The 72,089-nt window shown below is 40.5% G+C and overlaps 1 long non-coding RNA gene across 1 annotated transcript; it reads left to right on the forward strand.

The window, feature by feature from the left end:
• Positions 1-5,391: 5,391 nt before the first annotated feature.
• Positions 5,392-11,696, forward strand: LOC311530121. Its single transcript, XR_014713935.1, has 3 exons — positions 5,392-5,602; positions 10,288-10,534; positions 11,335-11,696. It is a non-coding gene; the product is annotated as an uncharacterized lncRNA (long non-coding RNA).
• Positions 11,697-72,089: the final 60,393 nt, after the last annotated feature.

Raw genomic sequence — 72,089 nt, forward strand, 5'->3', positions numbered from 1 at the left:
TTAGGCTGTTGTTTTGACTTTTATATTAGAATCCAATTTATAATCCAATATAAAAGTCAAAACATTTGGACTTTTATACATTATATTGTAGGGCTGCAATGATAACGTCAAAATGAAAGATTTTGAGTTCTTACAGAAACAAAATATTTCAAGAAGGTTGAAACAAAATATTTTTGGAATATTTCATTTCATGAGAAATCGGAACGGTTGACTTTTTCCTCCAGATTCTGGACAAAATTAAATCTCAAAATTCCCCACAGGATGGAAATTCTGTTTTGTGACAAACTGTAATAGTTGTTTTAGTTTAACAATGAAATGTGTGAGGGCAGAACATGATCCACCGATTCTTCATTTCCAGTCCTAATTGGCTAACTCACCAGGCCAAACTCAGAGGTGGTGTGTATGATGACAAGTAAATCAAATGGTGGAAAGTAGGTGGGAGTTTAAAGTATATAAATAACTAAGTGTAAGGCTGTATGTAGAGAGAGCCTACACTGGTATCATGTACCCAGTAAGAGGAGCTGGAAGAAGGTGCACGTTTCACCGAGTTGGGTCTCTCTTTAGAATTCATTAGATTAATTTACACACACCTCTAATTCTGGCATTTGGGCCCCAGTTTTTTAAAAGTATTTAGACACTGCTGTGCTTAGCCATTGCAGCGCATAACTGATTTAGGAGACAATCTCACTTTGAAAAGGAATTTAGATACTTAGGAGCCTAAATCCCATTAACTGCCAATGGGATTTAGGCTGTTAAATACCATTAAAAATCTGGGCTTTAATGTCCAGGCATAGGTTTTAGCTAAGGGAGAGCTACATAGCTAGCACCATTTTTGTCTACCCAATTATACCACTCTCTCTCACTCACTCACTCCTTTGGAGTGTTACAATCTTTCAAAGTGGTTACTGAACCTCAGGATGCCATCCGCATGACCCCACCACAGAGCTAGCAGAAGACAACAATAAAAAAGGATCTTTTCATTTTGAAATTGAACAATAGGATTTTCTGTATCCATTCTTTAGTGTAAACACACACAAACAAACAAAGACAGGAAGAGCTTATGAACTACCAACTTCGTGATAAAGAGTCCCATGAACTTTCTATCCATAGTGTATAGGATGTGCAGGTCTTCCCTCATACTGCCGTTTCTTTTCCACTTCCTTGTGTTCAGCAGAACACTGTGCGGACGTGTTTGCATCTCACAAACAGTGCAGCCTGAAGTAGAGCACGCATATCCACACTGTCTATTACTATCGTGTCCTTCGCCTGTATAGCATCACTTATAAAGCTGAGAAAAAAAAAGACTGACAGGTCTAGATCAACAGCTTTAAAGGTAGTCAATTTCTGCCGCTAAAGATGATGATGGGGCAGGAAGATATAACCTACAGAGGAGTAGAAACTGAAATAAGAAATACAAGTGGATGGCAAACGAACAGCTAAGACAGGGGATCAGTGAAACTACTAAGCAATAGAAAAGCAAGAGAGCATCCTACCAAGAATGGTCCTTTACATTCTCTATCGCTGCTGAAAGTGACAGATTTATTGGGTATAAATCACCTCCTTGGGGCTGCCCCTTGTGACAAGTCAGCAAAGGTCACTGTGCTTTTGTGCCATGATACTAATTAAGAACATAAGAATGGCCATACTGGGTCAGGCCAGTGCTCCATCTAGCCTGTTATTCTGTCTTCTGACAGTGGCCAGAACCAGATGCTTCAGGAGGAATGAACAGAACAGGGAAATCAGCAAATTATCCATCCCCTGTCGTCCAGTTCTACCTTCTGGCAGTCAGAGGTCTAGGGACACCTAGAGATGGGATGACCAGAACTGAATGCAGTATTCAAGGTGCGAGCGTACTATGGATTCATAAAGTGGCATTATGGCATTTTCTGTCGTCTTATCTATCCCCTTCCTAATGGTTGCAAATGTTGCTACCTTCTTTGACTGCCACTGCACACTGAGCAGATGTTTTCAGAGAATTATCCACAATGACTCCAAGATCTCTTTCTTGAGTGGTAACAGCTAATGTAAACCCCATCATGTTGTATGTATAGTTGGGATTATGTTTTCCAAAGTTTATTGCTTTGCATTTATCAACATTGAATTTCATCTGCCATTTTGTTATCTAGTCACCCTGTTTTGTGAGATCCCTTTGTAACTCCTCGCAGTCAGCTTTGCACTTAACTATCTTGAATAATTAAGTATCACCTGCAAACTTTGCTACCTCACCATTTACCCCCTTTTCCAGATAATTTATGAATATGCTGAACAGCAGAGATCCCACCACAGATTCTTGTGATAAATTCTGGCCTATTTGGACCTCTGCACAGGTGATGGGGCCCCCTGAAATGGCACCAGTACAGAACCATTGATGCTCCCCTCTCCCTCTTAGGAGTAGGGAAGGGCCACAAAGACACAATTTAGAGAGAAGCAGCAACAGCAGCAAAAAAAGTAGACCTGGAGGTCAGGTCAAAGGTACAAAAGGAGGGAATCTGGTGAGGGTACTGAGCAGAGAAGCCCTGGAGATTGAGGTCCTCTGTTCACGCAAAAGATACAGTTTAGGAAGTGCCAGGACTCCTACCCAGAACCTGAATAATACAGAGGCAAATTAGGCACGTGTTTAGGGCCCAGATTTGTGTGTGTGTGTGTGAGTGAGAAAGAGAGAGAGGGTGGGGGGGAGGGGGGACAATGGATGGGCTAAACCAGATGGATGGGTGGCTGGAGCAAACCTGAAGTGTGTTTGCGCAGGACCCAGTGATGGGTTAATCCGGTCCTGCCCCTATCCCCAATGCAAAATATTCATTACAAAATGCAAAACTGCTTGAAATTCAAATTTCTTTCTCACACATTATCACAAACCAAAAATGGAGCCCTTTTTCACATATAACATTGCTAAAGAATACGGAGTCCATGTTTCAAAGGAAGATGCTTATATCATTAAATATCAAAATGTGAAAAATGTTTGATACAAAAATAATTATTCAGTTGAACTTGCGAATAAATCAGTAGTTGAGAGGGGATGAATCTGGAAACAGATCACCTCTGACAATTAATCAAACAAAATCTGATTAATGATTATTATTAATTATAATAACTATCTCATTAAGCCTATAGGCCCCAACTGAGATCAGATTCCATTGCACTAGGTGATGTACAATCACATAGTGAGACCCTATCCCAGATAACTTAAAATCCAAGTAGACAAGACAGAGCGTGCGAGTGGGAATACAGTCACAGAGAGGTGAGGTGACATGCCAAGAGTCACACAACATGCCAGTGGCAAAACTGGAAATAAACTCCAGTCTCCTGACTTCCAGTCCAGTGCCCTATTCTTTAGGCCATGCTGCCTCTAAACAGCCTTCCTGCAGCTCCATTCCATACTTTGCCCTGCTCCAGCAGAATGACCAGTTCTAGCCATACCAGATGGGATCAGGGCCTGAAGTAGATTTGCTGCCCAGATGTCAAATCACATGCACTGACTTACTGATCGTGAGAATAGCCACGGAGCTGATCTGTAACCATTCCAAAACCATTAACAAATGTTGTAGTATTGCTTTTAGGCATCAGTTTCATTAGACAATGAGTCATGTACTGGTTCAACAGGGTAATTAAAAACTGAAATGCAGTGCTTTGTACAATTCAAAAGGGAACATTTTCACACATTCTGTTTGCACATCAATCTAGAGGGCCACTCTTCCATCAATGAAAAACATATTTTAATTAATAATCTCCCCGAGATTCATTGTAAATTTACTCGAAGAACATAGATAAACCAGTATGATCTGCTGACTAATTTGAAACTACATCATGACACGTTCCAATTGTACCTACTGAAGAATGTAGGGATTTTCTGCTCTATGCAATACTGACATTGATCCTCCATGAGCTTGATCCAATGTTCATTAGTCACCAGAACAGCCCCAGTACATTCAGAGGGGCTACTTACATGCATAAGGACAGAGGAATCAGGCTCACTCTGAACATATTTCATGGGGCTGCTTAATGTTGATGGAAGGGTTGTGCCACCTAAAGTCGATAAATGGGATGAAAGCCAGGCCTGGTTTTACACTATGTTCCCAAGCAGGATCTGTTTAATCATGGCTCACAGGGCAGTAGCAGAGGGTGTGTTGTGATTAATGTTTTGTTTTGTTTTTTTTCACACGCACAGTATACTGAGCTTCATAGAAAGAGTAGAGAACTGCTACTGTATTTCTGAATCCAAGAATTAATAGCTGAACTGACTGCCAAACGACACAAGCTCTTACTGCTTAAGAAAGAGTGTTCAGCCTTCATAACCAAATCTACAAGGGTTTTCCAATGCTAAAAGTAAAATGAATAGGTGAAATAAATTTGTATTTGATTTACTATGGGCATACTATTTAGATGTACCCAAACTTGGTTGTACCAAGTTGGTCAATATGTAAATGCATTTGAGAAACATCCAGCAATGAGACAATTCAAAAGGAAGGGAAGATATATTATGTTAGAAGCCTTCCAAATGGAGTTTCTGATTCAGTACTGTGATGGGAATTAAGAAATAGAAACATAAGCATGATTCATTAATCTATCTTCCAAGCTTATCTTTTAGGTTTATTAACTGTGAATTCTTCCCAGGATATATTGGTTTGCCTTTGATTTTTTTTTAACAAGAGATGCCAAGACTAAATCATAAACAACTCAGAGAATGACTGAGGTGCAGAAGGAGGAGTGGAAAAAGTTGACTTTATTGGAAGATTATACATTTAGATCTGGTTTTGTAATTGCATTTTCTCTTATCACAAGTATCAGAAGTGACATTTTACTAACTAAGTACGAAGATATGCAAAAGAGAAAAACAATTTCAGCCAGGCCTTTACCTTATATAAGCAGAAATCACTGCATAATAGCAGTCCCACCAAATCTAATAGTTATATATCAGCATGGTGCCATTACCCCTCAGTCTTTGCCTACAAATCTCTTACTGAAGTACTGAAGCATGGAAATTAGAAAGGAAAAAAAAACTTATCTCCATATCTGTGTAGTATTGTTCCTGACATTATATTTTTCTGTGTTTTCTAGTTTCAAATGACTCTAGTTTCAAGTTCCACCATTTCCACCAAAGACTCTTCCACAATATGTTATACTTTTTAGGATTTTTATTATTATTTATGTCCTGCCTAAATTTCCCAGTGCTTAGTTTCATACTAATTAAACCAACTGATCTCTCCTTAGGCGCCTCTAAACAATTCACCTCCCCCACTTGTTAACTCCATTCAAATACATGCAGACCATTTTCATATTCCCCCTCAGCTGTCCATTTGTTCAAGCTACCAATATTGGACTCCATTCAGTCAAGATTTTGGGAGCAGAGGTCCCAGCAGTGCAAAGACCAACAGATGGATGCTATGGTGGTGCAATGTGGCCACAAACTCCCTTATGCCAGGAGAGCGGAAGGTGATAGCTTTCAATAATCAAGCGAACACACACTGTCTACTAAGAACCATTGCACCAACAAGAGTGACTCTGCTTGATGGTGTCACAACAGGCATTGTGAAGTGAACTTCCCTGAGCTGGCTCAATCCTGTGAATCTGTAAATTTGTGGAATGGCTCTGCAGGTGGTGCCTGGTAAGTTTCGGGTGTGTACCCCTTTGCATGTCAATGGACAGTTTGAAAGCCTGGTGTGCTGGGGCATTTTTGTCCATCTTGGCAACATGGCCAAAGAGCACAGAACACTGCTTTTGAGTATAGACAGTGATTGAGGGAAGGCCAGCCTTTGAGAGTTTGTGACACTTTGCACAAAGTCAAATCACTTTATGCTCGAGATTTGGTGCTGACAGTACATATGGAATGCCTCTAGCTGGTCCATATCTGCGTGGTAGAGGGTCCACGTTTCTGACCCATCCAGCAATACAGATAGTACACAGGTTTCATAGGTCCTGAACTTTGTCTCAGTGCAAAGATGTTTTTGCATCCATAAGCAAGACATGGATTTCATACAGCAGGTGACGAGACCCATTTGTCGAAGAACGTCCAGTTTGCTTCATTGAACTCTGCTTGTAGCCAAGGTACGTGAACTAACCAACACTCTCCATCATATTTAACCCCACCTGGACCAGGGGGCATTTTCCAGGCCATGGCCAAATGTGACTGTGAGATCTACATCAACTCCCTGGCCAATAAAGCAGAGGACAGCCTAAAGAACAAGGGAACTATTGGCAGAAACTAAACATGTTCCAAATGGAGGAAACATCATTTGATGGCACAGGGAGCAGTAGTTTACATCTCCCAGTGCCACACTGGGTGAATCTAGACCTTTTAATCTTTCCTCCCTGCAGCCCCTTCATCATTACTAAGCAGCCACATTATGTTTAGATGCACAGAGGCTTGATATTCATTTGAACATTCAGGATCGCAAAAAGAACTTCAAAAAAATGAAGGGTTGTTTTTCTGTTTTTTTTAAAAAGCTCCTTCAGTATAGAAGCAATCTTCAATTCTTTCCAAAAGCAAGCCATAGGGATAAGTGCACAAATGTTCATAAGGCTGCCCAGTCAAGCAACATTTCATTTAAGCAGACTAAAGATTTTTTTAGCCCCAACGGGACACAGAAACTAACATATGATTGCTGAGACTGACTAGAATGATATATTAATGAATGCATGACTATCACTGGTGAAGACACTTCAGATATTGTTCCTCTAGGAGTAAGTTTTATTGTCTCTGGGATACACACACACAACACTGAAATTAATACAGCATTATCCCACACAACAAAGAGTACTGAATGTACATGGATTTATTACGATCGCTGGGCAAATGATGGGGAATATATTTATTTTATGTACTCTTGTCTGTTTCTTGCCAGAAATCAAGTGTTTCCATGAATAATTCCCCATCCTGACAAGTCCCATCCCTCCCCCACATACATAGGTGCCTGGAGTGGGGTGGGAAAGCTTGGCAATGTGTGTCTTAAAGGTAGTCAGATTCAGATTATTTTGCACCAAGTAGACAGCCAATTTCAAAGATGTGGGGCCCTCTGAAAAGTCTTCATTTTGCAAAGTACTTGAGCACATGCTTAAAGTAGGTGCTTAAATCCCATTGACTTTATAGTACTTAAGCATGTACTTAAATGCTTACTAGGGGTTAGAGGTAGTCCAAAATGCTACTAATTTTTTTCTGTGGAATTGTTCAGTTTTGCATTGAATAAAACATTTTTTTTTAATTTCCTTCCCAAAACTCAGAAATTACTACCAATTTTTGGGGAGTGGGGGTGGGAGGGTTAGTTTCCATTTTTTAAAATGGAAAACTGGAAAAATATCAACCAAACTGAAATTTGTTTGGTGAAATTTTTCAGTTGGGTTGAAAAGCTATTTTTCATCCAAGAAAAATAAAACTAAAAATGTTTCATCCCACCTCTGCTAGGGATGCTTTCCTAACCGGGGCCAGAGAATGTCCTGCCAGCAGTTGCCCCCTCCCCCCAATGGAGCTCTTGCTCAAGCACTCTTTTATATCTGTTTACTGAATGCCCAAAAGCAGATTTTTTATTTCCTCAAGTTTATTCCTTGTGCAAACAATCACTAAATAATATCAGTAAAGACTTCTTGGACTATAGATGGATTGTTAGCAATTTATTGTGAGTATCCGATATCTGAAATTCAAGATGTGTTGGTTAGCTTTGACTGTACCCATGAACATACACCTTCAAACCTGGGTGCCTAAACTTATAGCTCTAGAACCATATTTAGAAATCTAAAGTAAGTGATCCAATTTTCACCTTCAACTCCCATTGAAGTCCATGGGAAATTTTCCAGAGCCTTCACTGTCACTCAGCCAAGTTAGACATATTTTGGCCAATGTGCATTGATTCCATTAGCATGGACCCCTGTGTACATGACCATGACATCATGGTACTCATCCTGGGCACAGGGGTCCATACTAGCATAGCCTGGTGCAAAATTGGAGCATTAGTTAGTTATTTTAAACCATTCCTCTAATGCAGAGACAATTTACAAATAGCTGAAATGTATGAACATCAGTGAGGTGGAGAGGTTATTTCTGGTGGTTCAGGGGTCTGTAACTACAAGTAATGGAATGAAATTAAAATATGGGGGGAAATGCAGGCTGCATGACCAGAAAGCATCGACAACGAGATCCATTAAGCGGTAGAACTTTTCTCCCAGGGTAGTTCAGGCAGTCCTATCACACTGAAATTATTTTAGACAAAATACCCAAAATTTTACTTGTAGGAAACAGTCCTGCATTGGGCAGGGGGAGGGAATGAACTGGATGGGTTCATTCCAGTTCTAATCCCTACAATTCTCTAGTTTACATATTCTTATAAAAACAACACATTTTGACACTTCCCTTTGAATGTTTGCTAGATAACAAATACAAATTATTTTATGTCCAACTCAGTGTTCCTGGCTACATTTTTATGCTTTTCTTTATTTCATGGTGAGCTGCAAGAATTTAGTAGGAGGTGCAGACAAAAAACTCTTGATGCACCAGGGTCATTTACTTTTTGCTCATGGTAGATTCATAAATAGAATTCAAAATATGCTTGTCATTCTCACTTACCATCCAATCCTGCAAGCTCTAGAACAGTGTGATACCCCATGCATAAGAGCAAATGTAAAAATATACACTAAGAGAAGCAGGGACTTCTGGATTTGAGATACCTGCGATGTGGCAATAAAAAATGAATGTGCAATCAAAGCATTTGGGATAGATATAAATCCAGCAGCACTAGCTAGATATAAATCATGGCAGAGGCAGAAATTAAATATTACAGCATTTTAAAGCTTGAAGTTCAGTGAGAAGTTTACCGCCCTTTGTCTTGTGTTACCCAGTGTTTTGAATATCCAACTTAAACATAAATAGTTCTGCAAATATACTTGGTCACAGCAGTGATACAAAGCTTCATGGATAGCAAAGCTTAGAAGCGTCAAAGATTCTGTTCAGATCAATATTCCAAAGTTTGTACGATTATTCCAAAGGGTGAAACATTTTGGGCAAAATACTGGCCCCCCCTGAAGTCTATAGGAGTGTTGCAATTGCCTTTAAGGGAGTTTGGATTTCACCCTTTGAGCTGGAACTTGTGAGAAGAGCTACCTGTCAAGAAATGTGTCTTTTGTCAATGTGGTACATGTAGCCATGAAGCTGAGATGCTGCTCGTTTTCTGAGTTCTGCACCTTTAAATGTCTCCCCTTCACACAGCTATCTCTACTCAGCAAAGCATTTCAGTACATGCTTTATTTTTAGCACATCCTTAAGTTCCATTGATATCAATGGGACTTAGCCATATGCTTTACTTGATGAATGTGCTCTCCTGTATTGGGGCCTATATAAAGTGTAAGGAGATGGAGAATTAGACCCAGATAGGCAGGAGAACAAAGCTACAGACAAAAAGTAATGAACTTGGTTTAGTGATTCTGTATTTCTCTCTTTCATTTTTTTAAAAACTCATTGGCAGTTGAAGATACTTAGTAGAGGACACTCAGCATCTCACAGGATTGGACCAAATGACAATCTACCTGGCTTCTTCTCCCAGATACACAGAGCTGTTATTTTTGCATGAAGCAGCAATTAAAAAGCATGATAACTATTTCTTCCATAACTATTTACATTTTATTAATATCTGAAGTTGCATGCAGAATTTGCCACTAGGCTTAGTGATAACTGATGCAGATTTAATTTCAAACGAGAAGTTCTGATCATTTTTCACTCCTGAGTTAGATAAACTGTTCCACACCTTCCAATGTGGTCCACATATGAGCTATGTCAGCACTGTATTTTCTTCCCCCTGGAATAAAAATTTAGCAATAAACTCCAGAGGCAAAGTGGCATATAGTTAATGGCATTCAATCCAAGCTTATTGCACATCGACCTTGAATGCTGCCAAGTCTCTAACATGTGCTGACAATACAGGCATCGTTGCTAAGCTACCTATTATTAATCTTTGCAAGGAAAAATGAAGAGGTCAGAATGTGTTGAAGGTGTGTTTATCAGGGCACTCTGATGGAGGATCTCATTTGAAAGCCTGGCCATTTCACCCTGTTTACTGTTCAGAAAAATATCACATTTTTGTAATTATTTTATACTGATCAGCATTCACAATTTGGGACAGTGACTGCATCTTAACTTAAAAGAGAGGGAGAGAAAAAAAAATAAAACATTTAAGCAACATGTGTCCACAATCAGGACAATCGTAACTGGATGTTCCAGTCACTAGTGACTGTCAGAAAATTCTCCATACTTACTATCTATCTGTTCTTCTGACTGTGGTTTTCTTTTCTTTTTCTTTTTTTTTAAAGGGATCAAAGTTGGATAAAGAAACAAGACACCTTCTATTTATCAATAAATCATCAAGAACTGACACAACGCCCAGTGAATGGGACGTGTGCACACACACAACATGAAAAGGGGAACTCAGAGTCCTCTGAAAGAAGAAAAGGTCAGGATAAGTGCAAAAACTGCCCTGGTGTCACTTCCCCACAAAGTAAAGTGATGTGGGAGGCGAAGAGGAGGTGGAGTGTACATTTTCAAAGAGATGTGAACAAGGTATCAAAGTGCTGTATTCAGGGGTTGATCATATACCCATGCAGTGAAGAGAAAGAGCCCGTGCTTTATAGGAAGCAAGAAATCTACTACGGAATGTAGGAGAAAACAAAATTAAATCCAACCAGCCAAACTTTCTTAAGGCTTGTCTACACGGTATAAACTTAAACACATATTGTTATACTGGTTATACTGGTATAACTCCCCACATGGACACTTACTCCACATGGGGAGATACACTGGTATAACAGTATCAGTGTCACTCTACTGGAATAATTGGTAAAGCTTTCCCATGAAGAGAGACCCTTCGGTGCAGGAAACCCTTCACAATTCACACTAGCGCCTGGGAAAGCCATTACAAATGGATGCATTTAATTTTTTACTTTTAATTTTTACTTTTAATTCCAGTGAATAGTATCTTACTCCATTAATCGTGCCACTGGCATCAGGCGGCAGCTCATGCTGCTCACTGTGCCTTGAAGAGTCTTGTACTTGCCCTTCAGGATAATCTGAGACTTTATGTTTCACCCTGCATGAAGGGTAGTGTATAGCTGTTCCACCTCAGGTGCAGCCCCAGGGATGAATTGGAACTCTAAGTTTCCCCCTTGCTGCTCCTGCAGGAGAATAAATGTTATAAAACTTTTCAGAGGGTGCAGCATGCTCCCTTCCTTGGCATTAGCTCTGCTTGTCAAAGTAAGAGGGGGGAGGGAGTCAATAGTATTACCTAACTCTCATATAGCAGTTTTCATCACTACTCAAGGCACTTGACAATGGAACTCAGTATTGTTATTTCCATTTTACAGATGGGGAAACCAAGGCACAGAGAAGGGGAGTGGCTTGCCTAAGGTCACCCAGTAGACCATTGGCAAAACTAATGGAACCCAGGACTCCCAAGTCACAATCCAGTGCTCTATCAACTAGGCCAAAGTCCTCACCCGCTCCTTGCCCTTCTCTGTTCATTCCCGCTCATGTGTATATGTGATGGCAGTTGATATAGCAGAAGTTAATCTCCCCCCATGCACAGAACAAAGATCCAGGCAGGCCACAAAGAGGAGTGCTTGCTGCTTGCTCCTATGTATAGCCACAGTAAAGCCATTTGCAATCTAGAGCTTGTTTGACAAGGTTATTTAGTTTTTAACTATAACACTTTCCATGACACTTATAAATCGTCTTTAATATAGAATAAAAATAACAATGTCTTAGCAATAGGGGGCCTCACAACCTAGCTTTGAGTCTTCACCATGGTGGACTTTTTTTTTTTTTAACCTGATCATATATTTTATGTCATTTTAGGAGAATAATTACTTTGAATACTGTGCCATAGGGTCTGATCAGACATGCCACCAAGCACTTCCTGCATGTCTCTAATTGCCCTGGAGACTGTCAATTCAAGGATGCGCTCAACATCCCACAGAACAGGTCCATTATAATGTCTATTCACTAAAAAGGAAGAATTTCTGACCTTTACCTACAGAACAACAACAACAAAATCTAATTACTGCAGTTCTAAGGGGTAGTAAGGTATAAGAAGGATCCCTGCACCCCATCAATCATGTTCTAACAAACAGGATAATGGATTGTTAGTTGATTAAAACATTGGAACCTATATTTAGCAGCTATAGCCAACTAGTCTGTCTTTTATGAACAGAAGATAAACACACAAGTGCTAATAATTTTGAGACACTCTATTTTAAATGTGACATACTGTGCATAATAGCAGCCTCAGTGTGTCCACTGAAGTCTGGACAAGCTTATGCACTGCCATCTTACACACTGTAAAACATAAACAATTGCTATTGGTCCAGAATGTGACATTAGAAGTGAGACAAGGTGGGTGAGGTAATATCCATTATTGGACCAACTTCTGTTGGTGAAAAGACAGGTTCTTGAGTTTACATAGAGCACTTCTTCAGCTCTGTGTAAGCTCAAAAGCTTGTTTTTCCCACAAAAGAAGTTGGACCAATAAAAGATATTATCTCACCTTTGTCTCTCTATTATCCTGGGACCAACACAGCTACAATGAAACTGCAAACATTAGTTGTGAACATTTAGAGCAACCTACTCAGGGTCCACAGGGAGCATTCAGCAAGAGGGGTAACAGTTTGTAAAACAGGGGAAAAAAGACCATCTTAAACTTGCCTCAGTCACAGTGTCCTGGGTCTTTAACTTCTGAGCAGTGTTAGAACAGAATAAAAGAAACACCCAACAGATAAATCTGCAACTCAAAAACTGCACAGAGCTAACAGCCAAACAAACAGAGAAGAGGTGTAAAGACACAGAGGGGCCACAGAGAGCTTCTGTGGAGAGGCTGGCATGCGACAGAGAACTGAGAAATATGCTCACATGACAACCAACCAACCAAAACCATTACTACCATCCGCTCTTCCACACAGGCCATGGCAGAAAGGCAGGACTGATCTTTTCTATCTTGATAATTTAGTGTATGTTTCTGATCATTATTTCTGAAGAATCATTGAAGTTGCCAGCTTGCTCAACACCACATCAAATGCAGGTGTGGAGAGGGTGAAACCCATCTTTCCCATTTGAGGATTCCATAGCTAGTCATCATCTCTGTCCATCATCCTCAATTTTCCTCTGAAACCTTAAACAGTTTTGTAGATACCTTTGGTTTCACTCATGTCCCATCCAGCCTCCAGTATTCCCAGAGCAATAGTGAGGCAGAATGTGCGCTAAGGATAAAAAAAAACCCAAGCTGTTTCTAGAGCCTCAGACCCTTATCTTGTCCTCTTGGCATACTGATCAACATCTCAATTTGAGGTCCATTATCCCAACCATCCCTTCCTAACTACACCTTTGTTGGCCCTGCTTCCTGAGACTACAAAAGAAGGAATATCGGTATAACCACCATCAGAAGAGGGACTTTGACAGGCATCATAGAGTCAAATCCTTCACAGTGCTGAATCCATTTCAGTGAAGGATTCTCAAGAAAAAAACATTTCAGTGAAGGATTCTCAAGAACAGGGGATTGTTCAGGGATGTGCCAGAGCTCCTTGAGACTACTTTGTTAATATGTCCATTCTTATTATACATTATTTTGAATGAGAAATTTGGATAAAAGTATTAGTACCTTTCCCTTTTCAGAAAGGGGGATATGGTGTTAGTTGTGAACATTTAGAGCTGTTATTCAGGGTGGCCACTTGGGGACATATGCCAAGGAGGAAAGGATCTGTATAAACAGGAAAAAGACAGTCTTGCATTCACCCTGATCTTGGTCTCCTGCGTTTCTCTAATCTCTGCACAGCAAGGGCTATCAGTTCAGCCTTCTATCTTTGCCCCTTATGACTAGGGTTCTTAATGCTGGATGATCAATAAAAGGGAAAACAAATCCACTGTTTTAAGACATATGGACTCCAAATTTTGGAAACCCAAAGTGCTCAGGAAAGGTTTGGGGAAGCAACCAGACTTTTGGATGCTTCTCTGAACCAGACCTCTGGACCATTTGAGCTTCACCCATTGCTAATAAAACACGAAGAAAACATTCTGAAATAAACTTGGTATGTTTTAAACATACACAGACGTTTGTAATAGCTTAAGACGACAGCATATTTCCAAGTCCAGGGAAAAGATTTAGGATGATCTCATGCAGAGAAGACTGACTGTTTCAGCTGGGTTGATCTCTGTGACTTCCTCAAGTAACTCAATAGCCACATTCAGATTCTGGATTTTAAAAGCCTCAAAAACCCAGCTTTTTAGTTAGAATCCTCCCATCATTGGAAGATATTCTCATGAAAGACCTTGAAGATTTTTCCCCCCAAGTATTTGAAGGGCAAGTCTAAATCCTATACTTCAAGAAAGTTAAATTGTATGGGAGTGAGGCGGAGAAGTAGATTTCTGGTGCCCTGCTGTTAATGAGGGAAGAATTCTACTTCTTCCTGGGTGGTACAGGGATTTCAAGTACATCCTCATCAACTATTTTGTAAATGGAAAGCCATAAGAACAAACCTGTGTGAAACCTCTCATGAGAAACCTGCCAATGGAGCAGGAAGGGGCATGCACCCCCAAGTTTTCTTCCTCCTTTCATGCTCCCTTGTAGTTGTTTTATTTATGTCATGCACGTCAAAGGAGCTGGATAGATGGAGCTGCATCTTTGGAGAGGATTTCTGCAAAACTAAAAGAATATGTTGCAAATGCAGCAGAGAATTGACTGACTAAGATACAAGATGGTAAAATGCACATGCATTTTCAAGACATCCATATAGCCTTATAGAAAAATTCCCCAACACTGTAACGTCTTCTCTCCTGTTTCTTGGAATGACCACAGTATTTCTGTGTGTGTTAGTTTATCACTGTTGGCAGCAGGCCTAGAGAATGAAGTCTAGTCTAAGTACAAGAGATACAACAACAACAGTAATACAGGCTTCTCCATACTATCCCTAAATCTTGACTTTGAGTAGTGACCTCCAGAGTTCAAATAGTAGGTCAGTCTCAATCATTTCTTTGTATTTCAGCTGATTTCAACAAGAAGTAGGTTAACAGGGGTAATGTTGTGCTTGTGATGTTCACATATGTCCATTGGGCACTGGACTCAAAGGGGGACACTCAAACAGCTGTCAGAGGGTAGCAACATTTGGTCACTACCAGTCTAGCTTACATTTGAACCAGTGTCCTAGACATGATATGATCCATTACTGATACCCTGAACCTTTAAGTCTCTTTAATAAAGAGCATTCTGGTGCATGTATTTTCCACACTAAAAAATCCCCATCTGTTTTGTATCTATATGCAGAACAAAATTCTACTTCAGAACAAATTCTAGATCCTTCCACATTTGTCCCAAGTAGACATTTGTATCTTAACAGTGAATTTTATTTATTTTTCATTTTATTTAATTTAATTTAGCCTGTAAAAATATTTTTGTGGAAAACAGGAAAAAGAGAAAAAACTGCACAGAACAGGATTGTTTTTCTTCTCATTTTCTGTGAAAGCTGATGGAATACCTCATCTGAAAGCGGTGTGTGCAATATACTCTCCACTTCCCTGGCGTAAATGGCATGACTTCAAGCACCTTGCTCACTCAGACCCTTAGTCTGTATCATAATAGCAGTCAAAGTAATGTAATGATTGAGAGCGTCCTGGGTAGTCAATTGAATAATGAAAGATCTGGAAAACTGACTTCAACTGAACTGCATCAATTTTACACCAGCAGAGAATTTGGCTTTTTGTTTCTGGATTAACAGAGCACAGTGTCTGATACCTTTGCTACCTGAACAGATTTTGGTGACCTCTTTGTTAAGTTGTTTTGCAAAAGTTCAGAAAGGTTTTTCAGTATGGGATATTTTAGATATTTGAACAGAATTAGAGATAATATATATTCCTTTTACGTACTTATCCTATGGTGTTGTGGGCCTTGTCAGAAATATGCATGAAACATTGATTAAATATTTTCTGCTATAGCAATAACTTTCGATTAACATATATTGAGTTGATAAAACATGCATAAAAGATTGTTAGCTACCAAACATTTAATTACGCCACCTTGTTACAGTGGGAGCTTTGTAATTTGCAAGATGCAGATAAATAATTGTCTGAGTTGACTCCATTGATTCAAGCCCATAGAGAATGCACTAGAAAATGTACAATATGAAAAGATTGTTGAATTTTGACAATAATAGAAGGATCATACACCATCGATGTATTTCTGTATCCACTGTTTGCGGTACTCTAGTAATCAAGTGCTAAATCTGAAATATAGGGGTCTAACTAATTTGTTAAATGGTATTGTTGACACTTTGTGAAATTTATGTGCATGGTCCATAGATCCATGCATCAAAAAAATCTAAACTTTGAAGCCAAATATAACACACTATACACATGTATCCAGAGTTTGTGTATTAATAGACTGATGATCGGGATAATTTAATGCAGCTTTCCAGTTGCATTTGTAGCTGTTCATCTTTAAAGCAGACAACTCAGACCAATGGATAATTAAAAAAAAATTGCCAGTATGACAGCAGGGAAAGATGCCATTTACCAACTTAAAATGAAAGATAAACCAGCAGTAAATTGCTCCGAAAACTCAGGATTGGTGTGGGAGGACTCATTGTGCCTAACTCCTCACACACACAAACATTACAAATTTGAAAGTTCATCTTGAACTTGAATGTTTAGTTTAGGAGAGCGGGAGGGGAAAAAAACACTTCCCCTCTTCCCCACAATTTTTGTGAAAAATAATCCTATAGAAAAATAAAGGAAACTTGAATATGACAAAGGGCAGAATGAAAAACAAATACAGAGAGAGAGAGAGAGGTCAGTAATAAAAAGGGCTGAACGGTTGAGAGAGAAAAATGTGGATAAAAAAAAATGAAGTATACACACTAAGTATCTGGTACCCACATGTGCTATCCTGGCAACACATATCGCAGGTTTCTTTTAGTTAGTGGAACATTCTGTCTTTTAACTGAGTTATCCTGGGAGGAGGTTGTGTGTGTCAGGGGTCGGGGGAAGGGGTGGGGAGAGATGTGTTTAAATTACAGGGCAGGAAAGAAATGAAGCTCACTTACCCATTACGGGAGTTCTTTGAGTGGCCTTTGCATAATAGGATCAAGGTTCCTGTACCGTGAGCCTGCAGAACCTTGTGGAAAGCAATGTCCATTGGGGCCCTTCGTCCCTCACTCCCCCTCCCATCCTGGAGGGATTTGAGGCTAGAAAAAAGGGGGAGTGTCCCCTTTTCTTTTAAAAGGAAACACTAACAAACTAGCTATAAACAAAATTTGCCCCCAAATAATCAGAAAAAAAAACTGGTGAGGAAATCATTGAGGACAATGTGTGTGTAACCTGCAATAGTTCCAGTTTCAGCCAGTAGAAAGAACTGAGGGGTGGTTGGGGAAGATTCTGGAAGCTCCTGGTTCAGGTACCTTTGTCCCACCAGCAGGAAAGTGCAGAGGCCATTCAAAGTAGTAGTTTAGGAACCTGACCTAGCTTGACCTCCACCCCAACTCCTGGGGGGATTTCCACTGGTTAAAAAAAAACCCTCAGAAGCCCAAACGATGACAGTCACCCATCCTGAATAAAAACAACCCATCTCTATAGTAAGATCATCCAAAGACAACAGATCTTGAATACTGATAGCATTGGAGGATCGTAATGTTACAGTGCTAGAGTTGTAAGACTTTTTGAGTTGTTGTGATATTTGGTATTATTTCCAATTCATAACACTACTGAAAATGGCCCCAACACAGGTCAATTCCCTGTTCAACAATTTCTGTCTCACACCATCAGAAAAAGATGTAACTACAGATGGTCACATTCTGGAGTGTTATCCAGACCAGTGAAGAGTTGTGCCACCTCTTACCCGTAACCCTGAATGCCTTACAATGCCTTGCTACTGTAGCTCTCTGCCTGGGATGCCCACAGTCCACAACAAGTAGGCATTATTTTTATGTATTGGGCAGCCGTGATGACTCCAACCCTTTGGATCCAGAAGCCTGCCTGCAATACCACAGCTTCCACTGTTCTCCATCTGCTTTGCTTAACAACTGATAAGGTGACACCACACTCTCCCTAGCCCTGAATTGTCCCAAAAATGTGTTTTCTGAAATATCCAGGCCTGTCCCAGAACAATCAGAGGAATGTTAAGGTTCATTACTCTTTTAAAGAATCAATATTCAAGAGTTTGTTACTTTGATGGAAGTTATCAAACAGTTCAGTCCAAACACAGCACTGGATGTGTTTAGATTAAAAATAAAACAAATTTACTTAATTACAAAGAGAGAGATTTTAAGTGAGTACAAGTCTAAGGATTAAAGTCAGAAATGGTTACAAGAGAAATAAAGATAACATACCTTCAAGTAATTAAAACTTAAACTAGACTTGGTTCAAGGTAAAATCCTCACCACATGTTGCCATCAAGATGACTGACCAAACTTCTCGCTCTGGAACTATCCCCTAAAATCAAAGGACTGGTACCATTGTCTCCTTAGGTGAAAGATAGATAATTTAGGGTTTCTTGGTCCCCCTCTTTCAGAGTGCAATGAATCTTTGAAATGATTCTTCAGGATACCTCCAGATAAAAGTCAATTTCCAGCTGAGAGGTAGGCAACATGGAGTCTGTCTTGAAGGAAGTTTCCGACTGCTTAATCCCCTGCTGGAGTTATGTCTACTAAAATGTAAATTATTTAGTTCCTGTCTCCCTCCAGTACACCTGAATGAACTTTAGACATGTGATTGTCAATCTCCTTCCCCGCCACAATAGCTGAGGTTTGTCTCCACCCCTTGTTAGCTTGATGGGTCTGTTTACACAATATGTCTTTCAAAGCACTATGGAAGTAACTCCCAGGTGGGGAAACCAGATTGCTTTCTTACGGTGGGGTCATTCTTGCTCGACTGTCGAACACATTCTTAAGAATTATAATTTCAGTTTATGTCCATAACTTGGCATCGGATGCTTGCACCTACATGATGTGATGATATTAAAAACCAGTGAGTCACGAGCTTTCCATTGACACCTTACAAGGTATATTTTGTACAAAACTTATTACAGTAAGGTGTAGGGTGCTTAGGATCACACAGACTCAATCCAGCAAGCTGCTGAACTCTGGTCCTGATCCATCAAAGCACTTAAATACAGGCTTAATTTTAAGCATGTGAGTAGAGTCTATGGGACTATAGATGTGATTAAAGTTGAGCATATTGTTTAAGTGCTTTGCCGGACCTGAGCCAGAGTGCTCAGCAGCTTGCAGGACACGGGTTTAGAATGTCAATGGCTTTATGTTTTCTCCAGCACGTAACGGTACCCAGAACAATTCCAATGAGAGAAGACCAGAAATTATATTTCAAGGAGTTGAGCCAGCTGGTCAAGCAGCCAGATGCCCCAGAAACTAGGGAACCTTGAAGCCCAGCTGGGACTCCCAGCTGCACTGCAGCATCCCAGGTGGGCTGCCAAACAACTTGGAAGCCTAGGCTGCCCAAGACCCAGGGAAGCAGATCAACCTGGCAGGAAACCAGGCAAATTTCCGTCAGAAACCTGCTTGGTTTGCACTGAAATTTCATCAAAATCTACACATTCCCCACAGAGTGTTTTGATTTTGACAAATCAGCATTTTGTGTGGAATAAACATTCCTTTGGAAAGTTTCCGACCACCTCAGAGTCGAACCATTGCAGTGTGATATAATTCCCCCTCCTCACTCCTCCATTCATGCCTCGTCTTGGTAACCTAACCTGACAGGAGAAGAGGACTGGTCAGTCAATCAAAATTTTAAGTAATAAGTATACTTCCATTTTTCACACACTACACGGGACATTCACAGTTCAGGTCCTGTGACTTGTGGGAATTACTTTGTAATGAAAATATAAGTTGACACAACATAAATATATTTCACATAATGTAAAAAGGGGTTGCATTCTTGATACAACCTTATGGCTGTAATCTTCTGGTTCCTATTCATATGCTGTAGTTAATAGCTTTGTGGTGAAAACAATGACTAGCCTGAAGACACAAAGGGCTCTAGAGGTCTGTCGTGCAACCTAATGTGTCCTTAAGGAATCCTGTTGTCTTTACTGGAAAAAATATACGCCGCTAGCAAGTACAGCATAACACGTCCAAGCTCCTGCTGATTACAGACAGATGTCAAATGAATTTGCTGATCAGCAGTGTGAACACATGAGGTTTACACTTGTGGATATATCCTCGAGTTCCTAATAAACAGTGACACTGTCTATGCTTGACAGCTAAGAGAGAGGTTAAGTGACCTTATGTTCTCAGAGCTGAAATAACTGTGAAATTCACCCCATATGCAGCTACAATAAACAGCTTCCCAGTAGGGGGCACTATACTATGATTGTATCTAGGAACGTAGAGAACTCTAAATTAGAAAGGGCTTGATGAGAGAGCACAGCATAGGTGGAGGAAGAAATAAAGCCTGAATGTTGCAGTGTCAGAAACTGAGAATACTGGGGGGAAACTAAAAAAAACAAAGAAAGAAATGGCAGCACACCCAATTCCAGTCCCTGTGTGAGGCCTGTACACCATTTAAATCCTACTTTAGCAGGACATAAGTTGTACAGCACCTAGCACAGTGGAGTCCTGGCCCATGACTGGGACTCCTAGAAGTTATGGTAATACAAATAAATAAATAATAATAAAGAGGCACAGAGACCTTCTTCTGGCATTCTGCCCCAAGCTGAATTTCACTCTTGGATAATTTATGTATATGAGCTCTTATTAACAGGGACTGAGACAGAATAACTAGTTTTATAATCTTGGTTTGAAACAGATGGTTTAAAAGTCACATAGTCCTCAATGCCTGGAAAATGATTGTCATTTCCATAGGGCTAATGCCCTAATTTTCCAATATATGGATACAGCTCTGAATGCCCATTCAATTGTATTGTGTAGACAAGATTGTTACTGACGAGGCTCAACAATACAGCAGCAATGGCAGCATTTGCCAAGAAGGAAAGAGGATTCCTGTAGTTTTCGTCTTGGAGGAAAATGTCAGGCACAAACCAGTCAAACGAAAAATGTAATGAAATTATTCTGCGGATGTACTGTATTCTCATGAGTACATTCATCACTAAGGGAACACAATATTCGAGAGTATTATTCTTCATTTTTTTTTGCACAGATGTTTCCTGACAGAAAATAACGTGAAAATGTGTTTGAATTCATCATCTGCTTCATATAGGTTTAAAAATAATTCTTGATTCCATTAATTGTAGACACAGAGTTATCATTTAAAATAAGACAAGCACAGGATATGCAGTAGCAACTGCTAAAATATGCATACGTTCTGCTTAGGGATCAGATTAATTTTACCAAGATCACTGGCAGGAATAGTTAGAAGTGCCTCAGATAAGTAGCTACTTCCCACACTTCTGGCAATTTACACCTCCCTGCTCTGGTAGCAGCTGTTAAACCCCCTACTAGCAGGATGTTGAACTCAAGAGAGGTGAGCAGGTGGGGTTTCCACTTCCTCCGTCCTACATGGGTTTTGCTGTGGGGAATACCCTTCCTTTATTCAGCGAGAAGTAGAGTTAGTAAATCATAACAGCTACCATAACCCATTGGTAAGTGTGAGAGACAGGTCCCCCTCTGGGCCTGATCTGCAGAGGATATGCGTGTTAATGCCCCAGCTAGAGAGCTTTAGCTCAAGCTATATACTCTGGAGGTCTCCAGTTCAATCACTAATGTGTTGGCCAACACGGTGGTAGTCTTATAATTAATAAAGATCTTTGCGGGGAAGAGGGGGCGCAAGCTTGCATTCCTTACTTACATAAGTAATCTATAATCATGTAAGTTGTTCCATTGCCTTTAATGGGGTGACAGATGTAGTTACTAAAATGAGTAAGGATTTGCTGGCTCAGTTCTCCATACAATTCCAGAGATCTTCATGATGCTTAAAAAAAACCCCAAACCACCACATAGCATGATATGTTCCCTGCCACAGCCACCTTAAAGACCTACATTATTAAGTCACCTAGTCCATCCTAAAGAGCAGTGCATGACTGTTCCCAAGAGCATATCGGAGATTTATCCACTCCAGTTTTAAGTGAAATACTATGCTGCAAAGGTGTCCATTCTTGCTGTATTTATGATCCAGTCAGCACCAGGAAGTACCGGAAAGCTCCTTGGAAGATTTACAGTGCATTTTCTGGAATAAACCAGTGTGAATAAATTTTGGATAAGCATTAATGCTGCATTGTGCCCTAAAAGTAAAATAAATAAATAAATACAGATTTTCCACCTGTATGAGATAGGTATGGAATTTTTGTCAAAGGCAAAATTCACCCCTTTCCTCTGCCCTACTGTTATTTTCCTAATTACGTGCAAAAAAAAAATGTGATTCTTTTGAATGTGATACATTACAAAAACAGATACTTTTGATACATTACAGAAACAGATACTGAGAGCTCAGTTAAAATATACCCTGAATAATGGCTTGCATGGATTCTTTTAATCGCATGGAGTAGGCTCAGCCAGTGAGGGTCATAGGTAAAGTATCCTGTGGCACACCTCATGAACATAGTTCAAACAAGTTCCATAGAGATGGATACATATGCTTTTGCTCTATGTTGGTGAACACTAAATAACTGAGCAAAATAATACTGGTTCATGCACAGTGGTTGAACTGAAATCAGGGCTGATTTCAAGTGTTTGAGATGTAGGTGTTTTTCACCCTATTAACCTACTGGCATTAGCTTAACTAGAGCTCTAAATTAATTACACACACACACACACACACACCAAGTAAAAGGCTGAAGGTAACCAAAACTGTTTACTAATTGTAGACCTATACAAAACAATAAATTCCCACATAGATCTGTCTGTTAAAGGGAATAACTGAAAACATTAAAAAAAAAAAAAGGCAAATTTGCTGGTATACCAACATCTTGCCAGTGCTTTGACAGTAGAATCCTTTTAATAGTTGAAGAGTTCAACAAATAGTTTTGTATTTCAGAGCAGAATAGAAATGCTTATAAATACACTTCAGAAATTTGTGCATTAATGTAATCAGCCAAAAATATGAGAGTGACTCTCTGAGGCATTAATGAAGCTCTCTGCAGTGACGTTAATGAAGAAAGCAAAACATTAGCTTTGCATTTTTCTCCTTATAAACACCAGGCTCTTTGAAGAAGACATGGGCCAGGGAGGTGTATATTTTTGAATGTCAGCCAGTCAGTTTTTTTCTTCACTCACCTATCTGTGCACCTTGGCTACTGCCATCTTGCATTAAAAAAAGAAAGATTTGGAAAGCACTGTCCATTTGAAGGCCCTGTGGTACAAGGGCAGATAAATCAGACTGACAAATCACAGTTTTCTGACTGTAAGCTCTGGCAGGGATTGTGTCTTTGCTGTGTGTCTGGCACCTAGGATATTTTGGATCCTTATGCAGTATAAATTATAATTAACCAGTGGCAGTGAGCTGCTCCCTTAGTGCAGAATAGTCATATTAGCCACTACGAGGCACTCAAAAATCCTTTAAAAATAAAAAAGTTTGCTTCTTAACTTTACAAAGCCACCTGAATTTATGGAATCACAACAGCCAGTTAAGAGTGATATATGAAATAATGAATTCCTGCCCACCTGGAGCACAGAATCAAATAGAGACAGTGTTTGGCAATCAATACTGTGTCATGTTATTTGCAGTAATATATAGCTCAGTCATAACCAGGACAGATCTTCAGTAATGAAAGAAAATAAACACCTTGGGTGAGGTTCCTGGTGCAATTCTATTGATTCTGCCCAGTTACGCTTGGGATGAATTTGGTTAGTTATTCTTAAGGTTTTGTTTTGCTTTCCTTAGCATCCTGCTCCAAGACAGATATCTATAACTTTGACTGAAGGAATCACCCACACATATGAATCCAAATTTCCACTTCCTAGTTATCTAAATCTAGTTACTCAGAGAAATTTACATTATTTAAAACATACCTTACCAACCACAAGCATTTAAAAATCATGGGACAGCCCTCCCCACTCCCAAATCATGAAATTGCCTTAAAATAAATTTGTGATTCTTTTTATTTGCCATTTAGGGTACACAAAGGGCATGTTTGCAAGCTTTTCTGTGCAACAATGAGGACTAGAAATGTACTTTTTTTTTTAAATGAAAGCTGAGATTCTCAGGTGATCACCTGACTCCAGCAGCTCGGGTTTTAAGAAAAACACCCAACCTCACGAGACTCATGATGAAATCACAAGAGTTGGCAACACTGTTTAAACTGAAGGAAATGTAAGGGTGTGATTAAGGGTGACATATAATTGCACAGAAGTGAGTATATCTCTGCCTATTTTCTCTGAAGTGATTATTTGATTGCATCTGCAGCTGGCCAATAGGATGCATAACAGATCAACCATATTCAGCAACACCCAGTTTGCAACTAAAACTGTGATATTTGCACACTGAAATCAGACACACAGTTGTTGTATGCACATTTTTAGACATTCAAGTTCAATAATGTTTTAAGTACTGAGCCCTCTCCTCCTTAGTCAATACAGGTCTGATGAATGCATCCCACAGATGAAAAAAAAAAAATCAAGTTACCGAGCCTGCCCCCTCCCAAATCATGAAATGTTAAAAAATAATATTTTTTGGGTATTTTTTAAATCTTCCTTCTGGTTTTGAGACATTATGAGTCACATCTTCAAGTTTTTCTCCATAAGCACATGGGCTAGAAGGTTTGTTTTTTAAATGAATGCTGAAATGAGCGCCAAGACTCCAGGAGCTGAGGCTTTAAGAAAAAAACATTAGTGATTCATGATCAGTTTGTTAGAGGTGACAATGAAGACAAAATAGGATGTAAAAAATGAAACCTAGGTCCTGAATTCTCTGTTTTTACACTAGAAATATTTAATTGACTTCAGAATTACTCCTGATTTACACAAGTGTAAGTGAGATCGGAACCAGCAGAGATCACAACTTTTATGGAGCTCCACATTGATATTTTATTCAAAGTAATCGATTAGCTAATTTGCATATTCATAAGTAATTTGCAGTCACTCGTAAACATTGGCGTATAGTCACACCACTCTGCCTCAAGAAATGCTGGGGATAAGACATGGAACTGCACATTAACTGGTAGCTATGGCTGGAGTAGGCAGATAGGTATTAGAGAGAGATGGTGAGAGTGAGATAGTATCTTTTATTGGACCAAACTTCTGTTAGTGAGAGAGACAAGCTTCAGACCTGAAGAAGAGCTCTGTGTGCCTCAAAAGCTTGTCTCTCTCATCAACAGAAGTTGGGCCAATAAAAGAAAGACATTACTTCACTAACCTCACATTCTGGAATTTTTAGAAAGGCTTGATGTAGGTTACCAACCTAGAAAGGGGGCAAAGAAAGGGGCAGTTGTTATTTCTGAACTAGTTGTTCCCCAGTCCCTATGATAATGTTAGGCATTTATGGTATGCTTTCCATTTAAACTGTATACACCGAAGTATTTCATATTGACTTTACTGGATTTAATTGTACTTGATACCATAGCTTCATTTTTTCTATATACAACAGAATGATACTTTGAAAAACTACTGTCCAGGTGAATGAACATATATCAAGCCTTAAGTGGGAGTTCTTTAACTTAACCCAGCATCGATGAAGATTAGTTGGCAAGATACCATATCGATTTCTCTACCCATAATCACCTTGTTGAGCAGTTAGATCAATATAAGAAGCTTTATGTGTCCCCAGACAGCCTATCAATTAATATATTCTGTATCATTACATTTAAAAATATTTTAAATAAAATATGAGAGGATAAGATTCTATATGAAAGCTTTGACAACAAGTGGCTCTAGATTTAAAGTTACATTAAAGAATTTAGTTTTGTGTAAGAAGACATTGCTTTGCATTAAGACCCATTAAAACTTCAAAGACGCAAGGAAACCTCTTCAAAGAGCACAAGATTTAGGCTTGTTTAGTATTCTTATTAATCTCTCCCTATCCCTCCTAATCTCCTGCCATCAACCAGAAAAATCCAGTGCTTACAGAACATCTGCTATGGGAATCCTCATATAAAAGCATCAACAAAGACTGTAATGTTTATATATATATGAATAAAAAAACCCAAACATTACAGGCTTTGTGTACACCCACACACACACACACACACACACACACAGAGTAAAAGCTGTGTGTTATCTTTCACTTTATCAACAAGGAAGCTCTATTAACTGGCATTTCTGATCTCTCCCAATACAAATCTTCAATCTAGTAACCAGGACTAGTATATTGTCCAGGAGGTGATGCAATTGCACATTCTGCACTCTACGTTTATGCAAAAGAGGCAGAAGACAAGCAAGCAGGCTGATATCAGGGATTTATTCAAAAAAGCAACTTCCAGGGTGTGTCATAAGGTCCTTATAGATTCAGCCCAATCCCCTACAAAAGTGTTTCCCAAACTTGGGACGCTGCTTGTTCAGGGAAAGCCCCTGGCGGGCCCGGCTGGTCTGTTTACCGCCGCAGCCACAGATTCGGCTGATCGTGGCTTCCACTGGCTGCGGTTCGCTGTGCCCGGCCAATGGGGGCTGCGGGAAGTGGTGCGGGCCAAGGGACATACTGGCCGCCGCTCCTGAAGCCCCCATTGGCCGGTAAACAAACTGGCCGGGCCAGTTCAGGGCTTTCCCTGAACAAGCGGCGTCCCACGTCTGGGAAACACTGTCCTACACCTTCGACATCTACAATGATAATTGATGTCGATAATGATGACCCTGTGGCACTGCAAGATCCTGAAGTGCCTTCTGAATGATGAAAGAAACATTACATTACGTTCAGTATAGTTTTAGTGTTAAGTGTATTTTTAGTGATCTGGGTGTATGCCATGCACTGCCCAGAGTGATATGTAGTGTCCTAAAATAACCTACTGTATCCCTTTATACTTTACCTGGATTCACCTAAGTGCTTCAAGAAACCAACCCTCTGCAGTGCAGTACTACTAGTGGGTTGGAGTACCGGTATACTATTTTATACTTTATTCATTTAATTATATTCTAATTCTTTGAAAATTGGTATTCCATTGGTAAGTATAACTCTTAGTTAATCAGAATTTCTGATTAACCGGCACACACCCCATTCCCCCAACATGCCAGATAACAAAGCTTTTACGATATATATATTTCTTTCTCTCATCTCATATATATACATATATGTATATGATATGAGAGAAAAAAATGATATATATATATATATATATAATCTGAATCTTAGTCCACTGAAAGGTCCTTGTTTTCATTTTTAAAAGACCTCAATGAACAAAAGCCAAGCTGTCTCAGAGATTGCTTTTGCCTTTGCAACCTATCATGGCAGATAGAGAGTGACACTGTAAAGGGTCTAATCCTCAGGGACATTGGATAGAGCATTTTTCAATGAGTTCCTGTGAACAGTGTGCACATGTTTAGAGAAATGGGCTTGAGTCTTGCCAATTTTAAGGCAAAGTGGTAAACACATCCCTTTAAGCAGACATTCCCATAATAATGATGCAACATGATGGCCCAACAACATTATCTCCTGGAAACAAGCACTGAAATGAAACCCATTTAAGAACATAAGAATGGCCACACTGGGTCAGACCAAAGGTCCATCCAGCCCAGTATCCTGTCTGCCAACAGTGGCCAATGCCGGGTGCCCCAGAGGGAGTGAACCTAACAGGTAATGATCAAGTGATCTCTCTCCTGCCATCCATCTCCACACTCTGACAAACAGAGGCTAGGGATACCATTCCTTACCCATCCTGGCTAATAGCCATTAATGGACTTAACCTCCATGAATTTTATCTACTTCTCTTTTAAACCCTGTTATAGTCCTAGCTTTCACAACCTCCTCAGGCAAGGAGTTCCACAGGTTGACTGTACGCTGAATGAAGAACTACTTCCTTTTATTTGTTTTAAACCTGCTGCCCATTAATTTCATTTGGTGGCCCCGAGTTCTTCTATTATGGGAACAAGTAAATAGCTTGTCCTTATTCACTTTCTCCACACCACTCATGATTTTATATACCTCTATCATATCCTCCTTAGTCTCCTCTTTTCCAAGCTGAAAATCCTAGTCTCTTTAATCTCACCTCATATGGGACCCGTTCCAAACCCCTAATCATTTTAGTTGCCCTTTTCTGAACCTTTTCTAATGCCAGTATATATCTTTTTTGAGATGAGGAGACCACATCTGTACGATGTGGGCATACCATGGATTTATATAAGGGCAATAAGACATTCTCTGTTTTGAGAAGGCTTTGTAAAACAGAAGGGGTAGGAGGTCTTTCTTTGAGAAATTTAGAACTGTTGCATATTCAGGTCACATAAGATGCCAAAGTAGTGAAGTGAGGGAAAGCTAATTAGGTAAGGAACACAGATCAAGACAGGTAGATGTTTCCCTTCCTACTATTTAAACACACAACCCCCAGAGGATAAAAATGTTCTTATATTTAAAAAGTTTTACAGGCTGCTGTTTGGATACCCTATATCATCCAGAAAAATATCCTAACCTGCTGCACTGAAACTTTAAGGGAGCCTTGATGGTTCTAATATAGGTAGAGAATACAACTAGAGTTTTCTGAGTTATAAATATTTTAAGGAGGAAATTCTGCTGTTGGCTGTACTTATGACTCCTATTTAATCGACACATATGAATTCAAAAGCAGACTTTGACACTCGGGATATTGGCAAGCATCCCCAATTACATTCTTCTTTGTAGGACTAACAACATGACTTTCAGAGACCATTAACTGTGGAATGCAGAAACTCACCTTTTACCATGGTCATTTTTTTTTCTCATCTGTGCCTGGCCATAGACTCTGGTAGGTATGCCTTTCCTAACAACCTGCACTAGTATTGTTCTGACTCCACTTCAACGAAATTCAATTTATTGTCTTGTCTTGTAGAACTGACCCTAATACTGCACTGCAGAATAGCAGGGCAGTTCATTGGACAAAAATTTACATTAAAGAAGACCATGTACTGGAAACTCAGATCCAAATCCCACAACTGCATGTTGATGTTTTGGATCTCATCTTGTCATAAGCCAGAGAAGGACCTAATTTTTGGAAGAGGCTTAGAAGCAGCTGAAGATAGCAGAAGTCTTGCAAAAGATGAGCTTTTCTCACACGATTTCCACTATTTTTGTCTACAATCTCATGAGAACGGTTTATGAGTCCTGGCCTTGAACCATAGGCTAAGCCTGCCTGAGATCCAGGACACAGATTCCTCAGACTATACATATTTACATGCTAATCGTGGAGTTGCTTTTACCAGTTTACTTTTTACTTAATTTAAAAATTATGCTGTATATAGTTTTACTAAAGGAGGTGTTTGGGTGCTGTTTGATAGTGATCAAGCGGCACATTACAGTAATCCGATGGCCTGCTTCAGGTGTTACGTTTCTATAGTCTTAATTTAAATGAAGTGTCACACTTTGCTAATTCATAAGTATAAGCACCTGATTGAGCTGTAGATCATATTGATGCCACTACTCATTTTCCTGATTGCCTGGCACACTCTTTTTGATCCCGTCAATGGTAACAAGCAAACATTCAGTTAGATACACTGACAGTAGCTCTTTGTGCTTTCCTGATTGTGCTATAGACTTTACCGAGCTACGAAGTCTTGATGAAATTGCATACACTTTACTTATTGCCCCATTATTCTTTGCTAATTGAGCTGCATAGTTCAGTCAAGTGTTTACAAGCTTTGCTAATATACTCGCATACAAATTTCATTCAGTGCATTAAACTAAAAAGAATATTTACTACCCACTGAGTGGTTAGAATCATGGGAGATAACACAGGTCTGAAGTTGCCATCTAGTCAATTAGAGCTGACAGCAATACAAGCCAGTGGTTTGGGGAGCTCCTTGCTTTTGCATTACTGCTGAAATAATCAGGATTAATCAAAATAACCAAAGGTAAAAAAAGTCAGTGGGAGCTGGGTGCCTAACTACTCTGGGTACCTCTGAACAGCCTAGCTAAACTGTACATTAGGGTAGAATGTACCCATTTTCAGAAAGAAAAATAAAGCTGAGAAGGTGACACAGGGCCAAGGACAATCTGCAAAGTTCACATCATGCCTGTCCTTACCAAAGCTCTCCTCAGGCTGTGGACCTCCAAACCTCTGGAGGACAGAAATCCATTGGGACCACAGAGTCAGGCCGCATTCCTGTAGCTTTTCAGTGCAAGCCATGACAAGGTCCTTGGTGGAAGTTAGTGTTGCACGGATAATGTAAGATCTGGAAAGGAGCAGGTCACAGAGTATGCTCCATCTCCATATTTGCTCATGGTTTTTTCCACTTCCTCAGCCCCAGTGTTTTTACCTTGTGGAGCTGGGATGTGGGGGAGCCATGCAGTGGTATGACAAACATGCCACAGAATTTCCACTTCCTCTTATTTCTGCCCCCGCCCAGTAAATCTACACGATCTTGCTCCCCTCGGTATTTTAGTCGTTTTAATTTTTCTTTACAATGGCAATATGAAGCAATTAAATCCATACGCAAATTAATGCTTTTCAGTTAAAAAGAACACAACAGTAATTTTTTAAAATTAATATGCAGTGGAAAGAAATAGCTGGAAAGAGAACATTGCACTCTGGTCTGGGCCAGATTTTCAGCTAGCGTAAATCAGTCTAGCATCACTAACTTCCATGCAGTTATGGCCAGTTGCACTAGCTGAGGATCTGGCCCTGGAAGTGTATTTGCATAAAGAATAAATATCACAAAATGTCGAAGTATAGCTTAATTGCTGATGTACTTCAGTAAAATGGACGATTAATGTGTAAAGTTCAAAAAGTTGAATATGTAACTGTCATTTTTGAAATTATGTAAAATGCAGAACCAAATGCATATGCACAACTTCAGTTGAATATATTCCACCTTCTTCATACTCATTAAGGGCCCCGTTCTCCTCTTTCTGTTCTACACAGCATGCCTCTAATGTACATTATTCTCACTTCCATGCATCAAACTTTTATTGTCAAAGGGAGTTTTGCAAGAAAAGAATGAATGCAGACCTGCAGCAAGGGTCAGGGATAAGAACTTTGCATAAGCAGCTAACTTGGTCAGCAAAGTACAATATATTGAAGTTAAATATTGAAAAGTAAAACTCAGTCAATAATATTTGTACAACCTTTGTAGCTCAACAAACCAAACACTTGGCTGTATCTTTAGATAGGTAAGTAGGTCACAAAAATCTACACTTTAATATTGCCAAAAGTAGAGTTACAAATCTACAGCTACCTAGCACCATTGTCACACTGTGCTGCACATTACATCTGCTCAGAACTGCATAATGAAACCCAGGGGAGAATTCTGATCTTCCTGCTCCAAATGCAAACACCTCAACCAAACAGTTGAGCTCAGGGAGAAATTCATTTAGCTGTTAGCAGCATAGGGTCTATGATATACAGTAGTTAGACAGTTCTGAATGCATCCAGGATAGGGGAGTGGTGCTTACTCACAGTAGCCACACATATTAGAGTATGTCTGATTGTCTCAGATGAGGTAGTTATCTTATGTACTATGTTGTGTTTGCTGTGTACTATACCTACCAGTAAACATGAGATAAATTCACGATGGACTAAGAAGCCTGCTGCTGAATTTCTGTGGGTTTCTTTAAAGTACGGTAGACCTGGGTGCAATTTTTCACATGAAACCTTTTTATGCTGAAAAATTTAGATTCAGATCAACTGACACATTTCATGAATTTGTTGAATTTACTGAAAAAAATTCTGAAAAAATTGAAACTGACATTTTTAAACAATGTTTTTTATTTTTCAATGCAAAACAACTTTTTGTTTTTAATTTTATTTCAATTTTAATATAAAGGGTAAAAAACCCTCAAAACCAAAATGTTTCATGAATTTTTTCAGCTTTTTTAGTTTGGCCACTGAAGCAGGGGACAAAACAAACAAACAAAACCGAGACAGTCATTCACACACCTCTAGCTTAGACTCGAATTCAGCAAACCACTTATGCAAGTACCTAACTTTAAGCATGTAAGTAGTCTCACTGATATCATGTGCTTTGCTGAATCCCTGGGTCTTAACTCAGGTTTTTTTTTAAATAAGTCTTATTTAATGTTATTACTTTAACACAGTACTTAAGGACTATATACCGTCATCAGTTAGTGCTCAAATCTCCCATTGGTTTCATTGGCACTCCCATCTGGTACAATAGCAAGAGGAGACCCAAGGAGGAGCTGAAGGAAATCACTTTAAAAGGCCAAATGTAATACTAGGCTTTGAATCTCGGCATCTCCTTTGTAATCCATCATGGCGCTTAGAAACGCACAGAGCACTGATGCATTTCCTGTGTCCCCACAGCACTGGGAACATTAATAATGCAAAGCACTGTGGCACAAAGTAATGACTATGTCTGCGCTTTAATGATGTGCCATGTCAATCTACAGCACAGAGACATTAATAAGTCTGTCTTTTCCAAGGCACACCTCATGAGGCTGGATTCATTAAAAGGGGATAACAGGTCGCTATTTTTCAGCTGCAAAATTGTATCAAACATTCCAGTCCATTATTTCCCTTCTATTAATAGAAAAGATTAAAGGGGAATTTTAATAAATAGTTCAAGTGATAATTTCCAGTTGATTGATAAATATGTGATACTCTGTAAGCATATTTTCTTTATTAACTTTTCATTAACTCTTTCATTCTCAGAGCTCTGAAAGAGCTTGATCCGGTAAGGTGGCTAGCACTCTGCAGAAAGAAGGATTTGCCTTGGGAATGGTAATCCAGCCTATGAAAATTCATCATGACACACACACTCAGGGAAAACACTGCTGAGTGGACACTTCATCATACTTCCTTTCTGCCTTCTTTTCATTATGTTCACCCCATAAATTACTCTGTTTCATTATTAGCTGCTGATGAAGCTGGTGTTTCCCCAAAGTTTTTTCTCTTCTCCTGCAGCAGACTTTTGTCTCCCTCATTTAGAGAATGAAAGTATAAGCACTTCCTATCATTTATTTTCTCCATATTCACACTGCCAACTTATTTTTATTTGCCAAGCTTTCACAATGCTTTAGAAGACTCAGGTAAAGACAGGGATCTGTCCCTGAGGTACTACATTTTTCACAAAACTTTCTCGAGTCAGTGTTTCCCTGGTGTTTAAGGCGGGGTGTATTTTGAGTTGAATCTGACTTTTGTTTCTTGACTGCATATTTCTCTTCAAATATAAAGTTCTTTCATGTAGAATCACCCCCCCCCTTTAATCTCCTTTACTTGGCAGAACCCCTAGCGGGGCTGTAGGTATTTTTTTCCTTCACCTTCAGATAGATAAATTGCTATAGATTACTTCTATTCACCAAAATATGGAACACCTCAAAGGTTTGTAAGAGAAAAAAATCTCCCCAAGTTCTTTCCTAGAAATCAGAGGACATTGCAAAAGATTTCCACTTTAACCTTATGTTTTAATTTACACACACACACCCCTCCAACAGGATATATATATATATATTCTACATAAAACAAGTTTCAAAATGTAATCATCCTTACTTCAGTATAACTTCAAGACAGTTCAAAGCTCGGATGCCAGGAGAAATTATGACTTAGGATTTCTAATTCCTTTGTCACCCTAGTCCTCCCTCTCACATATTAAAATGTGGACCGAGCAAATCAGAACATTCACTGTACTTTTCCCATCTCTTCTAAGGTACTGTTGCCCTGGATTTGAGGGGTGTGTATACCCCTGAATGTGACCAAGCTAATTACAACCATATTATGTGCATTCAGCCACCGTGAATTAATAAAATAGAACACCATACAGTTAAGTGTTAATTTGGAGACAGTGTTTCAGAAGCAAGGTCAAAACCAGCTACAGTTTCTGCTAATCAGAATGGGAGGAGGGGAAAGACAAGTAAACAACTGAGGCTGAAAACCTTGGTGGGTGGTTGGAAAACCTTGAATACAGATGCCTCTGATATTGAAAGTGTATTGAAAGTTAGAAAAGTGATGATCCAGTAGGAGTCACTGTGACCTATGTGTTTTGTAGCTGTTAGTTATAAAAGATTAGCTAATCGAGTGTATTTTGGAGCAGTCCTCTGAAGCCATCTTGAGAGACGTTTTCCCTGACACTTTTTCTCCCTGGTGGGTGAGTGACTTGCCACTGCGAATCCACTGTTAATTACTCAATACCGTGCCAGATGGAGGTAAATATCCGGAATGTTCTAAACCCATTGCTTATGTCTATGTGTGCCTAAATAGAATAAACTGCAGTGTTAGATAAGAGCATGCTTAATTGCATTTAATCCTTGATCAGACAGAATTGCTGTGTCCCTATTGATTTATTCCTGACACGGCCTGGAGTAAAATAGTTAAGTTGCCCGTGCTGTGGGTCTTTAAAATCCCGGGTAACAGTACAATTCTTCTAAAGAGGTCATCAAAGTTTTGTCTTAAGTAAACAAGTAAATGCATCTTGCTTACTGTCTGCCGGTCACTCACATAATATGTATTTTGCTGATCCCAATATTTTGATGACCTAAGGCAATGCCTCTTTGACAGCACACTTTGGGAAGCAGATATAGCCATGAAGGCAATTAAAGTAGAAGAATATGGAGAAGGGGGCAAATAACTATCTGAAAGACAATGGGGTAAGTGGCTCATGCGATTTTAGCACAACATTTCAGTATAAAATTTGCATTCATCAGGACTAAATGTAAGATTTATTTTAATCTAATCAGCCTGTTGAACAAAACTTTCTTATTTGTAGTGTGATATGGAGAGGTGATTATGTACTCATTTTTCTTCCCTAATCAATCATAGGCTGATGATTTAGGCAAATAATCTAGTTCATAAAACAGTATGAGGTGAATTTGAGAGGAGAACATCCATCAAAGTCAGGGATGGGTGATTATTATAATTCACTTGTGTTGGTACACTTTTTATTGTGTTAAAGTTTAGGAAGTTAATGCTACTCTGAATTTTGTTCCATGTATTTCTTTTCTCCTCACTGCCAGCCACAGTTCACGTCACTCAACAGAATAAAACATAGAAGCAACAAAAGAGAGAATATTTCAGTTAATCTACATTGGTGTGAGATCTACAACTCACAGATTAGATGTCTCAGAGTTTCTGCAAATGTCGACAAGAAGTTAAAATAGTTGATCTGACTTCAGCCTGACCCTGAATGCCTATACTGCAATTAAACTGCCCCTTAGCCCAGGCCAGCCACGGGTTTTTAATTGCAGTGTCGGCATACCCTACGATACAACCCTATTGTCAGCAAAAATCAGGCACCACTATGTGACAACTGCTGTGAAAACTATTAACAGCTACTCTTTTAGTGTGGACACACAACACCTTGCACCTACTTGAACTTTCTCACCAACCCAAATTTGGCCATGCTTCTGGGTAAAAAACCAAAACACACACCTTGGGCTTCATCCTGAGATGTGGTAAACTCATGCTTGGTGAAGCGTTGGGGGCTGGAGGGAAGTAAAGGTGGTTCTAAGCCACCTTCACACCTTACTTGACCCTTGGACTGACTGTGGACCCCGGGTGCAACTAAGGACAGCTCTCTGTTTAACTATTTAGAGCCGTCCACCTGACACAGCCCATTTTAAGTTACTATGTATTGCATGTGGACCTTTTAATATAAACACCATTTCCTTTTATAGGCCTCATTCTTCATCTGTAAATTTGTACTTCCTATCAATATTTGTTCTAGACATGAGCTAGTTGGCTGCTCCAGCATGACTATGATTTGGGGTGATTAAAATTCCATATAAGAGCACAGACATCCAGGAAGTAGATCAGAAGTGAAGAAGGTTCTGTGAATAAGAGGAATAGCCCTAAGGCTTAAAAAAGGGTATTCAAATTTTAGTTAGTGGGAAGAATGCCCTGTATTGGGTAATGTTACCATTTAATATAAATGATGGCATGGGCTAGAAGTAAGTGGAGATTCAGTGTGCGCGGAGTACAAACACAAGTAATTGCATGTTCACACAACCCTGTTCTATTACATTCTTGATGCAATTTGCACAGAAGCTGCTCCAATGACATAGTATCCAATCCATAAATACGGATAATTATGTTCATCTCCAAATGATAAAAGAAAGATGAACTATGATGGAACATTTGTCAGTGAGGCTGCTTAATACGCAAAAGTCATCGCTTACCTCCCCACACCCCGAAAATAGCTATCTGAACTGAGACTTGATGGCAAGTAGACATAACAGGCCAAACCCTGAGCCAACGTAAACTGGCATTGTTCCATTGATTTCAGTGAAGCTAGAGCAATTTGTACCAGCAGGGGAGCTGGTTAAATATTTAGGACCTATTTTTTTTCCTAAATATAATTAATTAAATAACTTTTACAAATTGAAGTTAATTCAATGGACAGTCAATACTTTCTCCTTGTGCTTGGGCTACTCCGGGTGACTGCATGGGAAAGGAGAGTTTGATAAAGTCTTGCTAGAAAGACATAGGATTTTTGTTATAGTCAGCAATAATTGCAGTAATTGCTAAATGAGAGTAATATCAAATAACGTAGGCAGTGCCCCGATTAGCACAAAATAGCTATATAATTCTGAAAGTGAAGAGAACAATGTGGTTCTATAGGAAGAAAACAAAAATAAACCAGCACAAACGAGGAATGTTGGAGCTCGCTAGGTGCTGCAGTGGGATCTGAAGAATACTGTGGTGATGAGTGTAGTGTAAGAACCTATATGGAATAGAATGGGATCTCAAGGGCAGGCACAGATATCATGGAGGAGAGGAACAATACCAAATTATATTTATACAATTGAATTATCACTCACCCCATTAAGCTGATGTCAGTTGAAGACCAGAGGATCCCATGCATCAGACGTTTAAATCCACCTTGTGTATAAACGGGTTCATTTTTAAGCTGTAGTCTACATTTTAATATAATGAACAATGATGGTCGAGCTGCATGGAGTCCCTCCTTTCTCCAAATGTCTCCTCTCTAGTGACCTGGCCCACACTTTGCTTCCTATGTTGAATTTTTTATTTTTTACACTGTCAGATACGTTATTGAGTCTAACCTGTCTCCCACCTAGTTTGGCAAAGTAAAGTGCAATGATAACAATGGAGGTTCCCATCCTATCTTGGAGGCATCTGTATCCAGGATTCCTAGAGTGGGTAAATCTAGAAAGGGACTCTGTTACATTTGATCCCTACTCCACTTTCACTTACTCATTGCTCAACAATGGTGGAGCTCAGGGCTGCCTGTTGGGACCACCAGATTTTCTCTGCCTGGCCTCTAAGACAAGCATAAACTTCTGACTGCAGATAGAAGGACAGGACACTGCATATCAATGCTCTCTATAAACTGTTAGACTGCTTCACTTGGTACAAAAGCCCAAAGGGTAAGAGAGAGCAAGGAGACACAATTACCCTGGGACATGAAAGACATTAATATGATCTGCCGGAGACAGAATAGATGATCATAATGGTCCCTTTTTAAGCCTTAAAGTCTACGAATCTCCTCCTGCTCCATCCTCCCAGACAGCCCAGGGTTTCTCCTGCGATGTTCTTCACTGGCATGGCTGAGCTGGCGTTCAGCTCAATGGCTATGAGAGTAACTACTGCAGCTAATCTGCAATTGGCTAAATAGCTTCCATTCCCCTCAACCAGAATGCAATGACCCAGTTATAGAAAAATAATTATTCATTATTTTTCATTATTCCCCTCCGATAATGAACCACTGGTTCTTAAAACTGAAAGGTGAATCTTTTACTTCTGGGATAATATTTATACCTGCTACCAGAGTTAACTAATGGAAATAAATGCCAGGGAATACACACAAGCAGCATGCATCTTGCTTACAAAGAGATCAAAAGAATAGACTAAATGCAGCACACCCGTAAAGACTGGACACGTTTTCTAATTGTCATCACCACTCGTCACTCTAAACATTGCATTCAGCAGCTTATATTAGGAAAATCCCTCCTCACAATTTTTTAAAAGAAAGTTTGAATGTGCTCTCGATGGCATCAGACAGCCTGGTAGTATTTTCCCAAGAGCCCTTCTCCACACCTGAGTTCCAAACATTGTTACATTTTTGTATGTTCATTATAAACCTCTCTAAAGCTGAATCATCTTAATTCTGTAAAGTCTGGTCCTTTGGCGATGAAAACAATAAAAAGGAAACGTAACAGCAAGATATTGAATTGTGTGTTGGCAAACTCTTACTGACCAGCTTGACAGCTCTATAAGGTTTTAAAATATATGATCCCTTCGCTTGTCTCTCTGTTTTTAAACCAAAGTGTTTTCTCTTGAAATTAACAGCTGGAGTTTTGCACAATGTAGGGGAGCTGTACTTTTTAAAGTGAGTCAATTTTCTGAGTAGAAGCTATTTACTTTTTACTCAGCAGACCTACTTTTGTACATAGCCAGCGCCTGATCTGCTCACCTCTGACACTAAAATAAATGTTTACTGCTTTTCACTCCTGTTAGCCCAGCAAAGCCTGCCACAGCTAAGGGTATGTCAAGACTGCAAATGAAAGGCTGATTGTAGGCATCCCCATGCTAGCTTTAATCTAGCTAGCACACGTAATAATAGTGAAAATATGGCAGCAGGGGCTAACAACCAGAGTACAGACCCAAACTCCCTAGTGGATTTGTACCTGGGTTGTTAGACCATGCCAAAGTTCATGCCACCGTCTTCTCTACTGTTACTTGTGCTAACTAGATTAAAGCTAGCATGGGTAATGCCTACATGTGCTTCAATCACACCTTCACTTGCAGTGTAGACATACTTTAAGAGAGAGAAAGCATATGCTGGATTCTATTCCCTCTTGTGCATCATTAGCAGAAGAGTTGACTTTTTTTTTTTTTAAACCAAGGTTGTTTGGTCATTGCAGAGTGGGTCATTCCCAGCAAGGTCACCATGATCCAACCAACTTGTGGGCTTACATAGCTCTAAACATGGAAACAGGGTTTTATTCCAGATCTTCAAAAATAAAAAAAATATGTCCCCAGATTGCATGATTCTAAAGCAAACTAGACATAGAGGGCCACATCCTCTGTTGGTGTAAATCAGCATAGCTCCATTGAACTCAGTGGGTCTGCAATGATTTACACCATTCAGGATCTGGCCCCGGGTAAATTATACCCATGCCATACAGTGCAAAATGCTGCCAGATCAGAATGATAGCATACGGTATCCCCTTTGTATTGCTGTGAATTACTACATAATGCACAGGGCAATGAAGAATCAGTCCCTACGACTCAATAGTCTTTAGAATGGCGTTAACATAAAATAAGATTTCATACCTTTTCTGATGTAAGAAGTGTGACCATGGGAGCTATTAGAAATTGAAACTCGGGTGCAATCCTGAAAAGCCAAACTTGCAGGCAAATATTTGCATATACTTAGGTGTGTTAATATTAGGTCATTAGGATGGATATCAAACAAAGGAGTCAAGTTCTAGTGTAGATCTCACCTAATTCTCATACAAATGTAGAGCCATACTGGGAGCTGCATTTTTGAAACCTCTAAGCCAAAATGCCATAATCAGCATATGCAGTGTTGTTGTAGCTGTGTCAGTCGCAGGATATGAGAGACACAAGATGGGTGAGGAAATATATTTTATTGGACCAATTTATGTTGGTGAAAGAGCCCAGCTTTTGAGCTCACAGAGCTGAAGAAGAGCTCTGTAAGCTCGAAAGATTGTCTCTCTAATAATTAGTGTAAACATATAGGAATCTTGAACATAGTCTAGAGAGGGTTTCAAACCCCCCCCCCCGCTCCTCTAACCCTCCCTCCCCCCACTTGTGGAATTCTGTGCAAAGAGTTTACTTCCTATGGGTTGAGATTCCTAATTCTGACGACTGCAAAAAGAAGTATCTGGTAGACCTGTGTATTTATGCATAAGTTATACCACACTGCTCTCTGTGGTATACTTAACCTCAATATTCAAAGAACCACAAGATGGACAAATTAGGAGCCATGTCTTTCAGTTTGTACTGTAAAGTGCCAACGGTACATAAATACATAATAAATATACAATTGTAAATCTATGGTGTCCCTTTAAACATGAATATGATTTAAACATTGACACCATAAAAATCTATAAATCACATCCTAAATGTACTAGCATTCACAAATCCTAGTTAACCAGCTAATACATGTAGAAACATGGTCTTCTTTTAGTCTAGTTGAAAGACCAGTTAATTGATATATAGATTGGAAGCTATCTTTGCAACCAGAAGGACTAGAAGATTTTAAAAATAAAAGCTAAGAATAAACCAAAAATCAATGGAAAGAACCTCAGCACAGAACTTGTGGTTGTTTTGCCCCTGCTAACAACCTTGTGTGCTACACAACATTGTGATCACCTCGTTATGTCCAAAACAAATTTTCAGCACTCAAAGTTCTGTTAATTTAAGATTAGCTACTTCCTCCAAAGACAGCAGCATTGACAGAGTTGGTTTCCTGGACGAGAAGAGATCGGAACTGGGGTGAGACTGGGTTAAATATCCCTAGTTCTCTCAGGTTAACAAGCCACACTGACAGCAGGCTGTGCTTTGGGAAGTAATCTTGCCCTGGATATTTCCCCAGTAACAATAGCAACAAGGTAGCCCTTGCAGAATCTCTAACTGAGCGATGATTGATATGGCAGAAACTGCACAGCCTGTTTCGGCAACTCTCCCAATAGCGGTTGCAGGGCCATTAACTTTCACTTTTTATGATTTTCATTTTTCCCACTGTATTGAGTCTTGACTGAGCTTTGTTCTGAACTGCTGTTATTATTATTTTATTATTTATGACGGCTGAGGTAATGAGATTTCAGAGGTATGAAAAACAGAGAAAGGGAAGAGTTATGAAAAGCAGCAGTGTGCAGGGGTTGAGACGGGCGCTGGGGAGCCGGCCAGAGTGCCAAGAGGCTTGTCTCGACCTAACTACATAAAGCCGTAATACTTGCCGACACTGACTACCGCTTGGGTATTAGACAAGGTGGGTGAGGTAATCTCTTTTTTTGGACCAACCCACCTTGTGTCTCGGATATTCAACAATGGCACTGCACGCCACACCCCTTTGTGCTGGGCACTGTACAGACACAGAACAAAAGACAGTCCCTGTCCCAAAGTGTTTACAATCTAAGCAGAAAACAAAGATGCAGATGGACCGAAGGGAGAGTGCAAAGAAACAATGCAACAATGTTGGTCAGCATAGTAGGCTGTGGTCTTTGCACACCCACAGCACCACTTTAATACTTCAACACTATGGAATGTTTTAAGATAGGAAATGAAGAGTTTGGTATCCTAGCAAAACTCCACAGGGGGGATTTGGGAAGGGAGGATGTAATTACCCAGAAGGGAGTTAGCCGGCACACTTGGAATCACAAACTTACTCTTTACAAAAGTGCCGTGAAAACCTTTAACCAACACAAGTGGTCCAGGATCTTGGCTTCACATCTCATTTGAAAGGCAGCACCTCCATTGACAGACTCTGTAAGCATCTCACACATACTGAAGCAAAGAAAGAACCAGTCCGTAGTGGGTGGGATTGTTCTGAACCCATTAGCTGGGCAGACAGGAATGGCTTTGAACTAGAGGCTCCACTGCAGGGCATGGCATAATCTTTGTGTCTGTACTCACAAATCCTCTTTCATTCACAGGTATTACCCATGAACACTTTGGCTGACATCCCAAACCTGCGTTATGGAATATATTTTCATTACTGTCATATTTAATCAGTGAGTATGTACGTAGCACATCTATCACAAGACCATAATTTCTAGATAAAAAAACTCATACTAATAGGATCATAACTTTTCTTCAATTAGCGAATGAAAATGTGGGAACATTTGAAAGACTGTGCTGTCATTTAGAAGGTCTCCATAATTGTCATGCAGTGCAATCAAGATCTAGAACTTGATGGTATGCTACAAACCGCTGCAAATTTAGGAATATATAATGAGGCAGGTGGTAAGCCAAATGTTTTGGGCTAAACTATGGCCTAAAGCCTTAGCCTGCACTGGACCAGAGGTTATGCTATAGCCCTGGCTGATACAGGGTTGTTGGTGGTTTTATTTTTTCAGAGAGTTCACACCAGAATGATAGCTCCACCAGTAAGTCTAGCTATGGTACCTATTACCACAGTATCTGGAAACCTCACTATCTTCAATGTATTTATCCTCCCAGCACCCCTGTGGCTTAGAGAAGTGCTATTATCACCATTTTGATAGAGAAGGAACTGGAGCACGGAGAGGCTACACCCAGCCTTGCCCAGGAAATCTGGGGAAGAGCAAGGAATTGAATCTGGAGCAAGGAATTGAATCTGAGTCTTCCTTGGCTGAGGCTAGCACCCTAACCTTCTCCCTTACAGCTGGATCATCCTTACTCTGCTGGGTGCAGCGGGTGCTCCCCTTGTTGGTTACCTTGATAGCCGGGATGTGAGCAGAGGTAATGTCCTGTCTTTGTCCCCCAACAAACTCATTTTAAAGAGTCCATGCACAATGTCCACGACTACCCAAAACTGTGACTGGTTCCTCCAGGGGATGGGGTTGGGAAAGACTCTCTGACCCTTATCCCCCATTCCCTTCACCAGGCCAGCCACAGTCTAGCTCTTTATATTTTTCTTTGCCTCCCCTGATTCCTGCTTTGGGGCCTACAGTGAATTTAAAGGGCTGGATGTTCTAACCCAGTCCCTGAATTTTCTGGCTGCTTTAAAATCACCCTCTGGAATAACGTGGCTCCTGAAGCACAAAACATATAAGCCCTATTTATCTTTACAGCAATGGGCTGAGTCTTTACACTGCACAATATTGGACAGGCAGGTAGCTCTAGGCTCAGAGACTGCTGCTGTGTTTAAAAGAAAACACAGCAATCACTCACCAGGCGCGACGAGGTGAGGAGCAGCCTTGCTGCTCATCTGTCAAACTCTTCCTCTCAGAAATTCTATTTTAAATCTGACCCTGCAAGTTGAAAGGAACCATCACTGTCAGGATTAAGGTTTTGCCCCAGGTTAGAGGCCTGCACTGCTTAACAAGAGAAGGAGCTTCTCTACTGTCAAAAAGAAACAAGCTTCAGGAATCAAGCATAGTCTGCAGCAATTTACCACACCATATTTGACAAAGCTGCCGAACAAGCCTAATGGAGAGAAAAGGTGGGTGAGGTAATATCTTACACTGGAGGAATTTCTATTGGTGAGAGAGACAAGTTTCAGACCTGAAGACGAGCTCTGTGTAAACTCAAAAGCTTGTCTCTCTCACCCATGGAAGCTCATTCTATAAAAGAGATTACCTCACCCACCTTGTCTCTCTAATAACCTGGGATCAACATGGCTACAACAACACTGCATAGGACAAGCCAAGTACCCTTTAAAGTGGCCCAGGAGGTCTGATAATTTTTATGTATTTATTTTTGTCCAGGGTAGGAAGAATGGCATTTCTGTTTACATAGACTATGTCCTTAGATGCTGAACTGTTGGGATGCAGTTCCTGGGCTTTCCTATTATTGTTCTTTCTGATCTTTTTTACTGTACAGCTGACCCACTTTTGAACTCTCTAAAATTCCATTGTAAATAGTTAGGGTGCTTGCTATCATGACACTGGCAGAGCTGATGCACTTTGCTTTCAGTGCATGGAGATATTCACACTCTTGACATATTGAATGCAGCTTTATGCATGCAGTCTAAGTGTTTCTGAGTGACAAGAGCACATTCTGAAATATAATGTTGTTTTCCTATTCTATTTTTTTTTCCATAGGGACAGTTTACATTCAGCCATCATTAAGGAGGCAGACTGTTCTGGGCTCATGGCTCAAGTGGAGAAGCGTCTGGAATTCCTACTTCTCAGATGAGACCTGACACTCATCAGGTCATATCCTGGGAGAGGTCAGCCTCATCTGACCCTGCCTTGATTTACACAGTGTTGAGATCTGATGGCAAGAAGAATTCCTCCCTAACTCCCATTTGGCCTAGTTTCCTTGAGGGGCAGAGTATATTATAAAGAATCTTCTGTTTTAAATCATTTACATGCTGGGCAGTTTCTTTCACTTGCTAGGCATAGGAGAAGAGATTATATCCTATAGGAATTGCTGATGAATTAAGTTCCAGTCAGGTAAGGCAAAATTCAGTCCACGGCAGGAAGCATTCTGCACCACTTAAGCCCAGGGCTGCACAGGCAGAAGCAAGGGCAGGATGGCCATACAGTCAGACCTCCAAAACACTGCACAATTCAGAGAACATCTCTGTATCAACTCCATACAGGCAAACACTTCAAGAACATGATGCTGCGGGAAGGCGAGGCTGGGTCCAATGATCCACAATTACAAGTACAGTGGCAGTACAAGCTTCCCCAAAATGTGTTCCAACCTTGACCTAGTGGGATCCCTGCTAAGGATGAGGGGATCTGTTAGTTCAGTCTACATGCTCATTTAGTCCTTGGTCCCTTCTCAGGCTGTCAGTGAGAGTTGCAACCGAGGTGTGGTTTTTTTAGACATGGACATACATAAGAATGGTCATGCTGGTCAGACCAAAGTTCCACCTCTCCAGTATCCTGTCTTCCAACAGTGGCCAATGTCAGGTGCTTCAGACGGAATGAACAGAACAGGTAATCATGAATTGATCCACCCCCTGTTGCCCATTCCCAGTTTCTGCAAACGGAGGCTAGGGATACCATCCCTGCCCATCCTGGCTAATAGCCATTGATGACACTTGTCCACTAGAAACTTGACTGAGACTGAAGCTTATTTCACATTCAGCTATTGTCGGATGGTAACAACCTTGAGCAGAACCAGCATGGGTCACATGCAACCTAGTGTCTTGGAAGGGATAAATTCCTTAGGCCAAATTCTGGCCAAATTCTTAGTTATACCGGTGCAACTCCACTGGAGAACACACATCCCTGAAGTCAGTGGAGCTGAACAGGTGGGAGAGGGCAGAGTTTGGCCTTGGATTTTAAACATTTTGAGATTCTGAACAGTGCTTATATTTATATTAATTATCTGGACATATTTTTGGAATGTCTCTTATTTTGGAATGTTTCGTTTATGAACTAAGAAAGGAGCTGTTTTAGGAGTTAACATTGCCAATTTAAGTTACGATTTCATTGTTTATGAACAGAAAATAACAGTACCACCTGTGCTTTAAAATAAATACTTTTTCTGCCCACCAGGGTATAAAAGTGCATTGTCAGCACAAACTTGGTGCTGTAGCAAAGATATGCATTTCATATTTCCAAGAGAGCACAGTCACTTCACAGAGAAATTCTGCTTGTCACCCTCAATTTCTGTTATGACAGGAAGGCATGGCATGGCCGACATTGCTCGGACCAGGATATCAATGCAGTCATGACTAGCTATTTCATTTTAAAGGGGAAAGCTACATCATCAAGGTTTTCTCCAAACCTTAAGGACCCCATCACAAAGTTTCAGCACTTTAAAAGTACTCTGAATATAGTATCCGTCCCCAAGAAATATTTTTGGGCTAGCAATTACTGTAAATGTAGGTCATCTCAATTTCCATGGTACATATCCAGACTTTAAAAAAAAAATAGAACTTCCCATTTTTGGCAGATCATGGTAGAACATGCCTAGGATTCTATGAAAGATACCAGCAACTTTGAGAACTATTGACCATACATTCAGGCTTTCTTCACTGTTTTCAAATCAACAGCATTGCTCCTGCTCTAATATGAAACAGAGGGAACTGCTTTCAAGTTTAAACTTCTTTTCAAAAAAGAAGAGAAGGAAAGTTTTAAAGTACCTGGCTAGTGCAAGCTACAAATCACTCAGTAAAACCCTGTTTGGGTCAAATGATTTATGTTAAACAAGGTGACATGAAGAAAGAAAGGAGAAAAAAAAAGAGGTCTGAATAGAAGACTAATTTCTGCAATAAAAAAAATGAAACCTTGGTCCATTTTATTCAGGTTGTTATACCATTTGGTGGTATCTAAGCACATAAGACTATATTTAAAAAACATGTTTTGAATCTCTATGTTGTAAATTTACTTTTTTGAAATTTACAAGCATTAGCACCATCGCTTAAGCATCTGGGTGCAATTACATCTCAAACACCATCAACAAAAATTAAGACTATCCAAACCACAACCTGGACATGAACATTCCCAAAACTAAGCTCATCATTGTGGCTGCTTCTTGTCTCTGTAATGAATCAAACCAAAATCCTTAATCCAAGCACTCATGGACTTTGAGGATGTTTAAGAACCGGATCTCAACTTTGCAACTCTGACCCACTTCTGAAAATCAAAGGCACAAAACATAACAGGTACCAGGATCAGCTTTCCCAGAGGGCAATTTAAAGCCCTGGGGTAGCGGTGGCGGGGCTGCGGTGGGAATTTAAAGTGCCCCGGAACCCCAGCCACCACTACTGCCCCAGCCCTTTAAATCCCCGCTAGAGCCCTGCTGCCGAAGCCCTGGGGTAGCGGTGGTGGGGCTCCGGCGGGCATTTAAAGGGCCAGGGCGGTAGCGGCGGCTGGAACCCTGGGGCCCTTTAAATCCCTAATGGAGCCCAGCCACTGCCACCCCAGGGCTCAGGCAGCAGGGCTTAGGCAGGGATTTAAAGGGCTTGGGGCTCCGGCAGCTGCCACCACAGTGGAGCCCCAGGCCCTTTAAAGCTCTGCCAGAGCCCCGGGGTAGCAGTGGCAGCCAGGAGCCCCCAGGATTCCTCAGTGATTTAAAGGGCCTGGGGCTCCGCTGCAGTAGTGGCAGCTGGAGCCCTGGGCCCTTTAAATCGCCCCCGAACCCCGGGGCTCCCAGCCGCCTCTGCAGCGGGTAGCCCTGGCCCTTTAAATCAAGATTTAAAGGGCCCGGGGATTTAAGGCCCTGCCTCTTCCAGTTGAGGCCACGCCCCCTGCTCAGCGTGGGGTAGCGGTGGCAGCCAGGAGCCCCCAAAGCTCCAAGGCCCCACCTCTTCCGGTTGAGGCCACCCCCCTGCTCAGGACTCCAGTGTACCGGTAAGTCCTCTAACTTACTTTCACCCCTGCCTCTAGGCTGAATGTTGCCACCTGTTAACTGGCTAGGACTGCTTTAAACTTTGGTCAAGGCCTCACAGCTGCCAAGCCAGTGGTCCCTGGAGATGCATTGAGCTAGATGTCACAGCAGCCATGCAGTGAAACCAGTCCATATCATACAGTAACTTATACAGATCTTAGGGGGATTTGCAGACTCTGCTACTTACTTGCTGTGTGAGCCTGGGACTTTGGTTACTGTTCTGTCTTCAGTTTACCCAGGTATAAATGGACATAATAGTACTGCATTTATCTTCCCTAAGAGAGATGAGGCTTACCTAATACTTATAAAACATTTTGTTGTCATTAGAGAAAAGGCCAAGTGCCAAGTATTACTATAAATAGAGATGGATGAAAAGTGCCAAATATTTTCCACGGAAATATTGTTTAAAAAAATCCTGCGAAGACTTTGCCCCTCCACCCCCAAATGAAAACCCCAAACTAAAAGCCATTCCTGGTAAAAAAAAAATTACCAAAAAGTCTGGTTTTCAGTTTGGTTGTTTGCTAAAAAAAAAACAACCTAGAAACATTTTGACTGAAATGAAAATTTTCCGCAGAAAAAAATCATTATGGTGGAAAGTCACTTTCATCAAAAAATGCTTTGCTGAAAATATTTCAACCAGTTCTAATTATAAACTTGTTCTCTCCAACAACGAAGCCCTTTCTCTTTAAGTCCTGAGGAACAAAGCTGAACGAGTTTGGAAGTGCTCACTTATCATTGGAAATACTACAAGACTATGATCCAAGGTCATTTCTTTTCTGGTTGGAATACTACAGTGCGATCTTTTTTTACGTACTTTTGTTGTAGAATGACTATCTTCCCTTTCTTTCTGTTGATTAATATAACACTTATTTTATTTTTCTTTGGAATCAAACACAAAAGAGAGGCTCATATTCTTATTCCAAAAATGTGGAGGGTCGCTCCATTTCTTCAGTGAATTTGTATTCAGATCAAATACAAAACAACCAAAGTACAATATAGCTGTCAAATTTCCATGTATTTGGAGAAATATTTAATAAAAGCAAAATATATTAGTCCCTTCAAACAAATAGTTCCCAGATAATGGAGTGGCATATAGCTCAGTAATACATCTTCTGGAAACCACCATTAAACGTCTTCCCCCTTGAGAAGACACCTTTCTTCCTTTGGCTATGTACTGTAAATGTGTGACACTTAATTTTGTCTAGAGCACATAGATAGTGTAAGCCTTTTAGAATGTTTATGCTCTTATCCTACATGATCTAAATGAAAGCCACACATAGCACTAGATCCCCAGCGCAAGAGAGAGAAAAGAAGCAAGGGGCCTGATTCTGATTTCAGTTAAATCAATGCAAATCAGGAACACTATTTATTTGGATTGCAGTAGTGCCCAGAAACACCCATGTAGGGGATCAGGTCTCCACTGTGCAAGTACGTCTAGTCTGAAGGACAATCTCTGTCCTACAGTGCGTACACTCCTAGCATACAATGAGGGATTACAAGGGGGGAAAATGGAAGAGTGGGGTGGAGGTAAAGAAGTAACTTCATTGAAGCCAATGGGGCTTACACAGGTTTAGGAGAGATAAGAATCAGTTCCAGGGCATTTACAAGATAAGACTGTTCTTTCTAGAGAAGGTGCACATACTTCTGATAAAAGTTATCCTTCTTGAAATGGGCAGTGCTATTCTTAACAAATGCCTGAGACTGCCCCCTGATTATTCAACTCCTCTTCGATACTTCATATATCAGCTCTCTCTCCTTAATTTTGGGTCAAATGCAGCAGCAGAGCCTGGAGCTGTTCACATGCAGCAGACGGGGACAAATAAAAATATGATAATTGGGCTGCAATAGAAGGAAAAAAGGTGCCTACTTTTCCTCCTAGTCTCCTTTACAAATCTTGAATTAATGTAGATTTTAAGCAGCGCTGCTACGGTCATCGCAACAACTGTCATCAGTATTCCAAGTGAAAACCAAAGGCTGCAGCCTTTTCTGTGTACAGAGAGTCACCATCAGGGGAGAGCAGAGTTTTGTTCATGCACATTTACATATAATGAAACAGAAAATGCCTGGTTTAGAGGCTTCAGAAAATGGCTGGAGCTGGAAGAACGGCAGCAAGCTATTTATGAGGAATCTGAACTGTTGTGCACAAGTCCATTTAGTCTGACATGGAGACATCCTTTGAGTCTGCATTAATTGGGTCAAGATAAAAAGCAAGCTTGAAATCTGACAACATTAATACCGATCCATATCGACAAACCATTAGCTAGCAGCCCATCAGCGTACAGACTTGGTTGATATGCTGCTGCTTCTTTCCTCTTCCTAGGGCAATAGTCTGGAAGTCTAGGTACCTATCCTGTACTCCAAACCCTGTTACTAACCTGAGATATTGCCTGAGTTAACTCATTTAAGCTCTTTCTGCCTTTGAAAAAAGTACTTTGAAAGAGTAGGACTGGATTCTTATTTCTTGTGAGTTTCACATTGGTGTAAATCCATCAAGTTCAATGAAGTGGATCCTGAGCAGAATCAGACCCACGTAGCATTGCACCTTTTGTCCAAAGATCTCAAAGTGTTTTACAAACTTATTAAGCCTCACAGTATCCAAGTGAGGTACCGCAGTCAAGGATCACTATATTCACAGTTCTGCAATGCAAAGCTGAAACTATTCAGTATCTTACAGTGGAGCTAAACAACCACAGCAATTAAGGTTAAGGAACGAACAAATACTGTATTCATTTAAATCCACATGGAAATTTTACAAGCCAGAATGAAATTAACTGTGCTGGAATCTGGCTAAGACAGTATGTTTAACACCACTGCTCATATAAAAGGTTTCATGAGATATTTAATGTCTAGAAATGTCTTAGGTTTGCTCTCCCATCCAAAAGAGCATTTCCTGGAAAGGACACAGTTTCCATGACTGGCTCAGGAAATCACCGACTGAATAACTAGGAGCACTTGATCTAGCACCTTGGTGGTCAGCCATCCAACCTTGCTGCATCCTTTTGACAGGATCATAGCACATCTGGATGCAGCTCAGGGGTGTAATTATGAATCTACCTCACTGACACTATTTTGTAAAAGTTAATTTGTGCTTGCAAAGCATTTGGATATTCTTAACTGAAAAGGACGATATGAATGCAATGCTAGCCTTCTTTTCTCATCCCGCGTGCTGCTGCCTTATGAGCACTTGATAGCTGAAATACTGGGCCCTTAATAAGCAAGAGCCTAATATGCAGTATGCAAATTGAAAATATTTTGTGGTTCAGAAAATGGCTAAAATGGTTAGAGCATACAAAACATAGCGTATGATGCACTGTAAGCATGAAAGCACTTAGTTGCAAAAAAATGTTTTCCCTAATTGCAGGCCTTATCATTACTAATTGACCTATTCTAGGACATTAGTGTTTTGGGGTATCTTAAATTTATTTTTTGCCATGATCCTACCGTATGTTTTTGGTGTTGAAATAGGGTATGTACCACTACACACACACTGCTGTGCCTCCCGTAACCAGCATATTTATACTAGATCAGCGTCTTCAGCTTGTTTCCAAGGTATTCAGTCTGAATCACATCAAGCAAATAAAGAGTAAAGGGGAAGAAATTATAAATCGGACCATTATATAAAAAAATAAAAATAATATATATAAAATCCATATATCTTCAAATGTGGAAAGAGATTCTGGCAACAGATTTTAAAATGCAAGGGAAATGTAACTGCTCAGGTAAGTGATTATAATAAACAATCAGAAAGAAAAAATATTCTGGCGATATAAACTGCACTCACTGTTCATCTTAAACCCCCCAAGTTTATGAGATAAACTGTCAGAGACAGAAAAAGTAATAATATCCAACAGAAAAACAGATGCAATCTGCCAAAATAACTTCTTTAAGGTGTTCACTTGCCTCATGTATTGGGAAAAGATCCACACATCTGTTTCTGCTACAAAAGGCAGAATATGCTCACATTCAATTGGAACTCAAAACATATTTCCCAACCAGAAGAAACTGCGATTAGTTTAGACTCAAATATTCTTAATACTGCTTTCTCAGAAAGGGTTCTAAATTGCAGAGGAATTTCCAAATATTTTGGAAGTGCATTTGAAGCATACAGTATCTCTGCAGCATTTTGGATATATATTATAGACAAGCCTGATTTACAGAGCCCGTCACGCAGAAATAGTAATGTCAAGATGACTTATATATTGGATTTCATCATCTACATTTATATACTTCAACCAAGACTATAGTGGAGTTCATTACTGTAGTTTATCGCTAAGCCTATTTAGACTTCATTTATATAAAGCTATTATAAAGTTTTTAATATCATATGTAATGAAGTTTCTCCCAAGTGATTTACAATACTACAGCCCAATCCTGTTCAGTGGCAAATTTCCTATGGACATCAAAGAGCTCAGGTCCTCAGTTCTACACTATTCATACATGAAAGTTAATGATGAAAAGATTTCTAAGCACTTTACCAAAGAAATCACAGCAAATGTATTTGATTTGATTTGGCCAAACCATCTTATTTGGCTAGGCAATAGCTCCCTATGCTCCATAGATCTCTTAGAATGGTTAGCAGCTAAGGATTCTGCATGTATTTCTCTTTGGGCTCTGGGAATAATTAGCTGGGACAGAGGCGGCATCCAGCCCCCAGACGTACGTAACTTGTCCCCGAAGTGAGATGACACAATTTGTAATATTGTTGCACAAATCTCACTAAGGAGGCCGTCTGAAGAAACTGGTGCTGCAGAGGTTTGCCTGCAGAACCTCTACTGCTGATGTTGACGTGTGACATGGAACGAACCTTGCTTGAACGCTAAGAGCCCAGGGTGAGCATTCAATGCTGGAAATTCAATCAGCCTTTTCCTTGAAAAAAGAGCAGATTTGGTTGGGAAATCAGTAGCACGCAATCGTTATGGAATCCAGCAATGCCTTTCTATAGGGTCACTTCTTCAGCAGGAACTGCATTTCAGATGTTTCAGGCTACACAACTCATATACTACTAGCTCTACAATCTGCTTGCTTATTCTGCATTGTTTTTTTGGGCATCTCTTTAGGAGATCACTTTAAATGTCCAAGGTAAGGTCTAAGCAGGTGGAGGAAAGGCTCCCAGCAAAGGCTGGTTGTATGGTTTGTTTAAAATAATGCCCCTCCACCACATTTTTATTTTTTGCCTCTGGACTGTGAACTAGATGACTGCTTTTAGAACTGGGGCAAACATGATATTTTTGAGGCTTTACATGAGAAGGTAAGATCTGAGGAACACAATAGTCCAAAGAGAATTTCTTTAAATTCAATCTTAAAGGGGTTAATGACACAGGGCTTTTGCTAACAGAACACATACAAGACCACAGGCCCTGCCCTGAAGAATGAACAACATAGCCCAGTAGTATTCAGGTCCACTGAGTCTGAATATGAATTGGGTCCAATGTGTTTCCTAAAGCCTACCAAAGAAGAAAGAACATTTTCTGAAGAATGGTCCACAGTGGTAATAAAGAGGCTAATGTAAGTGTAGTTCCCCTCAGTAATGCTCTCAGATTTCTGCAGAATAAACAAACAAGGCAGAGCACAAAAGCTGAGGTCATCACAAAACCAATAACTGAAATACACTGTCCTATTTAATGTTTACTTTCATGCAAAACATACTGGGGAAGTTTTCATAGCCTACTATATTTATAAAGTTATATTAAGAATCAAGCATGGCGTTCCTATTACAAAATAATGCAATTCCACCTATACAAGTCTACCATTCTAGCTAGTGGCAACCAAACACTATTGTACAAGGGCTGTATATTTTCACGAAAACAGCGTATTATGCTATAACAAGTACACTGTAGATTTTATAAATGCTAAAATTACACCAGATAATTCATAAACACGTTAGAAATACTTAATCCTAACAGCACAAAAGACTTGCTTTACAGCAAACACCCTGCCTCACAAATTATTTCTGACTTGCAGGATCTGTAAATTTTCCTGGTTTTCTGGGCTTGCAATTTGCCCAACATGTAGTTAGCTATTTGAATATGGATGTTTATGCAAAGGATGTTTATCCCTTTTATTTGTTGGAAGGTGGAGAGGGGAATTCTCCACTAATTTACAACGGAGTTAAATCTAATAAGCCAATTTTAAAATTATTTTTATCGTAAGTTCTGAATTGATAAAAACAGGGCTCTTAGTGTTCTGTAGGCAGGGGAAAAAAAGAGCAAACACACACATTTACATTTTCAATATATGTAGCATATCTGACTCATCCTGACAACAAAGAGGGGCAGAAAGCTGTGCCGAAGTCAATTCATTTAACAAGAAGCCCATATGAAATATTCAGCAGTGAGGAACAGTTGGTTCCTGTTAATATCTCCACTTTTTATTCACAAAAAGAAAAGGAGTACTTGTGGCTTTTTATTCAGGAAGCCAGAGAGAGCAGGACTGATGCACTCTTTTAATCTGATAGCAATAGGCAAAGGAAGTAGAAGTACTCCTTCTAAATCAGTCTGACAACCACATCCATGACTGTGCAACATTGCTAATAAAGATTCAAGTATGGAATGAATATTTTTCAGAAAGGATAGCACAAGATTCAGTGTGGGTCTCAGCCAGCTGTGAAAATGACAGTTTGTCTCAATCAAGTGGAACTACAACTGAGGAAACAGAAAGTTAGTGAGGGGTCTGAGTTAAAATATTATTTTCTTTTTCTTTCAAAGATTTTGAGTCATCTGCTTTTCAGGCTGACAGTACAAAGACAGCTGCTGAAATGTTCGGTGGGAGAGAGAAATGAAGCTGTTAATACGTATATAAAAGTGCTATGCCCCCGTCATAACAGCAAGAAAGGAAATCCATAGGCGACAGCATATACTAGAGTATGGTACCACTGTGGAACAACGTGCAAGACAGTGTATTTATAGTGGCAATCTGACAGCACTGAATAGTAAGTAGCATGCATAGAGCCCATAAACAACACTCGGATGTCATCCAAAATTCACTCCATAGAGAGCATAATCCTCAAATGAGCAAAAACGACATGCTGGACAGACAGGATGTCATTTTTTTCTGTAGAGTTCAGTAACACAGGAACAGGCCATCCTTGCATAACTAAATGTTATCAAGTCCTCAAGAACCAGCTAACCTCCTTTAAGTCCTGAAGAGCCAAATGCAGCGCCAAGGCCATTTCCCAGTAGGCCACTCTACTCATCACTGGGGCATCTCCCTTAAGACTGCATCTGGGGAATAGCTTCATCCCATCTGACACCCTCTTCCATCTCTCATTCACGCTGTGACCTCTCTCACACTCCAGGAGTTACAGTGCTCCCTCTTTGTGAGTCAGGATGCTCCCTCTTCATGGCTTGGTCCTCCAGACAGGTCACTATAGTTTTCTCCTCCTGGTGTATCAAAGTCTCTCACTGGACTGGTTATCATTCCCAGCAGTCCTCCAACTCAAAGCTATACCACTTCCCCAGTGGCTGGTAGGGGAACCCAGGCCTATCCATTACTCTGAATTCCAGCTCAAGGCCCCTAAAACCAGTGGCAAAGGCCTGCACTGTCCCAAGCTTTGCTACCATTTCCATAGGCCTTTTCTTCCTCCTCCTCTAGCAGGCTTCTGCTCTACCACCCATCTAAGTAAAGCCTTCCTTCAGAGCTAGTATCACATGGCTTCTACTCTCCCCTGAGTTTCCTCCTTTCCCACTTGAAGCCCAAAGAATGATTGGAGGCTTCCACACTGCAGCCTCCTTCTGCCCTCATTTCCTGGTCATATACTTGCTTCTGCCCAGCTGGGCTCCCTCCCCAACCAGTTTTTGCCTATCAAACCTAACTCTCCCTCAGGTGTGGCCTATCAGGTTACTTAACCTCTTCTGAGCCACATTAACCCTTCCAGCCTAGAGAATACCCCTTCACAACCATATCATGTAAATGATTCAGATAGGGGGTTTTACCTTTATAACTATATCAGAAAAACTGTCCGGCATAGACATGTCCTAACTCTACAACAGGTGTACTTTTGGATGTCCCAGTATACCAGGCTTGGGTTTGTTGCTAGCTCTGAATAATAATGCAGAAAGCTGAAATGTTGAAATAAATACATCAGGCAATTCACAACCATGACCCTCAATTTCACATTCATCAATGTGCAGGTGATCCACATGGAACTTCGCCTTTGATCTGGGCTCATGTCGCTTGGCCAGAGTTTGAGGTTTCATTTTTAGGGTGGTCCCAATGAAATATTTCAGACAGTGCATCATCACAAGGACAACAGTCGTCCTCACCCCAACTTAAGACATCTCAAACAAAAATAATGACTTTCTAATGGATACTCTTTGCTGCAATCTTCAGGGGAGGAAGTCTACCAGAAATTGATATTCTAGGTAAATATTATAAAACACTAAAAAATTAAAAGGTGCAGGAATGTTGTCTGTTCATTTTTCATTGTTTGATGCTGTCCTGAAGCAGATAACATATATACCAATGCTTACAGTTTGAGTCATTAATATTTTGAATCTAAAATGTCTTGTTGAGAAATCAATAAAGCAATGCTCAACATCATGTACAGTAGACTAAAAGAACCAGTAAACAATACGATGAACTTACAGGAAAATCGATGGCGTATTCCAACAGGATAATAAAAGAGTAGATAAAGGAATTGCCTACAAGTCTAAATATCCACCCAAAGAGAGTTAACTAGCATCCATTGCTTCTGTTTCCTATGTAACGAGAATCAACAACATATGCAATCCGTTTTTTAAAACATGGAATTATGTACAATACAACCTTAAGGGGTTCCCTCAGTAAATCCAAAGACAATGTCTGCCGTGTATTGTAGACAAAGGCATTAATAGGACAGCATACAATAAACATACAGTACATGGGGAAAACAAAGAACACACCAGATCTGTGGGAAAAATTTATACGACTAGAAAAAGAAAGTAAAAAAGACTCCAATAATGCCCTATATCTTAAGAGCTGATGGGCAACTATAACTCCAGTTAAAGTCAACAAGGGTTTATCACCTCTGAGGATCCAACTCCAATTGTTTTTGTTTGTTTGTTTGGGGTTTTTTTGGACACTCACTGCCAGCCAGTAGAGGGCAGTCACAGACACACAGTCATTCGCCCGCCCCAGGAGAGGGCAGTCTGCTTATTAGTATTATACCTCAAGGACAAAGCATACATAAGCTAAGCAAAGGCCAATTCTTTGTTTTCTCCACTTTTGAAAAGTATGTTGAAGAGACTCTCTGCATATATCTATCAATACTCCATTATACATACAGTGGGCCAGATTCTGTTCTGAGTTGCTTAAAGTCAATCAAGTTACTCCAGATTTATACTGTAACTAAGATCAGAATCTGGACATCTAAGTTTCCACTCCTGCAAACACTTATTCATGGGGTTAACTTTACCACTATGAGTAGTTTCATTGAACTCAACTGAACTACTCATGGCAGTAAAGTTAAGCACCTAAGTAAATGTTTGCAGGGTTAGAGCCTAAACAATTAGGTGATTAAAGCATTACTCCTACAGCAGTATTTTCTTTTTTCAGTCATCACTTTTTAAGTGCTTCCATAATGTGTGTCAAGGTTCCCTCCCCACTCTGAACTCTAGGGTACAGATGTGGGGACCTGCATGAAAGATCCCCTAAGCTTATTCTTACCAGCTTAAGTTAAAAACTTCCAAGGTACAAACTTTGCCTTGTCCTTGAACAGTATGCTGCCATCACCAACCGTTTTAAACAAAGAACAGGGAAAGAGACCACTTTGAGACGTCTTCCCCCCAAAATATCCCCCCAAGCCCTTACTCCCACTTTCCTGGGAAAGGCTTGATAATAATCCTCACCAATTGGTACAGGTGAACACAGACCCAAACCCTTGGATCTTAAGAACAATGAAAAATCAATCAGGTTCTTAAAAGAAGAATTTTTTGTAATTGTAAAATCACATCTGTAAAATCAGGATAGTAAATTCCTTACAGGGTAATCAGATTCAAAACACAGAGAATCCCTCTAGGCAAAACCTCAAGTTACAAAAAGACACAAAAACAGGAATACACATTCCCTCCAGCACAGCTTATTTTACAAGCCATTAAACAAAAGAAAAATCTAACACATTTTCCAGCTAGATTACTTAATAACTTTACAGAGTTGTAAGGCTTGCATTCCTGATCTGTTCCCGGCAAAAGCATCACACAGACAGCCCAAACCCTTTGTTCCCCTACCTCCAGATTTGAAAGAATCTTGTCCCCTCGTTGGCCATTTTGGGTCAGGTGCCAGCGGGGTTACCTTAGCTTCTTAACCCTTCACAGGTGAAAGGATTTTGCCTCTGGCCAGGAGGGATTTTATAGCACTGTATACAGAAAAGTGTCATATTTATGACAATATGTAAGCACCAATCAGGCTTTGCTTTCCCTATTTAAGACTAGAAGTGAGTTAGATCTACAAAATTGAAATTAGGGTTCAAATTAAAAACCCACACAAAGATGAGGTCATTTTCACTGGTGTGTTAGAGTCATAATTATCCCTATTTAAATAACAAATAAGACAAAGGTGAAATTTACCATAGATAAGGGATTGCTGGATGCAGATATCTCACAATAAATAATTTTTATAAAAAACAATGTATTTATAAAAAATAGGCTAGAAATGATAAGCCACACCCTCACATGGTGTAAATGAATGTAGCTCCCTTAATTTCAGTGCACATCCTCATCTGTTGTAAATGGGAGTATCTAGCCCTACAATCTTATTAATGGCAAAACACAAGGACAAACATCACTTTGTCTTTTATTTAAAATAACATATCATTAATCATAAATATTGCGCACATTTGGAAACAATAGCATGTGGCATCTATTGCACTGATTAAATTTACTGAGTCCTGTAATTGCTTTAAACTGTATAAATTGTTAGTGATAGTTGCATGAAAACTGCCATGTACATTTAATGTGTGCATAACATTTTTAAAAGGATTTAAGGTTTGTGGCTAGAAGGACAGATCTTCAGCTACTGTCAATCAGCATAACTCTACTGAAGCCAATGGATTTAGGCTGAGTTACACCGGCTGAAGATCTTGCCTTAGAGATAAATTTAAGAGATCCTAATTTAAACTTCCTAACTGACTTTCTAAAAGGTTTTTACTGTTCAAAGGAAAAAGCGCGAGAGTGTTACAAAAAAAGGTATTCACTGTAGTTGTAAAATCTATTACCTCCCTTAACATGGAATTACGATGTATTATAGTTAATTATACTCAATATAATACACATTAAAAATAACAAGGTATGAATAATATCAAGAAAAAGAGAGACGAGGTAAAGGAAAAAAGAGGGTAGAATATGGAAGCAATATTGTGATGCTTCTCAGGGGTACCCAGGATGGCGAGGCACCTCGCTACCACCAGGGGCGGCTCTACCAATTTTGCCGCCCCAAGCAGTCACCACTGAATTGCTGCCACGCCTGGAAGAGCAGCAGAGCTGCTGCCCAAAAGCTGCCACGGTAGGGAGAACAGCGGAGCTGCCGCCAAATTGCCGCCGTGGGACATGGACTGCCGCCCCATTCTGAATGCCCCAAGCACCTGCTTGGAAAGCTGGTGCCTGGAGCTGGCCCTGGCTACCACTGCCCATAGTGCGAGGAAGCCCAGTCTGTGCCTCCTGGGGCGTCAACACCCCAACTCCACCAGCCACAGCCAACACAAGCACTCCCCTCCAGTCCTACGCAGGCCCCACTGTCTCTTTATAGCTCAGCGATAGGCACGTTCCAACCCCTGGCCCCTCCAAGAAGCCTGGAGTGTCCAGCCCCTGTTACACTGGACACTCACAGAATCTGAAGCTTTGCTGATCCCAAAGAAACCGTTCCCCACCGCTTATCAGTTACACCTTAGATCACAGTTCCGCTTAGCACAGGGCACTTAGCTATGTTTAGAGTTGGAAATAAGCTATGTTTAGAGTGGAAAATAAGCAAAAGTTTATTTAACAAAAAGTTGAGATTTGAGAAGTAGTAAGTATTGGAAACAACTGGTCCCATGTAAAATACAATCATCATGTTACCCCTTCCTGCTTATTGTGACACTTCTGTCCCCCTCTTGTGGTGGCTAGGCCAGCTAGAGATTGATGAGCCTGCTACAGGCATGTTTAAGTGAGATGTGTCTTTTACCTAAGGCAGTAAAGGCTCTTGCATTAAGCTCAGGAGGTCCTAGGTTTGATCTCCAATGATGACCACCAGGATGGTTGGCGTTACAACAACATACATTCTAAAGCCTAATTTAATTTCCAAGATACACTCCTGTCTAATGAAGTTTAGCTCACCCAAAGTCTGTGCAGCATTTTCCAGGCTGGCTAGAACTCTCCTTTCAGAAGATAGAACACCTTAGCAGTTCACCTCCTTTGTGAAGGATTCCAGGTATACTTCACTGCCCGCAGTTATACCCTGCAAATCCATTGTCTTTACTTATAAACAGGAAGCCCCCTACTGTTCTTGATGGGTTTTTTTCCCCCTACAAAATTCATAGTCTCTGCATTAGCATCAGGCTCTGAAATGCAAACAGACTTACATTGTACAATGACCAGTCAGAGAGAGAATCATTTACTATCTCCTGCCTGGTGGAACTTGTCCAAGTTATGTCAGCTCCTAGTCACCTCCCTCTAACTTCAAGGCTTTAAGAACGTGATTTCCAGTACAGAAACTTAACTCCTTCAACATTATCTGTACATACATTTCACAATGAGTATGATGATCAATGGGCCACTAGCTCTTGGTACAAACCTTACATGCTACCCTTTGGCAAACTATTATGTAGATACCTCATCCAGGGATCCATACGTACCTCTTATGCCCTCTGCCAGTTGGCACCAAGGAATCCCTGGGTCACAAATATGATATTTGGTAGACACAGACAGGATTATTGCAATCCATAAAAGTTGAGATGGATGGTGCCTCATCTAGAGCTCACTAAAGTCAATGGGAGTCTTTCTCTGGACTTCACTTGACTTGGGAGGTGGCTCTGTGAGGCGCAGAGTACTTCTGAGGAGGCGCTGAGCAACTTCAAAACCCATAAACTACATATAGGAAATGCCTGAACACTGATGTCAGCTAACTTCAAATACTTATTTATATTAAGTAAGCAATAAGCTTTAAGACCCACTCTTGTACATCCTAAGAGGTCATAATTTCACCATGTATTTTATGTATTGTATGTATTTTCACCATGCACCATGTATTTTACTTACAATTTATTTATTGGACTACGTTGATTCAGAAAAACTTGGCATACTATAATGCATACTTATAAATATATATTCCTGCTATTATATAATTTTATAGCATGAATCTTGGACAATGTTAAAGATTAGGTCTCTAAACAGATTAACTTTGTATTTTAATTTTAGTAATATATTCCATCACAGCAGGTGAAATCTATAAAAGTGTAAGTAAGCCACTGAGCTCCGCAGGACCATAAACAAATAGATGCATCATAAGTTGAAACACAACCTCTATTATGGGGAGTCAACAGCTGAATCAGACACTTTCTTTTAAAGTCAACACTGGTTATGTAGTTCAAAAGATTTTACAAGTGCTCCCAGCGTTATTATTTATAAATTGAAGCAGCACTGTACTGTTGAGTTTTATAAAAAGCAAAATGCAGATATTGGCAGAAAGGCTATAGTAAGATGCATTGTAGCCCTGGACTAATATTTGTATAATATGTCAGCCTTCACTATTCCATTCTCACTAACAGCGTGAATAAGTCATAAGCTCCAAGCAATAGCTTGTGGAATGATGACACAATAAAACTACTAAAGGATGAATATCTGTTTATATTAAAATTTGCCACAGTAACTTAGCTCCTATTTCTGCAGCCCTTACTTATTGGAGTAGTACTATTGAAGTCAACAGGGCTATTCTTTAATATTCTTTAATCACATGACTATGGGGTTGCAGGGTCAATGATATCAGTAACATCCATCTGCAGCCTGATTTTTCAGGGGTGCTGATCATCTGCCTCTCCCACTGAAATCACTGGGAGCTGTAGGGTTCTCAGCTCTGAAAAGCCAGTCTCTCGGAGTCTAAATCAGGAGATGATCCAATGACGTATTTGTCACTTTGGCAAGAAAACAAGAACTGGAACTACATTTGCAGGCAATTCTGAGGATTGGAAAAGAAAGCCTGGAGTGAAATTGCCTTTAATAGATCTGGGTGTTTTAAAATACATCACAGACACTTCGCATGATGTATATTGCTATCTTGCATGACTGGAGTGCAAAATTATCTAATCATAGTTTTCCACTGGAATTCTCTCCAGGTCTTTAATGGCATATAGTATGTGCCTGGCCTGCTGGACACATGAGAATTTCATCCTCCATGAGAAGGAACTTGTATTGCTAACCACTCTGAAAAGTTCAGGTAATTTGGCCAAAGATCCTAACCTGGGAAGGCTTATTCAAACCTTTTCATGTTCACTCAGCACTAATTGGCATAAATTATTAATACATTTGGGTTAATTCTATAACTGAGGCTCGGTAATCATTAGCGATTAGACTGGGCAAATAGTTTATTTACCAAAATATGCAGTTTTGGGTTGATCAAAGTTATTCTCAAATTTGACACAAATTTACCAAATAGTTTCACACAAAATTTTTTTGGTGGGGCTGCTAGAGTCACAAAGGGATTTAGCAGCTATTCACAAAACAGGGAGCAGTGTTGGGAACCACCCACTCCAAATAACTTCTAGTCAAGTGTCTAAGGATGTGGGAGATCCATGTTTGAATCCCTGCTTGGGAGTAGGTCTCCCCCTTCCCTGTTGAGTGCCCTATCCACTGGGTTACTGGTAATTTTGGGGTGACCTTTCTCAAGCTCTCCCGTCTGACTTTGTATAAGTAATTAAACTTTCACTGAGCCAGAGAAAGTGTGTATGACTCCATATCCCGGTGGTTGGTGCACTAGCCTGAAAGGAGGGATACCTGGTTTCAAGTCCATGCTTCAGAGTGAGGAGTCAAATGTGTGTCTCCCACATCCCAGGTGAGTGCCCTAACCACTGGGTTACTGGGTATATGACTGTGGCACCATCACCCCCTCCTCATCCTTTGTTTTGTGAATGGCACCTAAGTCTCCTGGTGAATCAACGTTTCATTTCAGAAATGACAAAATGAGCTGTTTCCAGTATTTTTCCCTTGATTGAAACAATTTGCCAAAACTGACACGAATTTGTAAACTGTTTTTTGTCAACCCGAATCTACATTTTTAGTTTAAAAAAGGGGTGTGTGTGTGGGGGGGGGGGGAGAGTTGGCTGAAAAATTTCACTCGGTTCTGCTCAGTACAAAATGTCAGGAATCAGATTGTGACCTGCTACCGCAAAGCACATCCAACAATGTAGGTGGTAGGATCTGGGCTCATCTATGATCTTCTATAACTAATGGAATAAATCAGCCAAATTCTGTTATTGTGCACCCCTGCCCTGCACACACACAGAAGGGGATATCCAGATTTTAAATCTGAGTTATTCTTTTTAAAACTCTATAGGTTCACTTTTACTACTGAAGAAACGAGGCATTAGAGGCATTAGTGGTAGCTCTTCCTTTAGGATTCAGTGCTAATACTAGGGAAAGTGTAGAAGGAATAATTGAGAATGGTAGCTGTCAAGGTTCCTTCCCCACTCTGAACTCTAGGGTACAGATGTGGGGACCCGCATGAAAGACCCCCTAAGCTTATTCTTACCAGTTTAGGTTAAAAACTTCCCCAAGGTACAAACTTTGCCTTGTCCTTGAACAGTATGCTGCTACCACCAAGCGTTTTAAACAAAGAACAGGGAAAGAGACCACTTGGAGACATCTTCCCCCAAAATATCCCCCCCAAGCCCTATGCACCCCCTTTCTTGGGGAGGCTTGAGAATAATATCCTAATCAATTTGTTACAAAATCATCAAAGACCCAAACCTCTGGATCTTGGAACAATGGAAAAAATCAGTCAGGTTCTTAAAAGAAGGATTTTATTAAAAAAAAGAAAGATAAAAATCATCTCTGTAAAATCAGGATGGAAAATACTGAACAGTGTATTCAGATTCAAAACACAGAGGATCCCCCTCTGGGCAAAACCTTAAAGTTACAGAAAACAGGAATAAACCTCTCTCTTAACACAGGGAAAATTCACATAAAACAAAGATAAACTAATCCGCCTTGCCTGGTTTACCTATACTGGTTGCAATACTGGAGACTTGGATTAGGATGGGTTGGAGAAGGTGGATTTCTGTCTGGCCTCTCTCAGTCCCAAGAGAGAACCACCACGTAAACAAAGAGCACAACAAAAGCCTTTGCCCCGCCCCAAGATTTGAAAGTATCTTGTTCCCTTATTGGTCCTTTGGGTCAGGTGCCAGCCAAGTTAGCTGAGCTTCTTTACCCTTTACAGGTAACAGGATTTTGCCTCTGGCCAGGAGGGATTTTATAGCACTGTATACAGAAAGGTTACCCTTCCCTTTATATTTATGACAGTAGCTCTTCCTTGAGGCTTCAATACAAATATTGGAAGAGATGAAGAAGGAATAATTGAGATTGTATCTCTTCCTTGAGGCTTTTGTAACAACACTGGAGAGGTTGTTCCAAACAGAATGCTCCTAAAACTATTCTTTTGGCTCATGTAAGGGACGAAGATTTAAATTTAGGGTCAGATCATCACTCATGACAACGGGCAACATCAATGGAACAACACTGATTTACATCAGCTAAGGATCTGATATTTTCTTTTTTAAAAAAGCATTGCCTTTTCTTGATTGCAGTGGCAAATAAAGAGGCCTGTCATGAAGTCATCTTAAATTATTGATCTGTTTCTAGCATATAAAATACCTTCAGTTTTTCATGACTACCCTCTATTCTACCACGGAAACAATTGTTCCCATTAAGTAATTCCATCTTCAGAGCAATAGAAAGGGACAATTAGACACCGAGCTCCCATTGTGGTTAATTTACTCCCAGTTGCTTCCAATTCAACAACATATTTCCCCTGCAGCTTGTGAACATTATGGTCTATAGCTGTCCCATGGTTTTTGCATCCCTGATGCATTTGTAATGCCTGTGTATTTGCTAATGCTTGCTACAAGATTTACAGTCAGTGTTCATAGTAGAACTGATGAGATGTAGCTCTTCAACTGTGGAGTCTCTCACTTTTGATTTAATTCTAATTTTAGTTAAAACTTTATATTCAGATTGTGAGGCAAATGTGCCTAGACAGAAGGCTGGGAGCCAGTGACAGAGAGAAAACATAAGGTGAAGGGCCCGACTCTGTGCTGATTTATCACCTGTGCAATCCACTGTAGCATTACAGTGGAATCGAATGTCCGAAATCAAGATTAGGGCCCCAATGCAACAGGCATTGTACAAACACACATTAAGAGATAGTCCCTGCCTTGGGAGCCTACAACCCAAATAGACAAGACAGACAACGAATGAGAGGGGAAGCACAGAAAGCTGAAGTGATTTACCCAAGTGCCAGGAACATAAGTTAAATCAGACAGAATTTGGCCCATACTTTAGTTAATACAAATGGAAAGAACACATACTATGGACCAAGTGCTGAGTAACTCAGTCAGACATTGCAGCCATTGGCTAACACTGCTCTTCCCTATTTCTGTGCCTTACTCATTTTCTTAAGAGGACAGAAGGCATGTGGAGAGAATGGGAGAGTAGCTGCAGATACACTTACAGAGTGGATCTCCACCCAGAACTCTGCTGATGTAAAGCAGGCATAGCTCTAAAGAAATATATATAATTGTACCGGGGAGTAATTATGCCCACTCTCTGCCTAGGAAAGATATTACTGGGAAATGGTAGTTTAAACTATAGATAGTCGACTGTCAGTTGTCAATGCAAATTAAGAAGATCCCAGCAGGCCACATCTTAGTCAGTCAGTCTTACTGTACGTGCTGCCTGTTCACTGGCAGGGGAGCTAACCTTTTTATCAAGCAGTTCACATAAAACTATCCCATAAAAGAAGTGTAATGAATGGACCGATATTAGCGTCTTTCTGCCTCTTACAATAGGCATGTAAAGTGGTTGCACTTGAAAACTTCATTTCATCCTGAAAAATTCCTCCAGCATGAGAAAGATTCCCTATCCTTAAAGGGGAATGCTGAAGGAACCGACAACCACTCTAAAAACCAAATGAACTTTCTATGTGAGAGCAATCCAGTTTCTTTTCTATTTTGTAATACTTGTAACTTAATTGTTTTCAGCGGGTAAAACAACATAAAAACGTCTTAAACATATATGTGTCTATTATTAGCATCAATGATCATCTTCAAGAATGAGTTTTGGGCTCTCATTGATATCAGCAGTTGGCTCAGGGCTCAGAAAACCACGTTTTACTGTCTTTGTATGACCTAGCTTCTCACTGATAATGCATCTTTGCTTTTATTTCTGCGTATATAGAACCCAAGGCACTGAAACGTGTTTAAACACGTAGCGTTCTGCTGTCCTTACTATGGCCCTGATTCAACTTCCATTAACCTGATTGGAAAGTCTGCCATTCACTTTGGTGGGAGTTGGATACTTACGGAGTAAGGTACTTCCTAACATAAGTGGGGGGCGGGAGCAGAATCTGGCCATTTAACTTGAATAGCCAGCGACTAGAGTCACAGAAATTGATTAAGTGGAATTCAAGTTCCTTGGAACACATGAATATTCAAGGAAGTGTTGGTAGGTTTGTTTCCTTCCTTTCTATGTCATACCTTTCCGGTGTATTGAAATGTTATGGGTTAATAGGGGGAATAGTACCGAGTCATAATGCTACCCTGAAGCAAAATGGGAACCTTCACTGAGAGGGGGAAGGTTTGGGGGACCTGGGCCCTTTAAGAGGGAATGCTAGGGGCTCTATTTTCTTGTATCTAGGACATTAAGTATGGGCTCTGTTTCTATGAAGTAAACTCTGAAAGACAGAATACTAGATCTAGTTTGAGTGGAGGTAAATTACTTTGTGTTGGTTAGATGGAAACAAAAGTGAGCAAATATCACAGTGAATCCAAAACCAATATCCCAATGGCCAAATATTTTTCAGTTGCTACATGGAAACATTGGTCTCTGAGAACAGAGCCAGTTCACATGCTCCTTAGAAACTATATTATTTGTTTCACCCATTCCAAGCAAATAGACGTTAAGTGGCTTGTCCAAGATTATACAACAAGTCAGTGTTAGAACCAGGAATAGAAGCCATGAGTCTAAAATTGCTATGAAAAGATATTTTCCTGGCAAAACAGGGTTCAAGGATTGGGAGAGAAGAAGTTTTTCTGCATCACTGAGCTCATCATCCTGTTTCTTCTAGACAGAGTATCTTTGATCCTAGCCAAAGTTCTGTAAAAGCTCATAATATTTCAGAACCCCATGATGAAGATAGAGCTGGTTTAAGTCAATGGAAATTTGCAACATTCTTTGTCCTAACTTTCTTGACCTGTTTCCCATACAGGATCAAGCAACTGAAGGGCCCACTGCAAAGATATGTGATTTGACCCCTTGACTGCATGACCCAGGATTCAGTATGCAATTCTCTCTTAACAGAAGCACTTGGGGGCAGATGGTAACTTAGCTGGACTGGAGTGGAGGTGGGGGGAAGAGACCTCTTTGTCCTGTGAGATGGACGAGGGATATAGACTATGTCTAAAACCAGAGGCTGTTTCCTGTTAAACAGGAGGAGCCTATAGATGTGCTCCAGGCAGGGCCATGTAAAAGGGGAAGTCTCCCAAATACCTTGGGGAGCTCATGTCATGAACCTAATGGGCTCTTATTCCATGCCATATGGCTCTCCAGCAATAACAATGAACACCACCATGATATTTCAAGCTGTCCCTGGTGTGTTTGAGCCCCCATGAGCCAGGATTTTCCTATGGCTGCAGGTGTGCCAGCATTACCTGAACCAGCTCCACCAACTGTGTTCTTTGTCACTGTTCACATGTAATATAGCGGTAGAATGCTGACTTACGGAGTGTCAAACTCCACCTGTGCTCCATGTAATTAGTTTATTTGTGAAAACCTACCAGGCTTAGCACCAAATCTGCTCATCCATCCTTAAGAACATAAGAAAGGCCATACTGGGTCAGACCAAAGGTCCATCTAGCCCAGTATCCTGTCTTCCAACAGTAGCCAATGCCAGGTGCCCCAGAGGGAATGAATAGAACAGGTAATCACTAAGCGATCCATCCCCCATCACTCATTCCCAGCTTCTGGCAAACAGAGGCTAGGGACACCATCCCTGCATATCCTGGCTAATAGCTATTGATGAACTTATCTCCATGAACATGAATAGCCTCCATGAACTTATCTAGTTCTTTTTATCATCCTTGGCTCTGGTGATGATATTAACAATGACAGATGATATTTCACGTGGCCATTAAAGAAAGAAAAGAAAAGAAATTCAATCAGAAGTGATTGGCCAGGAGGAACTTTGCAAGTCTGTATTATTACTCCTCCCAAGTCTCCTTGAGAGACCAGATTTTGACTATCAGAGCTTGAATGTAGTTTTTAATTCAGTGACTACATTAATTTTATTGCATGCTAATTCATATTTGCCTTCTTACTGTGATTCTTGGTCTTTGAACCATTTCTTTCCCCCTCTATTTTTAATCGCTCTCAATTTAACACTCCATTGACCTTTATGAATAGTCAGAAACGTGTTTGGTCTTGAAACAGAGAGAGAGAATGACCATACCAAGCCACTGTACCCCTCTCTAAAATACACTGGGCCAGATGCAAACCTGTGTAGCTCATTGAAGAGATGCTGATTTATACCAGCTGGAGATCTGACCCATTCTTAATTCACCTTTGTAATGTGAATCAGTTAGACTCATAGAATCATAGATATATAGGACTGGAAGGGACTTTGAAAGGTCATGTGGTCCAGTCCCCTGCACTGAGGCAGGACTAAGTACATCTCAGCCATCCCTGAGAGGTGCTTGTCTTGCTTGTTCTTAAAAATTTCCAATGACAGAGATTCCACAACCTCCCTAGGTAATTTGTTCCAGTGCTTAATTACCCTTACAGTTAGGAAGATTTACATAATGTCCAATGTAAATCTCCCTGGCTTCAATTTAAGCCCATTACTTCTTGTCCTGTCCTCAGTGGTTAAGGAGAACAATTTATCATGCTCCTCTTTATAACAACCTTTTATGTCCCTGAAGTCTTATGTTCCCCCTCCCACAGTCTTCTCTTCTCCAGACTAAACAAACCCAATTTTTTCAATCTTTCCTTGTAGGTCATGGTTTCTAGACCTTTAATCATTTTTGTTGCTCTCACCTAGACTTTTTCCAGTTTACTTAAGGAAAGATGTAGACAAGGTGTCCAGAACTGGACACCATACTCCATTTGAGGCCTTATCAGTGCTGAGCAAAGTGGAAAAATTACTTATTGTGTCTTGCTACAAACACTCCTGCTAATATATCCCAGAATAATGTTCACTTTCATTTTGAATCAGGGTTACATTTTAACTCACATTTAGTTTGTGATCCACTATAACTCCCAGATCTTTTTCTGCAGTACTCCTTCCTAGGCAGTCATCTCCAATTTTGTATTTGTGCAACTGATTATTAAGGGTAGATTTTAGTCACAGGTATTTTTAGTAAATGTCATGGAACGTCACAGGCAGTAAACAAAAATTCACGGCCTGTGACCTGTCTGTGACTTGTACTATATACCCCTGATTAAATTTTGAGTACTCTGGGGCAGGCAGCAGCCAGGGGCGCCACAGGTGCTCGGGGGGGGGGGGAGGAGGAAGGCAGGGGGCACAGCAGGTGCTTTGGGTGACACAGTGGCCCAGGACCCCTACAACTGCTGGGGGGACTGTGCGGTGGCCTGCAGCCTGGGACCCCTGAAGCTGTGAGGGGCAAAGGCGGGGACTTGGCAGGGCTGGGAGGCTCCCTACCTGGCTCCTTGCAGCTCTCCAGAAGCAGCAACGTTCCCTCAACTCTTGGACGGTGGCGCGGCCAGGGGGGCTCTGTGCGCTGCCCCGCCCAAGTGCTGGCTCCACAGCTCCCATTGGCTAGGCACCACAGCCAATGGGAGCCGTGGGGGCAGTGTCTGCAGGCAGAGGCAGCACGTAGAACTGACTGGTCATGGCTCCTCCTAGGACAAAGCTGAGGGACATGTTGCTGCTTCTGGGAAGCCCCCCAGGTTAAGCACAACCCAGAGCCCTCTCCCCCTCCCACGCCCCAACACCCTGCCCCAGCCCTGAGCCCCCTCCCACACCCAAACCCCTGCTGCTTCTGAGGGGTGGAGAGGGCACGGTAGCCTGAGACTGCCCCAGCAACAGCCAGTGAGGCTGGCCCAGGGGCTGTCTGAGCTACTCAGGCAGGCCCTGGGCCAGCTGCACCGGCTGCTACAGAAGTCACGGCGGTCCAGGAAAGTCACAAAATCCATGACAGACTCACAGCCTTTCTGATTATTCCTTTCGAAGTGCAGTACTTTGCATTTGTCCTTTGAGAATTTTATCCTAGTTATTTCAGACCATTTCTCAAGTTTGTCAAGATCATTTTCAATTCTAATCCTGTCCTCCAAAGCTCTTGCAAACCCTCCCAGCTTGGTATCATCCACAAACTTTATAAGTGTGTTCTTTATGCCATTATCTAAATCACCAAGGAAGATATTGAACAGAACTGGACCAAGGACAGATTCCTGCAGCTCTCCACTTGATATGCCCTTCAAGTTTGACTGTCAACCATTGATGACTATTCCCTGAGTGCAGTTTTCCAGACAGCTGCGCACCTACCTTCTATTACATTCATCTGGGCTATATTTCCCTAATTTGCTTATGAAAAAGTTACATGAGAGTATCAAACGCCTTACTAAAGTTGAGATATACATCTACTGCTTCCTCCTATCCACAAGAGTTGTTACCCTGTCAGTGAAGGATATTAGATTAGTCAAGACCAAATCATGTCAAACCAATCTATGTGGCATGTTACTTATCTTGTACTCCTGGAGGGATTCTATGCCATTGTGAACATACAGAATTCATGTCCCCTACAGATCTCCCTCCCTACAAAAAAAATATATTCTGATGGAGAGGTGCTTCAGTTATACCTTTCACCCACCAGGGGCTGCTGTGGTGCCAGAGAGGGCAGCTGGCTCAAGGCGGAAGCAGCCAAACGCAGAGGGGGAAAGAGAGGGAGTCCGAGGCTGCGTTCCTCACATCGTGCCGCCCCACTGGCCAGGTGAGGAGGTATGGGATATGGGGGGGATGGACAGAACAAGGCATACAGGATGGCTGGGGTTCAGAAGGGACAGACTGGGGCAGGGGCACAGGAGCTAGTGGGGTGACAGCACTGAGCCCGGGGCTGAATGGGAGGGGGTGCAGGGACACAATTAGGACAGGGGAGAAGGGAGGCTGAATGGGGGTTCAGGGCCACATAGGGATGCGGGGGAGGAGTGGTGCAGGGCCACATGGGGACATGTGCAAAGATGTCTGGCTGAATGTGGAGTGGGGATGCAAGGACACACAGGGACAGGGGTAGATGTGTGTGACAGGGGTAGATGTGTGTGACTAAAAGGTAGAGGCTAGTGGTCAGCCACGGTCTTCAGAGGGGAAATTTCTCAACTCCCTAACAATCCTCCCTCCCACGCACACGCAAACCTGTTCCATGCTTCTTCCATCTACACCCAACTACCCTCCAGGTTCACTTCCAGGCTCCTGTCTAGCAATTACTTCCCTCTCCCTCAGCTCCTTTGTTACCCGACTCCCCTAAGCCTTTACACTGCTTCTGACAGGTGTGGGAAATATGTTTCTGCATTGTAGTTTAAATGAATCATTACTCAAAGTTCTGTATTAATATGCCTAATAAGGAATCTATTTGTCAAAAAACATTTCCTGAATCTTTTTTGTTGTCTGTACTGTTACAAACATACTTGCGGACAAGTATTTTGAAATAAATTACCGAAATAATTGAAACTGCCATAATTATATTGTGTTATTTTGACAAATAAAATATGCAGAATTTTAAAAATACTGTGTACATAATTTTTGTAATTTGACCTAGTTTCCACTTTTTGTGTGATGCTTTTTTGGGTTTTACGTAATCTATAAGGATAGCATCTTATAGAAGTTTCTTAGATAATTTAAAAGAAAATGATAGCTTTCCTGTAGGTTTTTGGGACCATAATACTGAATTTGATAGTGAATTATATCCTTGCTATAAAATTATGTAGAATCGTCAAAAAAATTCTTTCACTCTGGGACTTTCATTTACTAAATTTACACAGTGTCTAGCCATGCCTTCAGGCCCTGTTGTCGCAAGTGTTAACTAATAGAAAGGTGTTGATTCTCTAATAATCTCTGTGTAGTAATTTCTATAGATATCTATTGGCTTCATATGAGATTTCATCCAACATTACCATAAGGGCTATGAAACCTACTGCTAGGGATGGCACTACTACTAACAGGGACTTAGCTCTAGGTACTGGTGCTCTTTTTGTATCAGAAATTAAAGAAAATGATTAATGAAATATAGCATGCTCAGGTAACATATTTATAGGAAGTTTCTATGCAGCAGTTTTCCTACCCAGACAGAGCTGAGAAGAATGAGAGCTACATACTACTATTTTTATTATGTGGTGCTTTTCAGGCATAGACCTCAAAGCACTTTACAAAGGATGCAAGCATCATTATCCCTATTTTACAGATGAGGAAACTGAGGCACTGAGCATTGATGTGACTTGCCCACGATCACCCAGCTGTCCAGTGCCAGAGCATTCCTGACACTCAATCCTATGAATTGGCCACCATGTACACTGCATTTGTTTCAAATAACTACATCTCTAATGACAGGTTTCAGAGTAACAGCCGTGTTAGTCTGTATTCACAAAAAGAAAAGGAGTACTTGTGGCACCTTAGAGACTAACCAATTTATTTGAGCATGAGCTTTCGTGAGCTACAGCTCACTTCATCGGATGCATAAGTGAGCTGTAGCTCACGAAAGCTCATGCTCAAATAAATTGGTTAGTCTCTAAGGTGCCACAAGTACTCCTTTTCTTTTTACATCTCTAATATTAACCCTTTTGCTTCCTCATACACGCTATGGAAAAATTCTGCCCCAATGTCTACTTGTGTGACCTCAGTAAGATTGCAGGAGTGTAACGGAGCAGAACTTGGGCCTTTGTGCATAGGATTTGGGCTACACTAAAGGAATAATTTAATTAGATTGAATTTTTACTTTCAGTGTGCTGCCCACTGGGTTTTACTTCATAGAAT

The sequence above is a fragment of the Lepidochelys olivacea genome, assembly GCF_965140295.1.
Source record: "Lepidochelys olivacea isolate rLepOli2 genome assembly, chromosome: 14".
In the NCBI taxonomy this organism is placed as follows: domain Eukaryota; kingdom Metazoa; phylum Chordata; order Testudines; family Cheloniidae; genus Lepidochelys; species Lepidochelys olivacea.